Source organism: Oncorhynchus kisutch, unplaced genomic scaffold, assembly GCF_002021735.2.
Source record: "Oncorhynchus kisutch isolate 150728-3 unplaced genomic scaffold, Okis_V2 scaffold2442, whole genome shotgun sequence".
NCBI classification, from domain to species: Eukaryota; Metazoa; Chordata; class Actinopteri; order Salmoniformes; family Salmonidae; genus Oncorhynchus; species Oncorhynchus kisutch.
Window position 1 is genome coordinate 22,035 of NW_022264387.1, and position 72,089 is coordinate 94,123.

General features: G+C 42.6%; 2 protein-coding genes and 1 long non-coding RNA gene across 3 annotated transcripts in view; 2 read left to right on the forward strand and 1 right to left on the reverse strand.

Annotated features, from left to right (window-relative positions):
• Positions 1-7,096: 7,096 nt before the first annotated feature.
• LOC109885821 (NLR family CARD domain-containing protein 3-like) lies at positions 7,097-46,417 on the forward strand. Its single transcript, XM_031819688.1, has 11 exons — positions 7,097-7,674; positions 8,023-8,043; positions 10,607-10,723; positions 27,403-27,519; positions 27,778-27,862; positions 28,750-28,978; positions 30,352-32,149; positions 32,422-32,595; positions 41,957-42,130; positions 43,533-43,579; positions 45,779-46,417. The coding sequence occupies exons 1-11, from the start codon at positions 7,457-7,459 to the stop codon at positions 46,333-46,335; spliced, it is 3,537 nt and encodes a 1,178-aa protein (XP_031675548.1). The 5' UTR covers positions 7,097-7,456; the 3' UTR covers positions 46,336-46,417.
• A 9,611-nt stretch (positions 46,418-56,028) lies between these two features.
• LOC116370084 (uncharacterized) lies at positions 56,029-61,665 on the forward strand. The gene is made up of 2 exons (XR_004208703.1): positions 56,029-59,176; positions 59,781-61,665. It is a non-coding gene; the product is annotated as an uncharacterized LOC116370084 (long non-coding RNA).
• Positions 61,666-71,914: 10,249 nt separating this feature from the next.
• Positions 71,915-72,089, reverse strand: part of LOC116370085 (NLR family CARD domain-containing protein 3-like) — a gene marked incomplete at its 3' end in the record, with an annotated part of 1,313 nt that continues 1,138 nt past the window's right edge. The window contains exon 2 of the mRNA XM_031819690.1: positions 71,915-72,089. This exon is cut by the window's right edge and continues 718 nt beyond it. Coding sequence (XP_031675550.1) covers positions 71,915-72,089 — 175 coding nt within the window.

Consider the following 72,089-nt stretch of genomic DNA (forward strand, 5'->3'; position numbering starts at 1 on the left):
ATCAACATCAACAATTGACTTGCTTAACAACTCTGCAGTATTTGAGGAATGCATTAGATGCATCATCTCTGAGTGGATGCTGGAGCATTACTGTGTGAAAGAAGTGGGCGTTGTCAGGACAACTGAAGTACCACTGAGAAACAGAGAGGTTATAAAACAAGGTGATTTCAATACAGCTACATTTCCCCCAGGCTACATGAATATAAAGAGACATGAGACAACACAATCATAATGAATCAGATTACATGGCCCCCAGGCTACATGAATATAAAGAGACATGAGACAAAACAATCATAATGAATCAGATTACATGGAGAGGAGGGACCTGATCCTAGATCATAATGAATCAGATTACATGGAGAGGAGGGACCTGTTCCTAGATCATAATGAATCAGATTACATGGAGAGGGGGGACCTGATCCTAGATCATAATGAATCCGATTACATAGACAGGGGGGACCTGATCCTAGATCAGAATGAATCAGATTACATGGAGAGGGGGACCTGATCCTAGATCATAATGAATCAGATTACATGGAGAGGGGGACCTGATCCTAGATCATAATGAATAAGATTACATGGAGAGGGGGGACCTGATCCTAGATCATAATGAATAAGATTACATGGAGAGGGGGGACCTGATCCTAGATCATAATGAATAAGATTACATGGAGAGGAGGGACCTGATCCTAGATCATAATGAATCAGATTACATGGAGAGGAGGGACCTGATCCTAGATCATAATGAATCAGATTACATGGACAGGGGGACCTGATCATAGATCAAAATGAATCAGATTCCATGGAGAGGGGGACCTGATCCTAGATCATAATGAATAAGATTACATGGAGAGGGGGGACCTGATCCTAGATCATAATGAATCAGATTACATGGAGAGGGGGGACCTGATCCTAGATCATAATGAATAAGATTACATGGAGAGGGGGGACCTGATCCTAGATCATAATGAATCAGATTACATGGAGAGGAGGGACCTGATCCTAGATCATAATGAATCAGATTACATGGAGAGGAGGGACCTGATCCTAGATCATAATGAATCAGATTACATGGACAGGGGGACCTGATCCTAGATCATAATGAATCAGATTACATGGAGAGGGGGACCTGATCCTAGATCATAATGAATAAGATTACATGGAGAGGGGGGACCTGATCCTAGATCATAATGAATCCGATTACATAGACAGGGGGGACCTGATCCTAGATCATAATGAATCAGATTACATGGAGAGGGGGACCTGATCCTAGATCATAATGAATCAGATTACATGGAGAGGGGGACCTGATCCTAGATCATAATGAATAAGATTACATGGAGAGGGGGGACCTGATCCTAGATCATAATGAATAAGATTACATGGAGAGGGGGGACCTGATCCTAGATCATAATGAATAAGATTACATGGAGAGGAGGGACCTGATCCTAGATCATAATGAATCAGATTACATGGAGAGGAGGGACCTGATCCTAGATCATAATGAATCAGATTACATGGACAGGGGGACCTGATCATAGATCAAAATGAATCAGATTCCATGGAGAGGGGGACCTGATCCTAGATCATAATGAATAAGATTACATGGAGAGGGGGGACCTGATCCTAGATCATAATGAATCAGATTACATGGAGAGGGGGGACCTGATCCTAGATCATAATGAATAAGATTACATGGAGAGGGGGGACCTGATCCTAGATCATAATGAATCAGATTACATGGAGAGGAGGGACCTGATCCTAGATCATAATGAATCAGATTACATGGAGAGGAGGGACCTGATCCTAGATCATAATGAATCAGATTACATGGACAGGGGGACCTGATCCTAGATCATAATGAATCAGATTACATGGAGAGGGGGACCTGATCCTAGATCATAATGAATAAGATTACATGGAGAGGGGGGACCTGATCCTAGATCATAATGAATCAGATTACATGGAGAGGGGGGACCTGATCCTAGATCATAATGAATCAGATTACATAGAGAGGAGGGACCTGATCCTAGATCATAATGAATCAGATTACATGGAGAGGAGGGACCTGATCCTAGATCATAATGAATCAGATTACATGGAGAGGGGGGACCTGACCCCTGGTCAGCACTTCTCCTCTGGGACTGTCTGTTTACTGCCATCTAGTGGAAGATACCAATATAACACTTTATTATCAGGGTGGGGAGGCGGCTGAGCTGAAACAGAAAGTAAAGTTGTTGTTTTGTTCAGGATCCATTTTGAGACGACAGAGCAGAAAATACTACATGGAAATTATTGAAAAATAAAGTAAGTATTTCTGAACAATAATCTATTCTAATGGACAGAATAAGATAATTAATACCTGGAATGATATATTACTAGTTAGTAGAACTGCTACTTGAGCTGAGTTGCTGACAGACAGCAGTTTTCAAAGTGTAAACTAATCAGTAGTCCTACATGTTATCAGTAACACGTCTGGTAAAGATGGTGGAGGAGCTTTTCAATGATATGGTTTTATGTTTATCTCAGGGTTTCTCCATCCTTTTGTTCTTACCAGCACTTACACACCTGATTCAACTAATCATCACATATTTTAAAATAATTTAATATTTGAGGCATACAAATGAACATTCTCAAATTAAAACCTTTTGGGTTTGTAGGACTGCTTACAATTATTAAAGTCCTACAGTAACTCACAATTTGGAGGAAAACAACACAGCTAAACTTGGTTTAGAATAAATTATATGTTTATCAAAAATAATGTAAGAGAGATGTCTTATATAAATACATATAAATATGAATAGTAGAAACAAAGTTGTTAAAATATAAATAGTAAAGGACAGATTCCCCCAAAACTACTGAAGTTGTACTTTAAAGTATTTTACTGAAGTACTTCACACCACTGCATTAGAAGACAGATAAATGTGTTGATTTGAAGGAAAGACGGGCAGATTCTGGTAGGTCGGCTACAAACTATTATAAAGTTAGGTCGTCGTCAGACATTCAACAGTCACAGTAGGTTTGAGATACAGTATGATCACTAATCATGCCGACCAACCTGATGGTCTCTGTTGGAAATGTTGTGAAAAGAATCTGGCCCAGGCTATAAATATCTGGCATTACTCATCTCATATGTATATACTGTATTCTATACTATTCTACTGTATCTTAGTCTATGCATTACTCATCTCATATGTATATACTGTATTCTATACTATTCTACCGTATCTTACTCTATGTATTACTCATCTCATATGTAGATACTGTATTCTATACTATTCTACTGTATCTTAGTCTATGCATTACTCATCTCATATGTATATACTGTATTCTATACTATTCTATTGTATCTTAGTCTATGCATTACTCATCTCATATGTATATACTGTATTCTATACTATTCTACTTTATTCTAAGTCTATGCATTACTCATCTCATATGTATATACTGTATTCTATACTATTCTACTGTATCTTAGTCTATGTATTACTCATCTCATATGTATATACTGTATTCTATACTATTCTACTGTATCTTAGTCTATGCCGCTCTGACATTGTGACCAATAACATTTGATTTGATTTGATTTTGATTAGGCTACATACACTACATGACCAAAAGTATGTGGACACCTGCCAGTCGAACATCTCATTCCAAAATCATTGGCATTCATATGGAGTTGGTCCCCCCTTTGCTGCTATAACAGCCTCCACTCTTCTGGGAAGGCTTTCCACTAGATGTTGGTACATGCTGCGGGGACTTGCTTCCATTCAGCCACAAGAGCATTAGTGAGGTCGGGCACTGATGTTGGGTGATTAGGCCTGGCTCAAAGTCAGCGTTCCAATTCATCCCAAAGGTTTTCAATGGGGTTGAGGTCAAGGCTCTGTGCAGGCCAGTCAAGTTCTTCCACACCGTTCTCGACAAGCCATTTCTGTATGGACCTCGCTTTGTGCATGGGGACATTGCAATGCTGAAACAGGAAAGGGCCTTCCCCAAACTGCCCTAGACAATGTTTCATCCTCCACCAAACTTTACAGTTGGCACAATGCATTCGGACAGGAAGCATTTTCCTGGCATCCACCAAACCCAGATTCTTCTGTCGGACTGCCAGATGGTAAAGCGTGATTCATAACTCCAAAGAACACGTTTCCATTGCTACAATAGCTGAGGTATAGACCTTGATCTGCATATCACTAACAAACTGTTATTATACATTATAACCTAGTCTACTTTACATAATATAACATCTACATATCACTAACAAACTGTTATTATACATTATAACCTAGTCTACTTTACATAATATAACATCTACATATCACTAACAAACTGTTATTATACATTATAACCTAGTCTACTTTACATAATATAACATCTACATATCACTAACAACCCACTACTATACATTATAACCTAGTCTACTTTACATAATATAACATATCACTAACAACCCACTACTATACATTATAACCTAGTCTACTTTACATAATATAACATATCACTAACAACCCACTATTATACATTATAACCTAGTCTACTTTACATAATATAACATATCACTAACAACCCACTATTATACATTATAACCTAGTCTACTTTACATACTATAACATCTACATATCACTAACAACCCACTATTATACATTATAACCTAGTCTACTTTACATAACATAACATATCACTAACAACCCACTACTATACATTATAACCTAGTCTACTTTACATAATATAACATATCACTAACAACCCACTACTATACATTATAACCTAGTCTACTTTACATAATATAACATATCACTAACAACCCACTACTATACATTATAACCTAGCCTACTTTACATAATATAACATATCACTAACAACCCACTACTATACATTATAACCTAGCCTACTTTACATAATATAACATATCACTAACAACCCACTATTATACATTATAACCTAGTCTACTTTACATAATATAACATATCACTAACAACCCACTACTATACATTATAACCTAGTCTACTTTACATAATATAACATCTACACATCACTAACAACCCACTACTATACATTATAACCTAGTCTACTTTACATAATATAACATCTACATATCACTAACAACCCACTACTATACATTATAACCTAGTCTACTTTACATAATATAACATATCACTAACAACCCACTACTATACATTATAATCTAGTCTACTTTACATAATATAACATATCACTAACAACCCACTACTATACATTATAACCTTGTCTACTTTACATAATATAACATATCACTAACAACCCACTACTATACATTATAACCTTGTCTACTTTACATAATATAACATATCACTAACAACCCACTACTATACATTATAACCTAGTCTACTTTACATAATATAACATATCACTAACAACCCACTACTATACATTATAACCTAGTCTACTTTACATAATATAACATCTACATATCACTAACAACCCACTACTATACATTATAACCTAGTCTACTTTATATAATATAACATCTACATATCACTAACAACCCACTATTATACATTATAACCTAGTCTACTTTACATAATATAACATCAATTACTTGTTGCATAAAACCTTTCTGAATGGATCAATGATTTCCCCCTCAGATCAATCATGTCCATTTTAGCACTTCTGTCTATATTCTCACATACATTTAGAAAAGAACAGATTGAAAGAGAATAAAAAGGGTTAGTAAATAAATAGCCTACTGTTAGTGAATACAAATAATTGTAAGACAAGGCCTTGTGTTGCTGTACTGTCTATAACTACCTTAACAAACAGTGACTTATTATTATTATTATTATTATTGTTGCTGTACTGTCTATAACTACATTAATTAAAAACCTCTTGGTACTAGGGGGCAGTATTTTCATTTCTGGAAAAAAAATCATTCCCGTTTTAAACAGGATATTTTGTCAGGAAAATATGTTAGAATATGCATATAATTGACAGCTTTGGATAGAAAACACTCTAACTGTTCCAAAACTGTAAAGATATTGTCTGTGAGTATAACAGAACTGATGTTGCAGGCGAAAGCCTGAGAAAAATCCAATCCGGAAGTGCCCCAGGTTTTGAAAGCGCTGCGTTCCAATGACTCCCTATTCAGCTGTGAATGTACCATCAACGAGCTTATGCTTTCTACGTATTATCCCAAGGTGTCTACAGCATTGTGACGTAGTTTTCCGCATTTCTGTTGAAGAATAGCCGTAGGTGGCCACATTGCGTAAGTGGTCACATGGTGGATCCGAGAGAGATTCTCGCGTAAAATACAGAGGTAGCCATTACTCCAATCGGTCGTCCTGAAAAATGAATTATCTCGACGGATATATTATCGAATAGAGAAAAACACCTTGAGGATGGATTCTAATCTGATTATTAACAACGTTTGCTATGTTTATATTATGGAGCGTTGTGGTGATTTCCGGGCGATTTCTCAGCCAAACGTGAAGAACAAACGGAGCTATTTCGCCTACAAAAATTATATTTTTGGGAAAAAATGAACTTTGGCTGTCTACCTGGGAGTCTCGTGAGTGAAAACATCCAAAGTTCATCAAAGGTAAACAATTTAATTTGATTGCTTTTCTGATTTCCGTGACAAGGTTATCTGCTGCTAGCAAGGCATAATGCTATGCTAGGCTATAGATAAACTTACACAAATGCTTGTCTAGCGTTGGCTGTAAAGCATATTTTGAAAATCTGAGATGACAGGGTGATTAACAAAAGGCTAAGCTGTGTCTCAATATATTTCATTTTTGATTTTCATGAATAGGAATATTTTCTAGGGATATTTTTGTCCGTTGCGTTATGCTAATTAGTTTCAGGCGATGATTACGCTCCCGCATGCGGGTTTGGGAGTCACAAAAGGTTCAAACAGTGACATGTTATTATTATTATTGTTATTATTGTTGTTGTCCTGTCTATAACTACCTTAACAAACAGAGACTTATTATTATTATTATTGTTGTTGTCCTGTCTATAACTACCTTAACAAACAGAGACTTATTATTATTATTGTTGTTGTTGTACTGTCTATAACTACCTTAACAAACAGTGACTTATTGTTATTATTATTATTATTGTTGCTGTACTGTCTATAACTACCTTAACAAACAGTGACTTATTATTATTATTATTATTCTTGTACTGTCTATAACTACCTTAACAAACAGTGATGTACTTTTATGATTGACAGTTACCATGGAGATGAAATGTCACAACTACATGTTCATGTGATGCATTAAATCACCTGACTGTTTCGATGTGTTTGTTAGTAAATGTTTATTTCTCAAAGAGTTAATGAATAAACATGAACAATTGACATTCAATAATAAGTTGTCACTGTGTTAACCACAACCAACATGTTGGATCTCTGTTTAGGGGTCAGTGCTCTAAAGTGAGTCTCTCTGGGGAGAGAGAGGAGGGGGGCCCTGCCTCTAAAATGAGCCTCTCTGGGGAGAGAGAGGAGGTGGGCCCTGACTCTAAAATGAATGTCTCTGGGGAGAGAGAGGAGGGGGGCCCTGCCTCTAAAATGATCCTCTCTGGGGAAAGAGAGGAGGGGGGCCCTGCCTCTAAAATGAGTCTCTCTGGGGAGAGAGAAGAGGATGTCCCTGCCTCTAAAATGAGTCTCTCAGGGGAACATGACAGCAAAGTTAAGAGGTGAGATGACAATGCTGTTTAATAATTATGAAAGTTTGTTTCTAAAACGTTATATCCACATTTTTTTTACATTTGTTAATTTTCTTCAAAAATTATCTATAGAATTTAGCATGACACAATAATTTAGTCTACTATTAATTATTGCCTAATATGTCATCATAACCTTGTTGTTTAAACTAATTCTGATCGTTGTTACAAGCTGAATTCTGACAATATTACAACTGGCATTTGCCATATGGCATTTGCAATCAACTTTACACGAAACAACGCCGAATTGAGTGGTATTGGACACCGTGTATATGGTTTGTCCAGTGCCAATGACTTCTCATTCATTATTGTCCATTTCAGGGGGGTGTTCCCTTACATGAGGTAAGGAAGTGTCTAAGTATACAGTATATATAGAATATATATAGAACCCTTTATAGGAGGTCAGGAAGTGTCTAAGTATACAGTATATATAGAATATATATAGAACCCTTTATAGGAGGTTATGAAGAGTCTTGAGTATACAGTATATATAGAATATATATAGAACCCTTTATAGGAGGTTAGCCTGTCTGAGTATACAGTATATATAGAATATATATAGAACCCTTTAGAGGAGGTTAGGAAGTGTCTGAGTATACAGTATATATAGAATATATATAGAACCCTTTATAGGAGGTCAGGAAGTGTCTGAGTATACAGTATATATAGAATATATATAGAACCCTTTATAGGAGGTTAGGAAGTGTCTGAGTATACAGTATATATAGAATATATATAGAACCCTTTATAGGAGGTCAGGAAGTGTCTGAGTATACAGTATATATAGAATATATATAGAACCCTTTATAGGAGATCAGGAAGTGTCTGAGTATACAGTATATATAGAATATATATAGAACCCTTTAGAGGAGATCAGGAAGTGTCTGAGTATACAGTATATATTGAATATATATAGAACCCTTTATAGGAAGTTAGCCTGTCTGAGTATACAGTATATATAGAATATATATAGAACCCTTTAGAGGAGGTTAGGAAGTGTCTGAGTATACAGTATATATAGAATATATATAGAACCCTTTATAGGAGGTTAGGAAGTGTCTGAGTATACAGTATATATAGAATATATATAGAACCCTTTATAGGAGGTTAGCCTGTCTGAGTATACAGTATATATAGAACCCTTTATAGGAGGTTAGGAAGTGTCTGAGTATACAGTATATATAGAACCCTTTATAGGAGGTTAGGAAGTGTCTGAGTATACAGTATATATAGAACCCTTTATAGGAGGTTAGGAAGTGTCTGAGTATACAGTATTTATAGAACCCTTTATAGGAGGTTAGGAAGTGTCTGAGTATACAGTATATATAGAATATATATAGAACCCTTTATAGGAGGTTAGCCTGTCTGAGTATACAGTATATATAGAATATATATAGAACTCTTTATAGGAGGTTAGGAAGTGTCTGAGTATACAGTATATATAGAATATATATAGAACCCTTTATAGGAGGTTAGGAAGTGTCTGAGTATACAGTATATATAGAATATATATAGAACTCTTTATAGGAGGTTAGCCTGTCTGAGTATACAGTATATATAGAACCCTTTATAGGAGGTCAGGAAGTGTCTAAGTATACAGTATATATAGAATATATATAGAACCCTTTATAGGAGGTCAGGAAGTGTCTGAGTATACAGTATATATAGAATATATATAGAACCCTTTATAGGAGGTTAGCCTGTCTGAATATACAGTATATATAGAATATATATAGAACCCTTTATAGGAGGTCAGGAAGTGTCTGAGTATACAGTATATATAGAATATATATAGAACCCTTTATAGGAGGTTAGGAAGTGTCTGAGTATACAGTATATATAGAATATATATAGAACCCTTTATAGGAGGTTAGCCTGTCTGAGTATACAGTATATATAGAATATATATAGAACCCTTTATAGGAGGTTAGCCTGTCTGAGTATACAGTATATATAGAATATATATAGAACCCTTTATAGGAGGTTAGCCTGTCTGAGTATACAGTATATATAGAATATATATAGAACCCTTTATAGGAGGTTAGGAAGTGTCTGAGTATACAGTATATATAGAATATATATAGAACCCTTTATAGGAGGTCAGGAAGTGTCTGAGTATACAGTATATATAGAATATATATAGAACCCTTTATAGGAGGTTAGGAAGTGTCTGAGTATACAGTATATATAGAACCCTTTATAGGAGGTTAGCCTGTCTGAGTCTTGGGCCCTGATCTCAAAATATTGTTACAAAAAACATAAAATGTTTGTTTAACATAATAATTAAAATAATATGTATATTACTAATGTAAAGAGTTTATATTAAACTATATATATATACTACTAATGTAACCCACTGTAAAGAGTTTATATTATAATATATATACCGCATATTACTAATGTAACCCACTGTAAAGACTGGGTTTAGTTATTTTGTGTCTGGAACTTCCTGCGTTCTCGTACAGAACTGTCCGCATCCTGGTGTGGTGACAAGCCGGTTACGCGCAGAATAATTACAGAGTTCACTACAGTGTTGAGATGCCGAAGTTTATATTCAATTAGCTTTTTTCTTAATGGTCAGGGACAGTATGAGTGTAGACAGATCCTTTTCACTCTCTATCCTTGGAATTTGTGATTCACCGGATTCATCATCATCGAGACGAGGGACAGAGTCAGAGTCAGACAACGACCTGCTAGCTAGTAAGCTATCGAGCTACTATACCAGCAGCATCCTGGTTATCCTAGCTATCAAATCTCTCTCATAATTTCTTTAATCAATAAAAGCTCATTTACTAACATTTCTGAAAATGCATATATAGCATTTTGGACTGAAACTGTTGTTATGTTTCCCCATCTGAGCTCAGAATAGATGAGAGATGTAATGTTTGTCTCTGTTGTGTTGAAGCCCAATCAAGGAGGAGAGACCAGCCTCCCCTGTTCCCAGCTGTGTGTCCCTGAAGAGTGACTGGTCTATGAGTCAACCTCTAAACTTTAGAGAGGGAGATTTTTCTACTGAACAAAGGTAAGAAGAACTCATGGGTCCTGGTCAGTGAGTTAAACAACACTGTCTCTAGTCATTTCTCCTCTCCCATTTTCCCATTTATTGTTGTTGTTTTATGTTTATCTCAGGGTTTCTCCATCCTTTTGTTCTTACCAGCACTTACACACCTGATTCAACTAATCATCAAATATTTTAAGACAGTTAAATATTTGAGGCGTTCAAATTAACATTCCTTATATATTAAGCAAACCAGACTGCACAATGTTATTTTAGTTATGGATAGCCAGGGTCACACTCCAACACTCAGACATAATTTAAAAACAAAGCATTTGTGTTTAGTGAGTCTGCCAGATCAGAGGCAGTAGGGATGACCAGGGATGTTCTCTGTTTAACAAATCAAAAACTGAAAAATTGGGCGTGCAAAATTATTCAGCCCCTTTACTTTCAGTGCAGCAAACTCTCTCCAGAAGTTCAGTGAGGATCTCTAAATGATCCAATGTTGACCTAAATGACTAATGATGATAAATACAATCCACCTGTGTGTAATCAAGTCTCCGTATAAATGCACCTGCACTGTGATAGTCTCAGAGGTCCGTTAAAAGCGCAGAGAGCATCATGAAGAACAAGGAACACACCAGGCAGGTCCGAGATACTGTTGTGAAGAAGTTTAAAGCCGGATTTGGATACAAAAAGATTTCCCAAGTTTTAAACATCCCAAGGAGCACTGTGCAAGCGATAATATTGAAATGGAAGGAGTATCAGACCACTGCAAATCTACCAAGACCTGGCCGTCCCTCTAAACTTTCAGCTCATACAAGGAGAAGACTGATCAGAGATGCAGCCAAGAGGCCCATGATCACTCTGGATGAACTGCAGAAATCTACAGCTGAGGTGGGACACTCTGTCCATGGGACAACAATCAGTCGTATATTGCACAAATCTGGCCTTTATGGAAGAGTGGCAAGAAGAAAGCCATTTCTTAAAGATATCCATAAAAAGTGTCGTTTAAAGTTTGCCACAAGCCACCTGGGAGACACACCAAACATGTGGAAGAAGGTGCTCTGGTCAGATGAAACCAAAATTGAACTTTTTGGCAACAATGCAAAACGTTATGTTTGGCGTAAAAGCAACACAGCCCATCACCCTGAACACACCATCCCCACTGTCAAACATGGTGGTGGCAGCATCATGGTTCGGGCCTGCTTTTCTTCAGCAGGGACAGGGAAGATGGTTAAAATTGATGGGAAGATGGATGGAGCCAAATACAGGACCATTCTGGAAGAAAACCTGATGGAGTCTGCAAAAGACCTGAGACTGGGACGGAGATTTGTCTTCCAACAAAACAATGATCCAAAACATAAAGCAAAATCTACAATGGAATGGTTCAAAAATAAACATATCCAGGTGTTAGAATGGCCAAGTCAAAGTCCAGACCTGAATCCAATCGAGAATCTGTGGAAAGAACTGAAAACTGCTGTTCACAAATGCTCTCCATCCAACCTCACTGAGCTCGAGCTGTTTTGCAAGGAGGAATGGGAAAAAATTCAGTCTCTCGATGTGCCATACTGATAGAGACATACCCCAAGCGACTTACAGCTGTAATCGCAGCAAAAGGTGGCGCTACAAAGTATTAACTTAAGGGGGCTGAATAACTTTGCACGCCCAATTTTTCAGTTTTTGATATGTTAAAAAAGTTTGAAATATCCAATAAATGGCGTTCCACTTCATGATTGTGTCCCACGTGTTGTTGATTCTTCACAAAAAAATACAGTTTTATATCTTTATGTTTGAAGCCTGAAATGTGGCAAAAGGTCGCAAAGTTCAAGGGGGCCGAATACTTTCGCAAAGCACTGTATATACTGTATTCTATACTATTCTACTGTATCTTAGTCTATGCATTACTCATCTCATATGTATATACTGTATTCTACACTATTCTACTGTATCTTAGTCTATGCATTACTCATCTCATATGGATATACTGTATTCTATACTATTCTACTGTATCTTAGTCTATGCATTACTCATCTCATATGTATATACTGTATTCTATACTATTCTACTGTATCTTAGTCTATGCCGCTCTGACATTGTGACCAATAACATTTGATTTGATTTTGATTAGGCTACATACACTCATGGCCAAAAGTATGTGGACACCTGCCAGTCGAACATCTCATTCCAAAATCATTGGCATTCATATGGAGTTGGTCCCACCCTTTGCTGCTGTAACAGTCTCCACAATTCTGGGAAGGCTTTCCACTAAATGTATGTACATCGCTGCGGGGACTTGCTTCCATTCAGCCACAAGAGCATTGTGATGATGTTGGGTGATTAGGCCTGGCTCACAGTCTGCGTTCCAATTCATCCCAAAGGTGTTCAATGGGGTTGAGGTCAAGGCTCTGTGCAGGCCAGTCAAGTTCTTCCACACCGATCTCAACAAGCCATTTCTGTATGGACCTCGCTTTGTGCACGGGGACATTGTCATGCTGAAACTGGAAAGGGCCTTCCCCAAGCTGCCCAAGACAATTTTTCCTCTGCCACCAAACTTTACAGTTGGCACAATGTATTCGTGCAGGAAGCATTTTCCTGGCATCCACCAAACCCAGATTCCACTGCTCCAGAGTCCAATGGCAGCGAGCTTTACATCACTCAAGCCGATGCTTGGCATTGCGCATGGTGATCTTGTGTGCGGCTGCTTGGCCATAGAAACCCATTTCATTAAGTTCCCGACTAACAGTTATTTTGCTGACGTTGCAGTTTGGAACTCAGGAGTGGGTGTTGCAACCGAGGACAGACCATTTTTATGTGCTTCCGCACTCGGCGAGCCAGTTCTCTGAGCTTGAGTGGCCTACCACTTCACTGTTGAGCCGTTGTTGCTCCAAGACGTTTCCACTTCACAATAACAGCACTTACAGTTGACCGGGGCAGCTCTAGCAGGGCAGGAATTTGACGAACTGACATGTTGGAAAGGTGGTATCCTATGACGGTGCCACGTTGAAAGGCACTGAGATCTTCAGTTAGGTCATCCAATGCCAATGTTTGTCTATGGAGATTGCATGACTGGTCATCTATGATATGTAGGTTATATACAGTACATTCTCTGTCCTGCTACTGGTAGGCCTGTAACATTATGTGAACTGATCTGAACAGGTTTAGACTGATCATGTATGATATGTAGGCTATAGCTGAGGTATAGACCTCGATGTGCATATCACTATCAAACTGCTATTTTACATTATAACCTAGCCTACTTTACATAATATAACATCTACATATCACTAACAAACCACTACTATATATTATAACCTAGTCTACTTTACATTATATAACATATCACTAACAACCCACTACTATACATTATAACCTAGTCTACTTTACATAATATAACATCTACATATCACTAACAATCCACTACTATACATTATAACCTAGTCTACTTTACATAATATAAAATATCACTAACAACCCACTACTATACATTATAACCTAGTCTACTTTACATAATATAACATCTACATATCACTAACAACCCACTACTATGCATTATAACCTAGCCTACTTTACATAATATAACATCTGTTTTCCTGTGAGGGGAGTGGTGGTGGATCCAGGGAGAAAACTGAAGTAATCTTCTGAAATTTCATTTGTGGTCTTCTGCTGCCATCTATTGGAATTATGTAGTAACTACAGTAGTACTGAATAATGTGTAATTCTTTACTAAAGAGGTAATTACTCAGAATTGCAAAATATAACATGTTCTAGTTCATTTTACCACTAAAATAACAATTTATAGCATAACAAACAATGAATCTGACATAAACCAAAACACCATACGTTTAGTTATAGTATTATATATATATATATGATCTGGCCAAGGCTTTCGACTCTGTCAATCACCACATCCTCATCGGCAGACTCGACAGCCTTGGTTTCTCAAATGATTGCCTCGCCTGGTTCACCAACTACTTCTCTGATAGAGTTCAGTGTGTCAAATCGGAGGGTCTGCTGTCCGGACCTCTGGCAGTCTCTATGGGGGTGCCACAGGGTTCAATTCTTTGACCGACTCTCTTCTCTGTATACATCAATGAGGTCGCTCTTGCTGCTGGTGAGTCCCTGATCCACCTCTACGCAGACGACACCATTCTGTATACTTCCGGCCCTTCTTTGGACACTGTGTTAACAACCCTCCAGGCAAGCTTCAATGCCATACAACTCTCCTTCCGTGGCCCCCAATTGCTCTTAAATACAAGTAAAACTAAATGCATGCTCTTCAACCGATCGCTACCTGCACCTACCCGCCTGTCCAACATCACTACTCTGGACGGCTCTGACTTAGAATACGTGGACAACTACAAATACTTAGGTGTCTGGTTAGACTGTAAACTCTCCTTCCAGACCCATATCAAACATCTCCAATCCAAAGTTAAATCTAGAATTGGCTTCCTATTTCGCAACAAAGCATCCTTCACTCATGCTGCCAAACATACTCTTGTAAAACTGACCATCCTACCAATCCTCGACTTTGGCGATGTCATTTACAAAATAGCCTCCAATACCCTACTCAACAAATTGGATGCAGTCTATCACAGTGCAATCCGTTTTATCACCAAAGCCCCATATACTACCCACCATTGCGACCTGTACGCTCTCGTTGGTTGGCCCTCGCTTCATACTCGTCGCCAAACCCACTGGCTCCATGTCATCTACAAGACCCTGCTAGGTAAAGTCCCCCCTTATCTCAGCTCGCTGGTCACCATAGCATCTCCCACCTGTAGCACACGCTCCAGCAGGTATATCTCTCTAGTCACCCCCAAAACCAATTCTTTCTTTGGCCGCCTCTCCTTCCAGTTCTCTGCTGCCAATGACTGGAACGAACTACAAAAATCTCTGAAACTGGAAACACTTATCTCCCTCACTAGCTTTAAGCACCAACTGTCAGAGCAGCTCACAGATTACTGCACCTGTACATAGCCCACCTATAATTTAGCCCAAACAACTACCTCTTTCCCAACTGTATTTAATTTTAATTAATTTATTTATTTTGCTCCTTTGCACCCCATTATTTTTTAGTTCTACTTTGCACATTCTTCCATTGCAAAACTACCATTCCAGTATTTTACTTGCTATATTGTATTTACTTTGCCATCATGGCCTTTTTTGCCTTTACCTCCCTTCTCACCTCATTTGCTCACATTGTATATAGACTTGTTTATACTGCATTATTGACTGTATGTTTGTTTTTACTCCATGTGTAACTCTGTGTCGTTTTATCTGTCGAACTGCTTTGCTTTATCTTGGCCAGGTCGCAATTGTAAATGAGAACTTGTTCTCAACTTGCCTACCTGGTTAAATAAAGGTAAAATAAAAAATAGAATAAATAAACAATATATATATACAACTATATACAACTATTTATTTTAGATGGGTGACATTATCTGCCAAAATAACAGCCTTGTAGACAAAGAAGAGCTCTCCAGTAGGAACCAAAACATTCAAAGGCAATTTTCTCAAAAGAGAAAAAACATTTTCAACTTTCCCTTTTCAACTGTCTGATCTCAGCCCTGAGTCTCTACTTTTATGCAACCTGAAAAATACCATTTAAAAATTTGCTACATGAGACCGAATCACGCTGGTAAGGCAGGCATATTTGAGACTGTGTAAAACCTAGCAGTACTACTGATTTCTCTGAGAGTGAGGCTGTCACGTTCTTTCAAAATCGAACCCAGAAGCAGACCAGGACAAGGAGAGTAGGAAGAAGGTGAGTATTTATTTACAAGTGAATGTGAATGGGTAGATATATCCAGGTGGCGTAGCGGGCAGCGGTGGTGAGTTGATGGGAGTAAATAGGTGGATCCAATGGGGTAGCGGAATCCGACGACGACCAGGCGGGAATGGGGTAAATGATCCGGGTGAGTAACTGAAGACAGAACAAACGGAGGTAAGTTTAAGGCAAGTAATACGTAAAAAACAACAAAACAAATTCTATCCAACTTGAGGCTGATACTATGGCACAACATACTGTTCATGGCTAACGATCCGGCAGGGAATGGATGTCAGGTCAGAGCTTTTGAAGGGGAGAGGTGATGATCAGGACAGGTGTGCAGATTACTGATGGGATACAGGTGCGGGTGAACATCGATCGCCCAACAAGCTAATTCGCCCGGCAACCAGACAGGGTGCATTCCAGGACACCGGAAACACACTCCAGGACAGAAACACAGGCAAACACAGACTCAGGAAGCGGGATTCGTGACAGTACCCCCCCTCCGACGAACGCCACCGGGCGGACTACCTGGAGCGCCAGGGTGGAGGTGGTAGAAGTCACGAAGCAGGTCGTCATCAAGGATCTGATGCCGAGGAATCCAACTCCTCTCCTCTGGACCATATCCTTCCCAATCCACAAGATATTGGAAACCTCGACCCCGCCGTCTGGAATCCATTATGTGGCGCACCGTGTAGGCAGGACCACCTCCGATCATCCGAGGAGGAGGAGGACGAGGAGGAGGGGGCAACAGAGGACTGAGGAGAACCGGCTTGAGGCAGGAGACATGAAAGGTGGGGTGTACTCGAAGCGTTGCCGGCAATTTGAGTCGAACCAGGGTTAATGATTCTCTCCACCACAAACGGACCAATGAACTTTGGTGACAGTTTCCTCGACTCAGTCCGTAGAGGAAGATCCCGTGTAGCCAACCAAACCTTATCTCCGATGGTATAAGCGGGAGCAGGAATACGGCGACGATTCGCCTGGATCTGATACCGGTCAGAAACTCTAAGGAGGACCTTCCTGGCCTGATGCCAGGTCCGGTGGCAATGACGAATGTGGGCCTGGACAGAAGGAACCGAAAGATCCCTCTCCTGAGAAGGAAACAAGGGAGGTTGGTATCCGTACAGGCATTGGAAGGGGGACATCCCAGTGGCAGATGAAGGAAGGGTATTATGGGCATACTCGACCCAGGGTAATTGAGATGACCAAGAGGCGGGATCAGAGGAGACAAGACAACGCAGCGTGGACTCCATCTTCTGGTTGGCTCTCTCCGCCTGACCATTAGATTGTGGGTGAAATCCAGAAGTGAGACTGACTGTAGCTCCAATGGCCAAACAGAAGGATCTCCAGACAGCAGAGGTAAACTGAGGACCACGGTCAGAAACAATGTCACTGGGCAATCCGTGGACCCTGAAAACCTCACTAACCAGGATCTCGGACGTCTCCGTGGCAGATGGAAGCTTGGAGAGCGGGACAAAATGAGCAAACTTGCTGAATCTGTCCACAATGGTCAGAATGACCGTGTTCCCAACAGAAGGGGGCAATCCCGTGACAAAATCCAGGGCCAGATGCGACCAACGTCGCCGAGGAATAGGTAGGGGGTGAAGAAGCCCAGAGCTGGGCCGATTGGTACTTTTGTTCTGAGCACAAACAGGACATGCGGCAACAAACCTCCGGGTATTTTCTCCCATGGCAGGCCACCAAAATCGTCTGCGCAGTAGCGCCATAGTCCGAGCAACGCCGGGGTGACAAGCTATCTTGCTGGCGTGGGACCACTGAAGAACAGCAGAACGGACCGACTCAGGCACGAACAACCGACCGGACTGTTACCGGGGCCGGGCTGCGTCCGAAGGGCCGCCATCACATCCTCCTCAATCCTCCATGTAATGGCTCCCACGACAAGGTTCTGGGGAAGAATCGTCTCAGTCTTGGCCCCACTCTCATCCGTCTTGGAGAACATCCGGGACAAGGCGTCCGCTTTGCCGTTCTTCGACCCAGGTCGGAACATCAGGGAAAAATTTAAGCGTCCAAAAAACAAAGCCCACCTGGCCTGACGGGAGTTGAGACGTTTAGCCGATTGCACGTAAGCGAGATTCTTGTGGTCAGTCCAGACCACAAACGGTTGCTCCGCTCCCTCCAACCAGTGACGCCACTCCTCCAAGGCAAGCTTCACAGCGAGAAGCTCCCGGTTACCCACATCGTAGTTTCTCTCAGCTGGTGAAAGACGACAAGAGTAGAAGGCGCAGGGATGGAGTTTACCGTCAGTGGAGCTACGCTGGGACAGGATGGCGCCCACTCCCACATCAGACGCGTCCACCTCAACAACAAACTGACGGGAAGTGTCAGGTTTAGAGAGAATCGGCGCGTTGGTGAATCGGCTCTTCAAGTTCAGAAATGCTCGGTCTGCCTCAGGAGTCCAACAGAAAATTCTGGTGCAAGACGTCAGAGCAGTTAAAGGGGCGGCCACCCGGCTGTAATCACGGATAAACATCCGATAGAAGTTCGCAAATCCCAGGAATCTCTGGAGCTGCAATCTCGTACCGGGCCGGGCCCAATCCCGAACAGCCCGAACCTTCTCTTGGTCCATCTTGATCTCACCCCTGGAGATGGTGTACCCGAGGAAGGATGTAGTGTGGGCGTGAAAATCACACTTCTCTGCCTTCACAAACAGACGGTTCTCCAATAACCGCTGCAGGACCTGCTTAACATGCTGGATGTGGCTGGAAAGCTCCTTGGAGAAAATCAGGATGTCATCCAGGTAAACGAACACAAACAGACCGATCATATAACAGACCGAGCGTTGGAAAGTCCAAACGGCATCACCTGGTACTCGAAATGTCCCATAGGTGTATTGAATCCAGTCAACCACTCGTACCCCTCTTTGATCCGAACCAGATGATACGCATTGCGTAGATCAAGCTTCGTAAACACAGTAGCACCCTGTAAAGAATCGAAAGCGGAGCTCATCAAGGGCAAGGGGTACTTGTTCTTGACCGTAATATCATTCAACCCCCGATAATCAATACACGGTCGAAGAGAGCCATCCTTCTTACTCACCAAAAAAAATCCAGCTCCCAGGGTTGATGACGAGGGACGAATGAGACCTGCAGCAAGAGACTCCTTTATGTAGGTCTCCAGGGCTTCCCGCTGAGGTCAAGAAATACTGTATAACCGTCCCTTGGGAAAGGCAGCTCCAGGGAACAGCTTAATTGTACAATCATAAGGTCGGTGGGGAGGAAGTGACTGAGCTTTCTGTTTACTGAACACCTCACCCAACTCGTGATATGTTTCAGGAACCAGGGACAAATCAGGAGGAGCAGACTCACTGACCCGACTGGGGACAGCATGAGAACAGGCAGTCCCGAGGCAGTTAGCATGGCACTCAATGCTCCAACTAGTTACCTTACCAGTCACCCAATCGAACGAAGGATTGTGTTCTCTTAGCCAGGGGTATCCAAGAACCAGAGGAACATGGGGGGAAGGCAAAATGAAAAAAGAAATAAACCTCTGAATGATTTCCCGACAACAACATCTTAACCGGTTCAGTCCTCATAGTGACCCGTGCCAGACTACTGCCGTTCAGAGTGGTTGCTTCAATGGCTTCCGGTAATTGCTCCTTGGAAAGCCCCAGCTGTTCCACTAAGTCGGCATCAATGAAGCTGTCATCGGCACCTGAATCGATGAAAGCGTTAATCCCTAAACTCTGATTCTTATTTATGAGGGTAGCAGGAAAACGAGGTCTGACAGGGCTCTTGAGAGGTTGAAACTGGCTCGCTAACAAACCTCCCAAACTTAACGAGCCGAGCAGTTTAACGGGCGCTGACGACAAACGGAGATGTAATGTCCCGAGCTACCACAGTAGAGGCAGCTGTTGGTCTCACGTCTACGTTGGCGCTCGTCCTTAGTTAATCCGTGCCGCCCCACTTGCATAGGTTCAGGATCTGGCGGCAGGACTCCTCCACTAATCCCGTGTGAGGGAAAATGATCAACCCGTTCTGGTCCACTTCCTGACCCGAATGGTAACCGAGTCTCAGATTGATTAGATGGACCCCACTGCTTCTCCCTCCTCTCTCGGACTCTATTATCTACCCGAATAGCTTAGGTGACCAAACTATCTAGGTCACTAGGCTCTGGATAGGAGATCAGCTCGTCCTTGAGTTGCTCCGACAACCCCTGGTAAAAAAACGCTTGTAGTGATTCCTCATTCCAACCACTCTCCACAGTCAATGTTCAGGATTCTATCACAAAGTCTGCCACACTGCGAGCTCCTTGGCGAAGAGAGAACAAACGTTTAGCTGCGTCCTTACCTCGGACTGGATGGTCAAAAAGCTTTCTCATCTCTGCCGTGAAACCCTGGTATGACGTCATGCATGTGTCTCGTCGTTCCCAAACAGCTGAAGCCCATTCCAGAGCTCTACCACGCAGCAGCTCAATAACAAAAGCTATCCTAGCCTTATCTGTGGCGTAAGAGTAGGGCTGCAGATCAAAAACTAACCCACACTGTAAAAGAAATGAACGGCATCCTCCCACATCTCCCTCGTACTTCTCCGGTGTCGGAACCTTGGGCTCACGGAAGGAAACCGCACCAGACACGGCAGGTGAGATGGGTGAAACAGGTGGTGAATGAATCGCCAGCAAACTGAGCTGATCCTGGATTTGTGTCAAACTAGCAGATAAGTTCTGGATTGCACCCGCTATCTCCTGTAGCGCCGTCTTGTGTTGTCCCAATGTCTTCCCCTGCTGGGTAATGGCATGGCAAACGGAGTCCAGGTCCGCTGGGTTCATCCTTGGCCGGATCGTTCTGTCACGTTCTTTCAAAATCGAACCCAGAAGCAGACCAGGACAAGGAGAGTAGGAAGAAGGTGAGTATTTATTTACAAGTGAATGTGAATGGGTAGATATATCCAGGTGGCGTAGCGGGCAGCTGTGGTGAGTTGATGGGAGTAAATAGGTGGATCCAATGGGGTAGCGGAATCCTCCGACGACCAGGCGGGAATGGGGTAAATGATCCGGGTGAGTAACTGAAGACAGAACAAACGGAGGTAAGTTTAAGGCAAGCAATACGTAAAAAACAACAAAACAAATTCTATCCAACTTGAGGCTGATACTATGGCACAACATACTGTTCATGGCTAACGATCCGGCAGGGAATGGATGTCAGGTCAGAGCTTTTGAAGGGGAGAGGTGATGATCAGGACAGGTGTGCAGATTACTGATGGGATACAGGTGCGGGTGAACATCGATCTCCCAACAAGCTAATTCGCCCGGCAACCAGACAGGGTTCCAGGACACCGGAAACACACTCCAGGACAGAAACACAGGCAAACACAGACTCAGGAAGCGGGATTCGTGACAGTACCCCCCCTCCGACGAACGCCACCGGGCGGAATACCTGGAGCGCCAGGGTGGAGGTGGTAGAAGTCACGAAGCAGGTCGTCATCAAGGATCTGATGCCGAGGAATCCAACTCCTCTCCTCTGGACCATATCCTTCCCAATCCACAAGATATTGGAAACCTCGACCCCGCCGTCTGGAATCCATTATGTGGCGCACCGTGTAGGCAGGACCACCTCCGATCATCCGAGGAGGAGGAGGACGAGGAGGAGGGGGCAACAGAGGACTGAGGAGAACCGGCTTGAGGCAGGAGACATGAAAGGTGGGGTGTACTCGAAGCGTTGCCGGCAATTTGAGTCGAACCAGGGTTAATGATTCTCTCCACCACAAACGGACCAATGAACTTTGGTGACAGTTTCCTCGACTCAGTCCGTAGAGGAAGATCCCGTGTAGCCAACCAAACCTTATCTCCGATGGTATAAGCGGGAGCAGGAATACGGCGACGATTCGCCTGGATCTGATACCGGTCAGAAACTCTAAGGAGGACCTTCCTGGCCTGATGCCAGGTCCGGTGGCAATGACGAATGTGGGCCTGGACAGAAGGAACCGAAAGATCCCTCTCCTGAGAAGGAAACAAGGGAGGTTGGTATCCGTACAGGCATTGGAAGGGGGACATCCCAGTGGCAGATGAAGGAAGGGTATTATGGGCATACTCGACCCAGGGTAATTGAGATGACCAAGAGGCGGGATCAGAGGAGACAAGACAACGCAGCGTGGACTCCATCTTCTGGTTGGCTCTCTCCGCCTGACCATTAGATTGTGGGTGAAATCCAGAAGTGAGACTGACTGTAGCTCCAATGGCCAAACAGAAGGATCTCCAGACAGCAGAGGTAAACTGAGGACCACGGTCAGAAACAATGTCACTGGGCAATCCGTGGACCCTGAAAACCTCACTAACCAGGATCTCGGACGTCTCCGTGGCAGATGGAAGCTTGGAGAGCGGGACAAAATGAGCAAACTTGCTGAATCTGTCCACAATGGTCAGAATGACCGTGTTCCCAACAGAAGGGGGCAATCCCGTGACAAAATCCAGGGCCAGATGCGACCAACGTCGCCGAGGAATAGGTAGGGGGTGAAGAAGCCCAGAGCTGGGCCGATTGGTACTTTTGTTCTGAGCACAAACAGGACATGCGGCAACAAACCTCCGGGTATTTTCTCCCATGGCAGGCCACCAAAATCGTCTGCGCAGTAGCGCCATAGTCCGAGCAACGCCGGGGTGACAAGCTATCTTGCTGGCGTGGGACCACTGAAGAACAGCAGAACGGACCGACTCAGGCACGAACAACCGACTGTTACCGGGGCCGGGCTGCGTCCGAAGGGCCGCCATCACATCCTCCTCAATCCTCCATGTAATGGCTCCCACGACAAGGTTCTGGGGAAGAATCGTCTCAGTCTTGGCCCCACTCTCATCCGTCTTGGAGAACATCCGGGACAAGGCGTCCGCTTTGCCGTTCTTCGACCCAGGTCGGAACATCAGGGAAAAATTTAAGCGTCCAAAAAACAAAGCCCACCTGGCCTGACGGGAGTTGAGACGTTTAGCCGATTGCACGTAAGCGAGATTCTTGTGGTCAGTCCAGACCACAAACGGTTGCTCCGCTCCCTCCAACCAGTGACGCCACTCCTCCAAGGCAAGCTTCACAGCGAGAAGCTCCCGGTTACCCACATCGTAGTTTCTCTCAGCTGGTGAAAGACGACAAGAGTAGAAGGCGCAGGGATGGAGTTTACCGTCAGTGGAGCTACGCTGGGACAGGATGGCGCCCACTCCCACATCAGACGCGTCCACCTCAACAACAAACTGACGGGAAGTGTCAGGTTTAGAGAGAATCGGCGCGTTGGTGAATCGGCTCTTCAAGTTCAGAAATGCTCGGTCTGCCTCAGGAGTCCAACAGAAAATTCTGGTGCAAGACGTCAGAGCAGTTAAAGGGGCGGCCACCCGGCTGTAATCACGGATAAACATCCGATAGAAGTTCGCAAATCCCAGGAATCTCTGGAGCTGCAATCTCGTACCGGGCCGGGCCCAATCCCGAACAGCCCGAACCTTCTCTTGGTCCATCTTGATCTCACCCCTGGAGATGGTGTACCCGAGGAAGGATGTAGTGTGGGCGTGAAAATCACACTTCTCTGCCTTCACAAACAGACGGTTCTCCAATAACCGCTGCAGGACCTGCTTAACATGCTGGATGTGGCTGGAAAGCTCCTTGGAGAAAATCAGGATGTCATCCAGGTAAACGAACACAAACAGACCGATCATATCCCTCAGCACGTCATTCACCAAACTTTGGAACACTGCTGGAGCGTTGGAAAGTCCAAACGGCATCACCTGGTACTCGAAATGTCCCATAGGTGTATTGAATCCAGTCAACCACTCGTACCCCTCTTTGATCCGAACCAGATGATACGCATTGCGTAGATCAAGCTTCGTAAACACAGTAGCACCCTGTAAAGAATCGAAAGCGGAGCTCATCAAGGGCAAGGGGTACTTGTTCTTGACCGTAATATCATTCAACCCCCGATAATCAATACACGGTCGAAGAGAGCCATCCTTCTTACTCACCAAAAAAAATCCAGCTCCCAGGGTTGATGACGAGGGACGAATGAGACCTGCAGCAAGAGACTCCTTTATGTAGGTCTCCAGGGCTTCCCGCTGAGGTCAAGAAATACTGTATAACCGTCCCTTGGGAAAGGCAGCTCCAGGGAACAGCTTAATTGTACAATCATAAGGTCGGTGGGGAGGAAGTGACTGAGCTTTCTGTTTACTGAATACCTCACCCAACTCGTGATATGTTTCAGGAACCAGGGACAAATCAGGAGGAGCAGACTCACTGACCCGACTGGGGACAGCATGAGAACAGGCAGTCCCGAGGCAGTTAGCATGGCACTCAATGCTCCAACTAGTTACCTTACCAGTCACCCAATCGAACGAAGGATTGTGTTCTCTTAGCCAGGGGTATCCAAGAACCAGAGGAACATGGGGGGAAGGCAAAATGAAAAAAGAAATAAACCTCTGAATGATTTCCCGACAACAACATCTTAACCGGTTCAGTCCTCATAGTGACCCGTGCCAGACTACTGCCGTTCAGAGTGGTTGCTTCAATGGCTTCCGGTAATTGCTCCTTGGAAAGCCCCAGCTGTTCCACTAAGTCGGCATCAATGAAGCTGTCATCGGCACCTGAATCGATGAAAGCGTTAATCCCTAAACTCTGATTCTTATTTATGAGGGTAGCAGGAAAACGAGGTCTGACAGGGCTCTTGAGAGGTTGAAACTGGCTCGCTAACAAACCTCCCAAACTTAACGAGCCGAGCAGTTTAACGGGCGCTGACGACAAACGGAGATGTAATGTCCCGAGCTACCACAGTAGAGGCAGCTGTTGGTCTCACGTCTACGTTGGCGCTCGTCCTTAGTTAATCCGTGCCGCCCCACTTGCATAGGTTCAGGATCTGGCGGCAGGACTCCTCCACTAATCCCGTGTGAGGGAAAATGATCAACCCGTTCTGGTCCACTTCCTGACCCGAATGGTAACCGAGTCTCAGATTGATTAGATGGACCCCACTGCTTCTCCCTCCTCTCTCGGACTCTATTATCTACCCGAATAGCTTAGGTGACCAAACTATCTAGGTCACTAGGCTCTGGATAGGAGATCAGCTCGTCCTTGAGTTGCTCCGACAACCCCTGGTAAAAAAACGCTTGTAGTGATTCCTCATTCCAACCACTCTCCACAGTCAATGTTCAGGATTCTATCACAAAGTCTGCCACACTGCGAGCTCCTTGGCGAAGAGAGAACAAACGTTTAGCTGCGTCCTTACCTCGGACTGGATGGTCAAAAAGCTTTCTCATCTCTGCCGTGAAACCCTGGTATGACGTCATGCATGTGTCTCGTCGTTCCCAAACAGCTGAAGCCCATTCCAGAGCTCTACCACGCAGCAGCTCAATAACAAAAGCTATCCTAGCCTTATCTGTGGCGTAAGAGTAGGGCTGCAGATCAAAAACTAACCCACACTGTAAAAGAAATGAACGGCATCCTCCCACATCTCCCTCGTACTTCTCCGGTGTCGGAACCTTGGGCTCACGGAAGGAAACCGCACCAGACACGGCAGGTGAGATGGGTGAAACAGGTGGTGAATGAATCGCCAGCAAACTGAGCTGATCCTGGATTTGTGTCAAACTAGCAGATAAGTTCTGGATTGCACCCGCTATCTCCTGTAGCGCCGTCTTGTGTTGTCCCAATGTCTTCCCCTGCTGGGTAATGGCATGGCAAACGGAGTCCAGGTCCGCTGGGTTCATCCTTGGCCGGATCGTTCTGTCACGTTCTTTCAAAATCGAACCCAGAAGCAGACCAGGACAAGGAGAGTAGGAAGAAGGTGAGTATTTATTTACAAGTGAATGTGAATGGGTAGATATATCCAGGTGGCGTAGCGGGCAGCTGTGGTGAGTTGATGGGAGTAAATAGGTGGATCCAATGGGGTAGCGGAATCCTCCGACGACCAGGCGGGAATGGGGTAAATGATCCGGGTGAGTAACTGAAGACAGAACAAACGGAGGTAAGTTTAAGGCAAGCAATACGTAAAAAACAACAAAACAAATTCTATCCAACTTGAGGCTGATACTATGGCACAACATACTGTTCATGGCTAACGATCCGGCAGGGAATGGATGTCAGGTCAGAGCTTTTGAAGGGGAGAGGTGATGATCAGGACAGGTGTGCAGATTACTGATGGGATACAGGTGCGGGTGAACATCGATCTCCCAACAAGCTAATTCGCCCGGCAACCAGACAGGGTTCCAGGACACCGGAAACACACTCCAGGACAGAAACACAGGCAAACACAGACTCAGGAAGCGGGATTCGTGACAGAGGCAGATATATATTATTACTGTGTAAAACCTAGCAGTACTACTGATTTCTCTGAGAGTGAAACATATATATATTATTACTGTGTAAAACCTAGCAGTACTACTGATTCCTCTGAGAGTGAGGCAGATATATATTATTACTGTGTAAAACCTAGCAGTACTACTGATTACTCTGAGAGAGAGTCAGATATATATTATTACTGTGTAAAACCTAGCAGTACTACTGATTTCACTGAGAGTGAGGCAGATATATATTATTACTGTGTAAAACCTAGCAGTACTACTGATTTCACTGAGAGTGAGGCAGATATATATTATTACTGTGTAAAACCTAGCAGTACTACTGATTTCTCTGAGTGAGGCAGATATATATTATTACTGTGTAAAACCTAGCAGTACAACTGATTTCTCTTTGAGAGGGGCAGATTTTTAGCATTTTGCAAAAAAACATGATTATTTCTCTCTCTGAAATGAAACCATCAAGTGATAGATTTTATACAAATACATGCCTGTCATTGAACAACCCCATGACATGATTAGATAGTGAAGAAACACACCATTTTCTTTAAACAATAAAAGCTCATTTACCAACATTTCTGAAAATGGATATACAGCTTTTTGGAATGAAACTCTTCTTATGTTTCCCCAGAGAAGATGAGATGTAATGTTTGTCTCTGTTGTGTTGAAGACCAATCAAGCAGGAGAAACCAGCCTCCCCTGTTCCCAGCTGTGTGTCCATGAAGAGTGACCAGTCTATGGGTCATCCTATATACTTTAGAGAGGGAGACTTTTCTACTGAACAAAGGTAAGAAGAACTCATGGGTCCTGGTCAGTGAGTTAAACAACACTGTCTCTAGTCATTTCTCCTCTCCCATTTTCCCATTTATTGTTGTTGTTTTCATAATCCATATGCTAATCCTTTTGTCCATCTTCATAGTCCTGAAACAATAATAAACAAACACAAGACTCCCTCCATGTGTGTGTGTGTGTGTGTGTGTGTGTGTGTGTGTGTGTGTGTGTGTGTGTGTGTGCACGCACTCCCTGGATGATGTTTTGTCCACAGAAACCAACAGGAGAGATCAGAGTCAGAGATTCTCAGTGGTCAGTCTTCCCAGAGTCATCAAACAGACCTGTCCTCCATATTCAGTGTATGTGGTCCTGTTATGTACATTTGTTTTTGTTTACCTCAAGTAAAGTTGATCTGTCAATCATTCATTAATGTGTTAATGAGAAAGCATTTCTTCTCTTGCTTAACTTATTTACTTTATTTATTTCAGTTGCTTGATTAAGGCGAGTTAACAAGTGAGACACCAGTCAACAACATCCGGTGAAATTCGAGGGCTCGCAATTGAAATGAAAAATCGTAATTTTAAAAATGTCTGAACATTCAAGTATCTTATATCATTTAAAAGCTTAAATTCTTGTTATTCTGAATTGTCCGATTTACAATATGCTTTACATCGAAAAGCGATTGTCTCTCCCTACATCAACAAATTTTTCAACCAGCACAGGCTTCACAAAATCACAAATAGAGAATAAATAAATCACTTACTTTTGACAATCTTCCTCTGTTTGCAATCCAAAGGGACCCAGCTACAACATGAATGGTTGTTTTGTTCGATAAATCGTTCTTTATATACCAAATAGTCAGTTTAGTTTTCGCCATCGATTTCAGTAATCCACTCGTTCAACAAGCAGAGAAATGAATCCAAAAGCTACCGCTAAACTTTGTTAAAACAAGTCAAACAATTAAATCCTCAATCTAAAAATGTTTTTAAAAACTATCATATTTTATACATAGGACCCATAACTTAATTATCAATTATATGTTATGGGGGATTTTCGCCTTCCGTATCAACTGTGTTGTAGTCTCAGACATTATTTTAACATTTCTAGAAACTTCAAAGTGTTTTCTATCCAATGCTACCAATTATTTGCATATTCTGGCTTCTGAGTAACAGACAGTTTACTTTCGGCAGAAATTCTGAAAAAATGACCCTATCAAGTTTGAACTTATTTACTTTATATATTTCAGTTGCTTGAAGAGAATATTCAGACTTTTGTGAAGAACGAGCTGAAGATGTTCAAGAGGATTCTTAGTCCAGAACTCCCAGAAGGCTTTGAGAGTCAGAAGCAGGATAAGGAAGTGGTGGATGCTGAAGATGAGAAGCAGGAGAGCAGTGCCAGAGAGGGGGCTCTGAAGATCACACTGCACATCCTGAGGAAAATGAACCAGAAGGAGCTTGCTGACACACTGGAGAAATGTAAGATCTGTCTACCTCATGTTGAATTATGTTTTATAACATTTAAAAGTTGTAGCTAAAGTACAGGTAAAGTAGCTGTGTAACTCAATGATATTGTAGCAGGCTTAATAACATGTTACGGCTAGACGTTCCGCTAGCGGAACCCCTCGACAACATCCGGTGAAATGGCAGAGCGCCAAATTCAAATTAAATTACTATTAACATTAAACATTCATGAAATCACAAAGGCAATCCACCAAATTAAAGCTATACTTGTTGTTAATCCAGCCAACATCTGTGTCAGATTTTCAAAAGGCTTTACGGCGAAAGCATACCATGCTATTATCCGAGGACAGCACCCCAGTAAACAAACACAGACACTCATATTTCAACCCGCCAGGCGCGACACGCAACTCAGAAATAAATATATTATTCATGGCTTACCTTTGACGAGTTTATTCTGTTGGCACTCCAATGTCCCATAAACATCACAAATGGTCATTTCTTTCAATTAATTCCATCGTTATATATCCAAAATGTCCATTTATTTGGCGTGTTTTATCCAGAAAAACACTGGTTCCAACTCGCACAACATGAGGACAAAATATCTCATAAGTTACCTGTAATATTTGTCCAAACATTTCAATCAACTTTCCTAATGAAACTTTAGGTATTTTAAAACATAAATAATCGATACAATTGAAGACGAGATAAACTATGTTCAATACCGGAGGAAAACAAAGTGGAGCGTGCTTTCAGGTAACTCGCCTCTATCAAACAGTACACTTCACTCGACCCTCGTTCTGAGCTGCCTTACTTATTCATTTCTCAAAGGAAAAAGATCAACCAATTTCTACAGACTGTTGACATCTAGTGGAAGCGATAGGAACTGCAAGCAACTGCCTTATTCTAGATTCCAATTGAAAACCCAATGAAAAGAGTGACCTCCCAAAAAAATCCTGGATGGTTCAGGGCCTCAGGGTTTCGACTGCCAAATACATTCTGTTATACTCACAGACATCATTCAAACAGTTGTAGAAACTTCAGAGTGTTTTCTATCCAAATCTACTAATAATATATGCATATCCTAGCTTCTGGGCCTGAGTTGCAGGCAGTTTACTTTGGGCACGCTTTTCATCCGGACGTAAAAATACTGCCTAACCCAGTGATTTCATCAAGTAGCAGCAGGGATGTGTTGTGTTGAGAGAGAGCATCAATAATACCAATAATAATATAATCAGTCAAACCAGTCTGTAATGCATTATGAAAACATTGACACATTTATACAGTCAGTTAAGAGAATAAATTATTATAATGTAAAACTTTATAACAGTCCTACAACACTGTAGACATTAAAACAGACGTAATATTAATATCCTCTGTGTTATTTCTAGATTCAGATGATCCTTCTGTGATTTGCCAACATGAATTCAAATCTAATCTAAAGAAGAAGTTTCAATGTGTATTTGAGGGGATCGCTAAACAAGGAAACCCAACACTTCTCAATAAGATCTACACAGAGCTCTACATCACAGAGGGTGGAACAGGAGAGGTCAATAAGGAACATGAGCTGAGACAGATTGAGACAACAACCAGGAAACATGCAAGACCAGAGACTGCAATCAAATGTAACGACATCTTCAAACCCTTAACTGGACAAGACAAACGTATCAGAACTGTGCTGACAAAGGGAGTTGCTGGCATTGGAAAAACAGTCTCTGTGCAGAAGTTCATTCTGGACTGGGCTGAAGGAAAAGCAAATCAGGATGTCCAATTTGTATTTTCATTCCCTTTCCGGGAGTTGAATTTGATGAAAGATGAAAAAATCACTTTGATTGAACTTCTCAATCACTTCTCAATGGAAACCAAACAATCAAGAATCTCCAACTACAACAAGTACAAAGTTCTGTTCATCTTTGATGGTCTGGATGAGTGCCGACTGCCCCTAGACTTCCAGAAGAACAAGATCTGTTGTGACGTCACAGGGTCAACCTCAGTGGATGTTCTGCTGACAAATCTCATCAAGGGAAATTTGCTTCCCTCTGCTCTCCTCTGGATAACTACCCGACCTGCAGCAGCCAATAAGATCCCTTCAGGGTGTGTTGACCAGGTGACAGAGGTACGAGGGTTCAATGACCGACAGAAGGAGGAGTACTTCAGGAAGAGATTCAGTGATGAGGACCTGGCCAGCAGAATCGTCTCACACATAAAGACATCAAGGATCCTTCACATCATGTGCCACATTCCAGTCTTCTGTTGGATTTCTGCAATAGTCCTTGAACACATGCTGAAACATGAGAGAGAAGAGATGCCGAAGACTCTGACAGAGATGTACACACACCTTGTAGAGTTTCATACCAAACAGAAGAATGAAAAGTATCTTGGGAGAGAAGAGACAGGTCCACACTGGAATAAAGAGAGCATTCTGTCACTGGGAAAACTAGCTTTTCAACAGCTTGTGAATGGCAATCTGATTTTCTATGAAGAAGACCTGAAAGAGGCTGGCATTGATGTCAATGAAGCCTCAGTGTACTCAGGATTGTGCACACAGCTCTTTAAAGAGGAATGTGGTCTGTACCAGGACAAGGTGTACTGCTTCGTGCATCTGAGCATTCAGGAGTTTCTGGCTGCTGAATATGTGTTCCTATCATTCATCAACAACAATGAGAATCTATTGGCCAATCCTCGATCAACATCCAGGAACCTTTCTGTGCTGTTCAGAGACAAGCATAAACTTACTGTCTACAGGAGTGCTGTGGATAAAGCCTTACAAAGTGAGACAGGAAACCTGGACCTTTTCCTCCGCTTCCTTCTGGGCCTCTCACTGGAGTCCAATCAGAAGCACTTACATGGTCTACTGACAAAGACAAGAAGCAGATCACAGAGCCATGAAACAACAGTCAAGTACATCAAGGAGAAGATCAGGAAGAATCCCTCTCCAGAGAGGAGCATCAATCTGTTCCACTGTCTGAATGAACTGAATGACCATTCTCTAGTGGAGGAGATCCAAAGCTACCTGAGAGCAGGAAGTCTCTCTAGAGCCCAACTGTCACCTGCACAGTGGTCAGCTCTGGTCTTTGTGTTGCTGACATCAGAAAAGGAGCTGGATGTGTTTGACCTGAAGAAATACTCCAGATCAGAGGAAGGTCTTCTGAGGCTGCTGCCAGTGGTCAAAGCCTCCAGAGCTGCTCTGTGAGTAAATAAAATGACATATAAGAACTAATCATCAGGAAGAAATATTCAGTTTAGAGAAAATGATGTATTACAATATAATATTAACTTGAAAAACCTACTGATTCAGTGCATTTGTGATCACATTAGTATAACATTATGACCATACAATTCTAGGAGACTGAAGGTGAACATATATGTTGTTTGAGAGAATTAACCAAATGCATCTGCCATTGTCCTTCTACACTAAATTAACAGTGCGTTTTTGAAGTCATGATGATCTCTTTTTCCAGGCTGTCAGGCTGTGGAGTCACAGAGGAAGGTTGTGCTTCTCTGGTCTCAGCTCTGAGGTCCAACCCCTCACACCTGAGAGAGCTGGATCTGAGTAACAATGACCTGAAGGATTCAGGAGTGAAGCTGCTCTCTGATGGACTGGGGAATCCCCACTGTAAACTGGAGACTCTGAGGTCAGTATTCCTGTAGTTGGTCAACAAGTGATAACTGTTCACCAAATCCACATGTGTTTACCAGACACACATAGTCCACACCATATGTGTTTGGACAGTGAAGCTTACAGTTTTACATTTGGTGCGCTGCTCCAGCATTTTGGATTTGAGATTTAATGTTTCATATTATGTGACAGTACAGAATGTCACCTTACATTTGAGGTTAAAGGTGAGAGGTTAGTATGTTTTGTTGTAGCCTCTGTAACTCACTCATTATTTTTTATGATTCATTCATGATATTTCTCAGTCATGCCAGTCACGGGTCTGATGTAGTCATTGTGTTCAAAATGGGACAAAATACTACTTTAATACACTATAAGTTAATTGGTCAGAATACTGATGACTTCTTCAAATAGGGGGACTAGATACATAAAGTGCTTTTATTTATAAACAGTGAAACAGATATGTATGAAAATACCCTTAAATAAAAGTTGACATTATAAACTGTCACCTCATATGAAACATTTGATCTGAAATCCAAAATATTGGAATGTAGAGCCACATTCAAAATGTTAGCTTCACTGTCTAAATATATATTGTGGACTGTATACTCAATACAATCTAAATCTGATACCTCACTGTCTAAATAGATATGGTGTGGACTGTATACTCAATACAATCTAAATCTGATACCTCACTGTCTAAATAGATATGGTGTGGACTGTATACTCAATACAATCTAAATCTGATACCTCACTGTCTAAATAGATATGGTGTGGACTGTATACTCAATACAATCTAAATCTGATACCTCACTGTCTAAATAGATATGGTGTGGACTGTTTCCTCAATACAATCTAAATCTGAAACCTCACTGTCTGTCTTCTGACTGATACTGCTTTTTAAACTGGTCTGGTCAGTCTACTCAAATATTCGTACTATACATTGTTCTATCTGCAGGTAATACTTTGATCATTTGTACAGCAGTTATATATTATTAATATTAGATAGATATTAGTTATTAGTTATTACATATTAATGTAATATTAATATAATATAATATATTAAGGTAATATTATGACAGCTTCTAATAATGATATTCATTCATTTAAGCAGTCAATATTAATCGTCACAGACTCATCTGAAAGTTGTAAATTCTTGGTTATCTTCACTAACCCTGGCTAACAAGTTGAATCAGCAATACAAAATTGGGTTTAATTATTTATTTACTAAATACCTAACTAATCAAACAGAATTACATATACACAGAATGAATCATACCTTGATTACAAATGACGTCATAAAGGAAAATGTCCCTAGCGGGCGGAACAGATTTGACAGCTGGTTATACAAAGAAAAGGGTCTGGGTTTGAGTGAAAGAGCGGGAAGACTGAGGAACAAAGAGAGAAGCGATGTCTCTATCGTAAATACAGTATTTATGGCATTCTAAATTACCGCCCATTTGGAAAAGGAAAATGCAATAAATATTTACTCTGCGCTGCGCTTCAGTAGGTTGGTGGTAGATGGAAGGCCGTGTTGCCCAACAGAGTCCTTTGAAGAATGTATCTGGTGGTAATTGGATACGTTGTAGTAACGTTGTTGTGTGGTAGACGGGATACTCTGTCTGTCTTTTCCTAGCCCACGTTTGCAGCTGCTGTTCCTAACTCAACGGCTAGGAGGTATTACTTCTGTAGTGAATAAGAGTTCAAAGTCCATACCATTTGCAACCAAAGCTCACGCTGAGGTTGGCTTCGTTATGTAGTTATTATCTGAACCATTCTGACATCGGACCGTTGTCCGCATAATCCTCGGAACAGGAGGTTACATTTTCGTCAAGGCTTTTTATAGTGGAGGGAGAAGGGAGTGGTTGAAAAGTTTTATAGCCCAAGTCTCTTCACAGGGGCCACTGATTGAGCAGAGCCCTAACCTTATGAAAACCCAAATCTCTCATTTGGAAGCAAAAATTACGTTTAATATCTTCACCAATAATTTTATATTTAAATATTTAAATTGAACAACAATTCCATGTGAATCCGATAAATCTGATGTGTAGACTTTCCACTGTAGAGTTTATGTCATCTTATCATTGATGAGAATGTCTCAGATGACAACCGAACTGACATCATATTCATTAAGTACCACTGCATATGTTCAAATGGTCGGATTACCAAAATATGGTTCATATTTTGATGTCTCCAGAATCTCTATGTTAACCAAAGGATTTTCAAATGTCACATCAGTAGGGTAGAGAGAGGAAAAAAGGGGGAGACGTATTTATGACTGTCATAAACCTACCCCCAGGCCAACATCATGACAGCAGGATTCAGGACACTGATGTATCTGAGTATGTTGAAAAAATATAGTGACACTATTTTCAACACCAAAGAATATCAGTGTGGTTTTAATATGATTTAACTCTTTGCAGGTTGTCAGGCTGTCTAGTCACAGAGGAAGGCTGTGCTTCTCTGGTCTCAGCTCTGAGGTCAAACCCCTCACACCTGAGAGAGCTGGATCTGAGTAACAATGACCTGAAGGATTCAGGAGTGGAGCTGCTCTCTGCTGGACTGGGGAATCCCCACTGTAAACTGGAGACTCTGAGGCCAGTATTCCTGTAGTTGGTCAACAAGTGATAACTGTTCACCAGATCCGCATGTGTTTACCAGACACACATAGTCCACACCATATGTGTTTGGACAGTGAAGCTTACAGTTTTAAATGTGGTATTATGCTCCAACATTTAGGATTTGAGATTTAATGTTTCATATTAGGCAACAGTACAGAATGTCACCTTTTATTTAAAGGTATTCACACATATATAGTTAACAGTTTAGATATGAAAGCACTTTATGTATCTATCCCTTTATGTATCTATCCCTTTATGTATCTATCCCTTTATGTATCTATCCCTTTATGTATCTATCCCTTTATGTATCTATCCCTTTATGTATCTATCCCTTTATGTATCTATCCCTTTATGTATCTATCCCTTTATGTATCTATCCCTTTATGTATCTATCCCTTTATGTATCTATTTTTTTTAAATCCAAATAATTTCACAGATCTTCATTGTAAAGGGTTTAAGCACTGTTTCCCCTGCTTGTTCATTGAACCATGAACAATTAATGAACATGCACCTGTGGAACGATCGTTAAGATCCTAGCAGCTTACAGACGGACACTACTGCTACTCTCTGTTCATCATATATGCATAGTCAGTTTAACCATATCGACATGTAGATACTACCTCAATCAGCCTGGCATGTAGCTACTTTTATAGCCTTGCTACTCTGTATTATTGTAGCATCCCCATAGCCTTTTATAGCCTTGCTACTCTGTATTATTGTAGCATCCCCATAGCCTTTTATAGCCTTGCTACTCTGTATTATTGTAGCATAGCCTAGCATAGCCCCATAGCCTGTCATTTGACTGTTTTATTATTTCTTCACCTAATACCTTTTTACTGGTTAGAGCCTGGAAGCATTTCACTGTTCCACGGTCCTCCTGCTGTATTCGGCGCATGGGACAAATGACTTTAATTTGATTTGACAAAGAGGCCTTTCTACTGACTCTGAAAAACAAGAAAAGACAGATGCCCAGGGTCCCTGCTCATCTGCGTGAACGTGCCTTAGGCATGCTGCAAGGAGGCATGAGGACTGCAGATGTGGCCAGGGCAATAAATTGCAATGTCCGTACTGTGAGATGCCTAAGACGGCGCTACAGGGAGACAGGACGGACAGCTGATCATCCTCGCAGTCACAGACCACGTGTAACAACACCTGCACAGGATCGGAACATTCGAACATCACACCTGCGGGACAGGTACAGGATGTCAACAACAACTACCCGAGATACACCAGGACCGCACAATCCCTCCATCAGTGCTTAGACTGTTCGCAATGGGCTGAGAAAGGCTGGACTGAGGGCTTGTACGCCTGTTGTTAGGCAGGTCCTCACCAGACATCACGGGCAACAACTTCACCAGACCCAATGCCAGCAGCCATACTTGTCAGAAGGTGAGTGTAGCTGGCGCAGGAGAGCAGAATGAGTGAGCAACGTACTTTACAACTCAGCAGGGCACAACGTAACAATTACACTTGACCAAAACAAGACGGTAAAGATAGCGCAGGGGTGAACACAGCACCCGTCAAAAAAACAGCCATCATAATAAACCTAACTGAACATGTAATAATCCCCACAACACCATGGGGGAAAAGGAGGGTTTAAATACAGGGACAAATAATTGTGAAATGGAAAACAGGTGTGTGAAAACAGAGACAAAACCAAGGGAAAAAGAAAGTGGATCGGTGATGCTAGTAGACGACGCCGAGCGCCCGCGAGAACAAGGAGAAAGGAAGTCGTGACTCGTTCTGTTCTGTGCTTGAGTTCCTGCAGGAATGTCAGTGTTCTACAGAACTGGCAAAAAGTTCTTCACTGACGAGTTGCAATTTGTCTCAGCAGGGGGATGGTCGGATTCGCGTTTATAGTCGAAGGAATGAGCATTACACCGAGGCCTGTACTCTGGAGCGGGATCGATTTGGACGTGGAGGGTCCATCATGGTCTGGGGCGGTGTGTCACAGCTTCATCAGACTGAGCTTGTTGTCATTGCAGGGAATCTCAACGCTGTGCGTTACAGGGAAGACATCATCCTCCCTCATATGGCACCCTTCCTGCAGGTTCATCCTGACATGACCCTCCAGCATCACAATGCCACCAACCATACTGCTTGGTCTGTGTGTGATTTCCTGCAAGACAGGAATATCAGTGTTCTGCCATGGCCAGCGAAGAGACTGGATCTCAATCCTATTGAGCACGTCTGGGACCTGTTGGAACGGAGGGTGTGGTCTAAGGCCATTCCCCCCAGAAATGTCCGGGAACATGCAGGTGCCTTGGTGGAAGAGTGGGGCAATATCTCACAGCAAGACCTGGCAAATCTGGTGCAGTCCATGAGGAGGAGATGCACTGCAGTACTTAATGCAGCTGGTGGCCACACCAGATACTGACTTACCTTTGATTTTGACCCGCCCGTTGTTCAGGGACACATTATTCCATTTCTGTTAGTCACATGTCTGTGGAACTTGTTCAGTTTATGTCTCAGTTTTTGAATCTTGTTATTTTCATAGAAATATTTACACGTTAAGTTGGCTGAAAATAAACGCAGTTGACAGAGGACGTTTCTTTATTCGCTCAGTTTAGTTTTCTCCCATTTCAAGAAGTCTTAATTATTTGGGCAAATTAATTTAGTCAAAAGTTCAGTGTTTTGTCCAATATTCTATGCCTGCAGTGATTACATCAAGCATGTGATTCTACTAACTTGTTGAATTAATTTGCAGTTTGTCTTGGTTGTGTTTTAGATGTTTTCCTAATAGAAACTGAATGGTGAATAATGTCCTGTCATTTTGGAGTCACTTCACTTGTATTGTCAGTAAGAATAGAAGATGTTTCTGAACACTTCTACATTCATGTGGATGCTACCATGAGTATGATGAATAATCAGGAATGAATCGAGAATGATGATGAATGAGAAAGTTACAGAGGCTCAAAGATCCCCTCTGTTATTGGTAATGGTGAGAGGTTAGCATGTTTTGTTGTAGCCTCTGTTATTGGTAATGGTGAGAGGTTAGCATGTTTTGTTGTAGCCTCTGTTATTGGTAATGGTGAGAGGTTAGCATGTTTTGTTGTAGCCTCTGTTATTGGTAATGGTGAGAGGTTAGCATGTTTTGTTGTATCCTCTGTTATTGTTAATGGTGAGAGGTTAGCATGTTTTGTTGTATCCTCTGTTATTGGTAATGGTGAGAGGTTAGCATGTTTTGTTGTAGCCTCTGTTATTGGTAATGGTGAGAGGTTAGCATGTTTTGTTGTATCCTCTGTTATTGGTAATGGTGAGAGGTTAGTATGTTTTGTTGCAGCCTCTGTTATTGGTAATGGTGAGAGGTTAGCATGTTTTGTTGTAGCCTCTGTTATTGGTAATGGTGAGAGGTTAGTATGTTTTGTTGCAGCCTCTGTTATTGGTAATGGTGAGAGGTTAGTATGTTTTGTTGCAGCCTCTGTTATTGGTAATGGTGAGAGGTTAGCATGTTTTGTTGTTGCCTCTGTTATTGGTAATGGTGAGAGGTTAGCATGTTTTGTTGTAACCTCTGTTATTGGTAATGGTGAGAGGTTAGTATGTTTTGTTGCAGCCTCTGTTATTGGTAATGGTGAGAGGTTAGCATGTTTTGTTGCAGCCTCTGTTATTGGTAATGGTGAGAGGTTAGCATGTTTTGTTGCAGCCTCTGTTATTGGTAGTGGTGAGAGGTTAGCATGTTTTGTTGTAGCCTCTGTTATTGGTAATGGTGAGAGGTTAGCATGTTGTTGTAGTCTCTGTTATTGGTAGTGGTGAGAGGTTAGCATGTTTTGTTGTAGCCTCTGTTATTGGTAATGGTGAGAAGTTAGCATGTTTTGTTGTAGCCTCTGTTATTGGTAATGGTGAGAGGTTAGCATGTTTTGTTGTAGCCTCTGTTATTGGTAATGGTGAGAGGTTAGTATGTTTTGTTGTAGCCTCTGTTATTGGTAATGGTGAGAGGTTAGCATGTTGTTGTAGTCTCTGTTATTGGTAATGGTGAGAGGTTAGCATGTTTTGTTGTAGCCTCTGTTATTGGTAATGGTGAGAGGTTAGCATGTTTTGTTGTAGCCTCTGTTATTGGTAGTGGTGAGAGGTTAGCATGTTTTGTTGTAGCCTCTGTTATTGGTAGTGGTGAGAGGTTAGCATGTTTTGTTGTAGCCTCTGTTATTGGTAATGGTGAGAGGTTAGTATGTTTTGTTGTAGCCTCTGTTATTGGTAATGGTGAGAGGTTAGCATGTTTTGTTGTAGCCTCTGTTATTGGTAATGGTGAGAGATTAGCATGTTTTGTTGTAGCCTCTGTTATTGGTAATGGTGAGAGGTTAGCATGTTTTGTTGTAGCCTCTGTTATTGGTAATGGTGAGAGGTTAGCATGTTTTGTTGTAGCCTCTGTTATTGGTAATGGTGAGAGGTTAGCATGTTTTGTTGTAGCCTCTGTTATTGGTAATGGTGAGAGGTTAGCATGTTTTGTTGTAGCCTCTGTTATTGGTAATGGTGAGAGGTTGGCATGTTTTGTTGTAGTCTCTGTTATTGGTAATGGTGAGAGGTTAGCATGTTTTGTTGTAGTCTGTTATTGGTAATGGTGAGAGGTTAGTATGTTTTGTTGTAGTCTCTGTTATTGGTAATGGTGAGAGGTTAGCATGTTTTGTTGTAGCCTCTGTAATTGGTAATGGTGAGAGGTTAGCATGTTTTGTTGTAGCCTCTGTTATTGGTGATGGTGAGAGGTTAGCATGTTTTGTTGTAGCCTCTGTTATTGGTAATGGTGAGAGGTTAGCATGTTTTGTTGTAGCCTCTGTAACATTCTAACTCATTATTATTCATGATTCATTCTTGATTTGTATTAATAATGTTTCTTCTTAATCATCAGGATTAATTTATTATTGTTTAGAAACATGTTATCTACTTACTTAGACAAAAAATTACTCCAGTCATCATCCACCTTTTTAATATTCATCATCTACAAGACCCTGCTAGGTAAAGTCCCCCCTTATCTCAGCTCGCTGGTCACCATAGCATCTCCCACCTGTAGCACACGCTCCAGCAGGTATATCTCTCTAGTCACCCCCAAAACCAATTCTTTCTTTGGCCGCCTCTCCTTCCAGTTCTCTGCTGCCAATGACTGGAACGAACTACAAAAATCTCTGAAACTGGAAACACTTATCTCCCTCACTAGCTTTAAGCACCAACTGTCAGAGCAGCTCACAGATTACTGCACCTGTACATAGCCCACCTATAATTTAGCCCAAACAACTACCTCTTTCCCAACTGTATTTAATTTTAATTTATTTATTTATTTTGCTCCTTTGCACCCCATTATTTTTATTTCTACTTTGCACATTCTTCCATTGCAAAACTACCATTCCAGTATTTTACTTGCTATATTGTATTTACTTTGCCATCATGGCCTTTTTTGCCTTTACCTCCCTTCTCACCTCACATTGTATATAGACTTGTTTATACTGCATTATTGACTGTATGTTTGTTTTTACTCCATGTGTAACTCTGTGTCGTTTTATCTGTCGAACTGCTTTGCTTTATCTTGGCCAGGTCGCAATTGTAAATGAGAACTTGTTCTCAACTTGCCTACCTGGTTAAATAAAGGTAAAATAAAATAAATAAAAAAATTGGGCAAAATACAACCAAATCTGCAAATGCAACCAATTATTTTGAGTCGATGTCGTCACTTTCAAGGAACATTGGAACAAATACTAAACTTTTGACTACTTTAATACAGTCTGAGTGAATTGGTGGGAATACTCATGCTCATGACTTCTTTAAATAGGGGGATTAGATACATAAAGTGCTTTCATTTCTAAATGGTGAAACAGATATGTCTTAAAATACCCTCAAATAAAAGGTGACATTATAAACTGTCACCTCATATGAAACATTTGATCTCAAATCCAAAATGCTGGAGTACAGAGAAACATTTAAAATGTTAGCTTCACTGTCTTAATAGATATGGTGTGGACTGTATACTCAATACAATCTAAATATGATTCCTCACTGTCTAAATAGATATGGTGTGGACTGTATACTCAATACAATCTAAATCTGATACCTCACTGTCTAAATAGATATGGTGTGGACTGTATACTCAATACAATCTAAATCTGATACCTCACTGTCTAAATAGATATGGTGTGGACTGTATACTCAATACAATCTGATACCTCACTGTCTAAATAGATATGGTGTGGACTGTATACTCAATACAATCTAAATCTGATACCTCACTGTCTAAATAGATATGGTGTGGACTGTATACTCAATACAATCTAAATCTGATACCTCACTGTCTAAATAGATATGGTGTGGACTGTATACTCAATACAATCTAAATCTGATACCTCACTGTCTAAATAGATATGGTGTGGACTGTATACTCAATACAATCTAAATCTGATACCTCACTGTCTAAATAGATATGGTGTGGACTGTATACTCAATACAATCTAAATCTGATTCCTCACTGTCTAAATAGATATGTTGTGGACTGTATACTCAATACAATCTAAATCTGATACCTCACTCTCTGACTGATCATTTTTAATCAAATATTTGTAACAAGTAATATTTTGATAATTTGTCTAATAAATCAACATCCTGAATAGATATGGCAGGTTTGATCATTTGTCATTTTTTATGATGATACACTATTTTACGAATAGATATGGCAGGTTTCAGGACACTGATATATCTGAATATGTTGAAAAAAATATACTGTCACTATTTTCACCCCCAAAGAATATCAGTGTGATTTTAATATGATTTGACTCTTTGTAGGCTGTCAGGCTGTCTAGTCACAGAGGAAGGCTGTGCTTCTCTGGTCTCAGCTCTGAGGTCAAACCCCTCATACCTGAGAGAGCTGGACCTGAGCTACAATCACCCAGGAGACTCAGGAGTCAGACTGCTCTCTGCTGGACTGGAGGATCCACACTGCAGACTGGAGAAACTCAAGTATGTAGAGGGTTTATGTCAATGTTCATATCAGACATGTTTGACTTATCAGGCTGGTTAAGACAAACATTCGGACCACCACTTGGACAAAGTTATATGCTGACAGTGTGTGTGTGTGTCATGTGTGTGTCCAGTGTGAGTGTGTCCTGTATGTGTGTGTCCAGTGTGAGTGTGTCCTGTATGTGTGTGTCCATTGTGTCTTTCTGTTTCCAGTGTGTATGTATGTGTGTGCATGAATGTGTCCTGTGTGTGTGTGTCGTGTGTGTGTCCAGTTCGTGTGTCCTGTGTGTGTGCATGAGTGTGTCCTGTGTGTGTGTGTGTGTGTGTGTGTGTGTGTGTGTGTGTGTGTGTGTGTGTGTGTGTGTGTGTGTGTGTGTGTGTGTGTGTGTGAGTGTGTGTCTGTGTTTCTTGTGTATGTGTGTGTCCAGTGTGAAAAAACACACTGGACTCACACACACACACACACACACACACACACACACACACACACACACACACACACACACACATACACATACACACACACACGGCGTACAGACAGGACACATACACACACATACACACTGGACACAAAAACTGAACACACACACAGGACACACACACACTGGACTCACACACACATACTGGATACATACACACAAGACACAGACACACCAACACACACACACACACACTGGACACATACACACAAACTGGACACACACACAGGACACACACATACACTGGACACATACACCCAAGACACAAACACACGCACACACACACTGGACACATACACACACACACACACACACACACACACACACACACACACACACACACACACACACACACACACACACACACACACACACACACACTGGACACACACAGGACACACCACACACACTGCACACACACACACACTGGACACACACACACACACACACCGGACACACACACACTGGACACATACACAGATGACACACACACACACTGGAAAACCCACTTACTGGACACACACAGACAAACATTCTCTCAAATTCAGACAAAGATATAAGCTGAATGTGTTTGTCGTGTGTGTGTGTGTGTGTGTCCTGTGTGTGTCCTGTGTGTGTCCAGTGTGCGTGTGTGTGTGTGTGTGTGTGTCCAGTGTGTGTGTTTGTGTCCAGTGTGTGTGTGTGTGTCCAGTGTGTGTCCAGAGTGTGTGTGTGTGTGTGTGTGTGTGTCCTGTGTGTGTCCAGTGTGCGTGTGTGTGTGTGTGTGTGTGTGTGTGTGTGTGTGTGTGTGTGTGTGTGTGTGTGTGTGTGTGTGTGTGTGTGTGTGTGTGTGTGTGTGTGTGTGTGTCTGTGTCTGTGTCTGTGTCTGTGTGTGTTCAGGTGTATCCCTCAATGACTGTCTGTTCTTCTGCTTACCACTACAGTGTGGAACATGGTGGAGAGAACAGAATGAAACCTGGACTTAGAAAATGTGAGTGTTGACTGCTGTGAAGAATATGACTAAGAATAAGTCTTAATTCAAGTTAAGTCAAAGACCACCATCATTACTTACTTGGTCATATTAAATATCAGCTGTAGTTCTACAGAAGCAGAAATCAGGGACATTAAAGTTTACAAAGAGTTGCTTGACAATGTGTGTGTGTGTGTGTGTGTTCGTGTAACAATATAGAAATGTGTGTGTGTGTGTGTAATTAATGGGAATAAGTGTGTTTTATATTACCATACAGTATAACATATGATCATTCAACAAGTCTCAAGTCACCTTATTTTCTTGACGCACCTGTTAGCAGGATCATTTTCAATTCAATTCACAACCCGCTGAATTGCAGAGCGCCAAATTCAAATTAATTGACTAAAAATATTTAATGTTCATGAAATCACAAGTGCAATATAGGAAAACACAGCTCAGCTTGTTGTTAACCAGTTATATTAAAATTTTGGGATGAAAAACGTCCCCGTTTTAAACAAGATATTTTGTCACGAAAGATGCTCGACTATACATATAATTGACAACTTTGGAAAGGAAACACTCTAACGTTTCCAAAACTGCAAAGATATTGTCTGTGAGTGCCACAGAACTCATGCTACAGGCGAAACCCAGATATAAATCCAACCAGGAAGTGCATTTTTTTAAAACCACCTCATGCCAATGATTCCTTATATGGCTGTGAATGAGCTACGAATGAGCTTACGTTTTCCACATATTCCCCAAGGTGTCTACAGCCGTAAGGGACCATATATAGCAAGTGGTCACATGGTGTCTCCCGCAGAAAATACTGAGGTAGCCATTTTTTCAATCGCTTCTTATGAGAAACCAATTGCCTCACCGGATATATTATCGAATATATATGTTAAAAACACCTCCTAAACAACGTTGGCCGTGTTTCTGTCGATATTATGGAGTTAATTTTGAAAAAAGTTTGCCGTTGTAATGGTAGCATTTTTCTGGTCGATTTTCTCAGCCAAGCATGATGAGCAAAACAGGAGCTATTTCGCCTATTTCGTCATTTGCTATTTACATGAATAGGAAAAGTTACTAGGGGTATTTATGTCCGCTGCGTTATGCTAATTCGTTTGAGGCTATGATTACGCTCCCGGATCCGAGATTGCTCGTCGCAAGAGATCCACTTGGCTTCAGATTTCAAAAAAGATTTACAGCTGAAAACAAAACCAAGCGTTTACGTCTCAGCAGATTAACAGATAAAGTAGATAAAATAATAAATATTAATAAAATGATTTCCTTTGATGATCTTAGGATGTTTTCACTCACGAGACTCCCAGTTACACAATAAATGTTCATTTTGTTCCATAAAGATTATTTTAAAATCCAAAAACCTCCATTTGGTCGTTGGTGCCCTGCTGTGATGCTCGTTATGTTTAGTAATCCACAGGCTCCATTTGGTCGTTGGTGCCCTGCTGTGATGCTCGTTATGTTTAGTAATCCACAGGCTCCATTTGGTCGTTGGTGCCCTGCTGTGATGCTCGTTATGTTTAGTAATCCACAGGCTCGAGCAGACGAAAATTCCAAATAGTATCCATGAAGTTCGTAGAAACATGTCAAACGTAAAAAAAAAAAATCAATCCTCAAGTTGTTTTTTACAATAAATAATCGATAATATTTCAACAATAGCAGAGAGAGAGAAAATGGCTGCTCCAAGCTGTGGCGCATGAAAAACTCTGCCGGCACACAGCCATCCACTGTCGTGATGTGATCGTTATTGCTAATTTTTCAGAATAAAGGCTGAAACTATGTCTAAAGACTGTTCACACCATGTGGAAGCCATAGGGAAAGGAATCTGGTTGAAATGGAGGGAAGGCAAGCAATGGAACAGAGAGCTTTCAAAATAACAGCACTTCCTGGTTGGATTTTCCTCAGGCTTTCGCCTGCAATATCAGTTCTGTTATACTCACAGACAATATTTTGACAGTTTTGGAAACTTTAGTGTTTTCTATCCTAATCTGACAATTATATGCATATTCTAGCTTCTGGGCCTCAGTGATAGGCCATTTAATTTGGGTACGTTTTTCACCAAACATCGTAATACTGCCCCTTACACTCAACAGGTTGTCCTTTTGATACCTAGAAACATTTACATTAAATTAATTAGTGAAAGTGAGTTAATGTGAATGATGATGATTTCTAATATTGTGTCTGGTTTCATCCAATCAGATGCCTGTGATCTCACACTGGACCCAAACACAGTACACAGACTCCTCTCTCTCTCTGAGGAGAACAGAAAGGTGACACGGAGGACAGAGGAGCAGCCGTATCCTGATCACCCAGAGAGATTTGAGGACTGTGAACAGGTGCTGTGTAGAGAGGGTCTGACTGGGCGCTGTTACTGGGAGGTAGAGTGGAGTGGGATAATGGGGGCTGATATAGGAGTGACATATAAAGGAATCAACAGGAGAGGAGGGGGTATTGACTGTTGGCTTGGATACAATGACAAGTCCTGGAGTCTGTTCTGCTATGACAACGGTTACTATGCCAGGCACAATAATAAACCCACTACCATAGACATCCCCTCCTCCAGCTCCCACAGAGTAGGAGTGTATCTGGACTGGCCAGCTGGCACTCTGTCCTTCTATAGAGCCTCCTCTGACACACTGACCCACCTGATCACATTCACCTCCACATTCACTGAGCCCCTCTATCCAGGGTTTAGAGTTTGTTATGAGGATGACTTATATGGGTATTCCTCAGTGTCCCTGACATACACACACTGACACACACACACACACACACACACACACACACACACACACACACACACACACACACACACACACACACACACACACACACACACACACACACACACACACTGACACACAAACATACACAGGACTCTCTCACACACACACTGGAAACACAATGCACACACACACCACACACACACACTGGACACTCACACACACACACACAATCTGGAATCACACACACACACACACACACTGGACACAGACACACACACACAAACTGGACAAACTGGTAACACACACACACTGGTCACACACTGACACACACACACACACATACACACTGGACACACACAGACACACACTGGCACAAAAACACACACCGGACTCTCACACACAAACACTCACACACACACACAGTGGCACACACGGACCCACACACACACTGGACACACACACACTGAAAAACTGGAAAAACACACACACTGGTAACATACTGGACATACACAGCCACAGGACACGCTGGACACATACTGACAGAAACACTGGGGACACACATTGGACACAGACACACACACACTGAACACACACACTGGACTCAAACACACTCAACTCACACACACTGGACACACACACACACACACTGGAAACACACACTGACACACGCACACACACACACACTGGACTAACAAACACACACACACACAGACACAGACACACACACACACTGGACACAAACTGGAGACACAGTTTGGACACACTGGACACATACACACATACTGGACACACACACACACACACACACACACACACACACACACACACACACACACACACATACACACACACACACACACACACACACACACACACACACACACACTCACACACTCTGGTCACATTCCCACATACTGGACACACACACGTACACACACACACACTGGAATCATACTGGACATTGTGGGAGCCAGATGTACATATAGGGAGAAACATAATACTGTACCACAAGAGAAAGATACACTTAGAGTGATTTGCCATTCTGGTAAAATGTATTGTCTATTGTATAGGACAGGAGGCCAGAGTAAGGCCATGAGAGCATAGGACAGCTGGACATACCAAGGTCAGAGGGACATACAAAGGAGGGGGTCAGCCAAATGACCAATGGATGGACTATAGACATAGGGCATATATTTTTAGGACATGAAGAGAAGAGACACATAGTCTACGAGTCCTAATAAGGACAGACATACCAAAGACCACACCAAGCTGAACATAAGAGGCCCATAGGATAAGATGGGCATGTATATTTTGGGACATGAAGAGGTCCTGTCACCATTATAACTTGACTCGAAGCAGATGTGGGCGTTATTGGGCGTGTGTGTATAAAAACAGAGCCAGTGCTCTGGGAAAGGGTGTGTTCCGCGGACCATCTAGGCTTCTGACATGTTTGTATTAAAAGCCTATATTGAATTCACAAGTTCTTGTAAGTGTTATAATTTGTAACGATCCTCCACAACATAACTTGCCAGGAGGGACAGGGACTACAGAGTGACGTTCCAGGCTGGTGATAGTTTCTTTGGACAATCTTGCAAACAAATGTGGCCACACAACTATAAAAAGGTAAGCTTGTTCTTACGTAGTTGAAATGTTTGTATAGATTGCTTCAGAGATCCTGTCTCAGCGAGAAGGGCGTCACGTAGGTCTCTCTTTAAAATGACCTAAAAACCCAGTAAATGTTGAAGAACTTTTCAATTCAATGAATTGCATGTAGATTTGTATGTAGCATGTAGATTTGTATGTAGCATGTGTGATTTTGGGGGTTGTTAAAAATAGATAAATTAACATATGTGCAGGTGTAAGGACTAAGTGACTAGGGGCTTTGAACCTTGCGGGTGTCGGGCGTTTAGCGGTGGGGGCTTGCACTCGTTCTGGTCGGACCGTTCGAACGGACCCACGTGTCTGGTTTGATTGGGGGGAGTTGTTCCGTCTGATACAGCTTGGCCGGGCTCGTCTGTCTCAGGATCTGTTTTGGGATGTGCGTAAAAACAGCCCAATCAACCTGAGCGGGTGACCTGTGTTGGGTGTGTGTGATTCAGACTGCCCCTCTCACCGAGCCATTCATTTGGGGACCTTGTGTGGTTTGACTAGGTGCGGTTGTTTGCGCTCTCTAGCTGAGCTGCCTGGCCTGGTGTGGGGCAGCTGCTGCCTACTCATAGGGTCATAAACGTATCAAAAAATAAGTAGAAAAGTCCACGAATACCGCCCTTTAAGAAAAAGATTAGAAAGGGGTTGGGTGGTGTATTCACGGCTACCGCTCCTGTTGAAAAGAGGGGGACTGAACAGGTGAATATATAGGAAGCAGAAGAACTCTGACCCGATTTGGCTGGGTTAAACTGCAAAATAAATCCTGCGGATAAAAACGCTCCGTCTAGCTAAACGGGGGTCTGTAAATCGGTAGGTCACGCCACGATATTGCTCTAATAGGAAATAGAGGCCAGTACTGGGTGGGTGAAGTATGGTTATGAAGGGTATGGGTATGAAGACAGGCTGACCCGGTTAGGCTCGTCATATAATGAAAAATCCTGTAGGATAATACCGGCTTATGTAGAGGAAGTGAATTAAGTCAGTAGCTAAGAAACTATAGGTCGTTCTAGGTCAAACAAAGGGTGTGCATGAATGAATGAAAAATAAACTAATGAATGACAATTCTTTGTGATGAATGAGCAGATTAGAAAAAAGAGGAAGAACAGGTTGTGTGTCTGTGACCAACTGGGAATGCGCAGGCCTCTCTGACAGTTAACTGAGTGTAATTTGAGAAAGAGAGTGCATTTAACTGTCACTGGGAAGAGGAACGAAATCGATAAATATTGGGCAAAATAAGTTATAAATAAGGATAAAACATTGACGTGTTAAACGACCATTATACCTGTAGTTAGTACTACATCCACCCGGGTCTCTGTCACCAACACTACAGCTGTACCTGTAGTTAGTACTACATCCACCCAGGTCTCTGTCACCAACACTACAGCTGTACCTGTAGTTAGTACTACATCCACCCAGGTCTCTGTCACCAACACTACAGCTGTACCTGTAGTTAGTACTACATCCACCCAGGTCTCTGTCACCAACACTACAGCTGTACCTGTAGTTAGTACTACATCCACCCAGGTCTCTGTCACCAACACTACAGCTGTACCTGTAGTTAGTACTACATCCACCCGGGTCTCTGTCACCAACACTACAGCTGTACCTGTAGTTAGTACTACATCCACCCAGGTCTCTGTCACCAACACTACAGCTGTACCTGTAGTTAGTACTACATCCACCCAGGTCTCTGTCACCAACACTACAGCTGTACCTGTAGTTAGTACTACATCCACCCAGGTCTCTGTCACCAACACTACAGCTGTACCTGTAGTTAGTACTACATCCACCCAGGTCTCTGTCACCAACACTACAGCTGTACCTGTAGTTAGTACTACATCCACCCAGGTCTCTGTCACCAACACTACAGCTGTACCTGTAGTTAGTACTACATCCACCCAGGTCTCTGTCACCAACACTACAGCTGTACCTGTAGTTAGTACTACATCCACCCGGGTCTCTGTCACCAACACTACAGCTGTACCTGTAGTTAGTACTACATCCACCCAGGTCTCTGTCACCAACACTACAGCTGTACCTGTAGTTAGTACTACATCCACCCAGGTCTCTGTCACCAACACTACAGCTGTACCTGTAGTTAGTACTACATCCACCCGGGTCTCTGTCACCAACACTACAGCTGTACCTGTAGTTAGTACTACATCCGCCCGGGTCTCTGTCACCAACACTACAGCTGTACCTGTAGTTAGTACTACATCCACCCGGGTCTCTGTCACCAACACTACAGCTGTACCTGTAGTTAGTACTACATCCACCCAGGTCTCTGTCACCAACACTACAGCTGTACCTGTAGTTAGTACTACATCCACCCGGGTCTCTGTCACCAACACTACAGCTGTACCTGTAGTTAGTACTACATCCACCCGGGTCTCTGTCACCAACACTACAGCTGTACCTGTAGTTAGTACTACATCCACCCAGGTCTCTGTCACCAACACTACAGCTGTACCTGTAGTTAGTACTACATCCACCCAGGTCTCTGTCACCAACACTACAGCTGTACCTGTAGTTAGTACTACATCCACCCGGGTCTCTGTCACCAACACTACAGCTGTACCTGTAGTTAGTACTACATCCACCCGGGTCTCTGTCACCAACACTACAGCTGTACCTGTAGTTAGTACTACATCCACCCAGGTCTCTGTCACCAACACTACAGCTGTACCTGTAGTTAGTACTACATCCACCCAGGTCTCTGTCACCAACACTACAGCTGTACCTGTAGTTAGTACTACATCCACCCAGGTCTCTGTCACCAACACTACAGCTGTACCTGTAGTTAGTACTACATCCACCCAGGTCTCTGTCACCAACACTACAGCTGTACCTGTAGTTAGTACTACATCCACCCAGGTCTCTGTCACCAACACTACAGCTGTACCTGTAGTTAGTACTACATCCACCCAGGTCTCTGTCACCAACACTACAGCTGTACCTGTAGTTAGTACTACATCCACCCGGGTCTCTGTCACCAACACTACAGCTGTACCTGTAGTTAGTACTACATCCACCCAGGTCTCTGTCACCAACACTACAGCTGTACCTGTAGTTAGTACTACATCCACCCAGGTCTCTGTCACCAACACTACAGCTGTACCTGTAGTTAGTACTACATCCACCCAGGTCTCTGTCACCAACACTACAGCTGTACCTGTAGTTAGTACTACATCCACCCAGGTCTCTGTCACCAACACTACAGCTGTACCTGTAGTTAGTACTGCATCCACCCGGGTCTCTGTCACCAACACTACAGCTGTACCTGTAGTTAGTACTACATCCACCCAGGTCTCTGTCACCAACACTACAGCTGTACCTGTAGTTAGTACTACATCCACCCAGGTCTCTGTCACCAACACTACAGCTGTACCTGTAGTTAGTACTACATCCACCCGGGTCTCTGTCACCAACACTACAGCTGTACCTGTAGTTAGTACTACATCCACCCAGGTCTCTGTCACCAACACTACAGCTGTACCTGTAGTTAGTACTACATCCACCCGGGTCTCTGTCACCAACACTACAGCTGTACCTGTAGTTAGTACTACATCCACCCGGGTCTCTGTCACCAACACTACAGATGTACCTGTAGTTAGTACTACATCCACCCGGGTCTCTGTCACCAACACTACAGCTGTACCTGTAGTTAGTACTATGAGTACTATTGTATTAAACAAGGCATGGATAGTATATAACGGATGCGAAGTAGGGAGAAAGAATTAAAAAATATCACGAGCCCTGTAACAAAATAGGAGGAAAACAGCAGGCGACTCTGGCACTCTGTAGCAATAGCGGCTGCAACTTAAAAATAGCCTGAAGGACAGGAGAGACTTTGTTTCACTAAAACCATGAATCAGGAATTAAACAGTAAAATAGGCTAAGAGAGAATATAGCAAGCGGATAAATAAAGATAAGAAAGTGTAGACATTATGAAGTAGGCTTTAATAGGAGGTATTAAGTGCTGTAACTAATGAATTATTATCTGGGAAAGTGGGTGGCCCTACCTTGGGAAAGAGTTAATAAAAGGGAGTGTTTAGGAGAAATAAATAAATAGTGGCATGGTTTCTCTCCAGCATACAGAGATAGCGGAATTTAATAAAGCCATGGAGTCACTGAAAGAAGCGCGCGTGAATTCTACCAAATTTGGCTTGAATATTAAAGAGCAAACTGGATAATGGAGGACAACATTACCCGGTAATCAGGATAAATAAAATAAACGATTCAGGGAGGCAATTCGGAATTGGAACAATCACATAAAACCATAATAAGAAGCTCAATTTACCAGCGTTCTGATGTCAACATTCTATCATCAGAAAATACATTACGATGGGGGACAGATATGATTCTGCTTGCCCTCGCAGACGTGCGAGTGGTTAGCAGAGCTATAGAAAATATCTAAGCGTAAGAAGTGTTAGATGAGGAGCTAACAAGTATGGGGGAAAATGGGTGTAAGGTGACACTGGAACTTAGTGCGGTAGCAGAGAATGCCGCTATACAGGAGTTTGCATCTTTTTCAAAAGCGCAACAACTAATCGTTTTGAGGTTAGTAAGAATGGAATTTTCAACAAGCGGTGTATAGTCTCTGATCGATCAATACGTGGTTCACAGAGATTACAGTTTATATATGTGATGAAATAGGTACTAGATCACGTTTTACCTAACTTCTAGGAAGGTACCGATGGGTACCCACTTGGAATCATTTTGCATTGAAACAACCGTTTCAGTGGTGATAAAATACGTGGAGAAGTTATTATTAGCGTCAAAAGACGGAAAATAAACGTATATGAGAAATCACCAACTTGGTAAATGTCACGCCCTGGTCTAAGTATTTTGTGTTTTTTCTTCATGTATTGGGTCAGGCCAGGGTGTGGCATGGAGTTTTTGTATTGTGGTGTGTTTTGTCTTGGGGTTTTGGTGTGTATATATTTGGGATTGTAGCTAGTGGGGTTTTCTAGCAAAGTCTATGGCTGTCTGGAGTGATTCTCAATCAGAGGCAGGTGCTTATCGTTGTCTCTGATTGGGAACCATATTTAGGCAGCCATATTCTTTGAGTTTGTCGTGGGTGATTGTCCTATTTGTCTTAATGTCCTTGTTTATGTTAGTTGACACAAGTATAGGCTGCTTTCGGTTTTCGTTTCGTTTATTTGTTTTTGTAGTGTTCGTGTTTAGTTCGTGTTTTACGTTTGTCTAATAAACATGGATCGCAATCGACACGATGCAGTTTGGTCTAACTCTCCTTCATCACCACTAGAAAGCCGTAACAGAATCACCCACCACCAACGGACCAAGCACCGTGTCAACAGGCAGGAGCAGCCCAAAGAGGAAAGGCGTTATAAGGATTTCTGGACATGGGAGGAAATCCTAAACGGAGAAGGACCCTGGGCTCAGCCTGGAGAATATCGCCGCCCCAAAGAAGAACTGGAGGCGGTGAGAGCGAAGAGGCGCCGTTATGAGGAGGCAGCACAGCGACTCGGAAGGAAGCCTGAGAATCAGCCCCAAAAATGTATTGGGGGGGGGCTCAGGGAGAGTGTGGCAGAGTCAGGAGTCAGACCTGAGCCAACTCTCCCTGTTTATCGTGAGGAGCCTAGGAGGAGACCAGAACCAGAGCCGGTGTTGGAGGTGAGCGAAACAGAAACTGTGAAGGAGTTAATGGGGAAATTGGAGGAGAGAGAAATGAGGGAGTTGCTGTGTTGGTGCTTTTTGCATGGAATTCGCCCGACAGAACGTGTCAGGGATTTGATGGCACCTGGGTTAGCGCTCCATACTCGTCCTGAGGTGCGTGTTAGTCGGCTGGTGAAGTTGGTGCCAGCCTCACGCACCAGGCCTCCTGTACACATCCCTAGCCTTGCACGTCCTGTGCCAACACTGCTCTCAAGATCTCCAGTACGCCTTCACGGTCTAGCCCATCCTGTGCCACCTCCACACTCCAGTCCTCCGGTAGCAGTTCCCCGCACCAGGCTTCCTGTGCGTGTCCTCGGTCCAGTAACACCAGTACCAGCACCACGCACCAGGCCTTCAGTGCGCCTCGCCTGTTCACTGCAGCTAGCGCTTTTCTCCTCTCCTGCGCTGCTGGAGTCTCCCGCCTGTTCAGCGCAACCAGAGTCTCTCTCCTCTCCTGCGCTGCTGGAGTCTCCCGCCTGTTTAGCGCAGCTAGAGCCTTTCTCATCTCCTGCGCTGCCGGAGTCTCCCGCCTGTTCAGCGCAACCAGAGCCTCTCTCCTCTCCTGCGCTGCCGGAGTCTCCCGCCTGTTCAGCGCAGACAGAGCTGCCAGCCTGCAGGGAGCAGCTGGAGCTGCCAGCCTGCATGCAGAAGCCAGCCTGCATGGAGCAGCCATAGCTGTCAGTCTGCATGGAGCAGCCAGAGCTGTCAGTCTACATGGAGCAGCCAGAGCTGTCAGTCTGCATGAAGCAGCCAGAGCTGTCAGTCTGCATAGAGCAGCCAGAGCTGCCAGTCTGCAAGGAGCTGCCAGTCTACATGGAGCAGCCAGAGCTGTCAGTCTACATGGAGCAGCCAGAGCTGTCAGTCTGCATGGAGCAGCCAGAGCTGTCAGTCTACATGAAGGAGCCCGAGCTGCCAGTCTGCATGAAGCAGCCAGTCTACATGGAGCAGCCAGAGATGCCAGTCTGCATGAAGCAGCCAGAGTTGTCAGTCTGCATAGAGCAGCCAGAGCTGCCAGTCTGCAAGGAGCTGCCAGTCTACATGGAGCAGCCAGAGCTGTCAGTCTACATGGAGCAGCCAGAGCTGTCAGTCTGCATGAAGCAGCCAGAGATGTCAGTCTGCATAGAGCAGCCAGAGATGCCAGTCTACATGGAGCAGCCAGAGCTGTCAGTCTGCATGGAGCAGCCAGAGCTGTCAGTCTGCATGGAGCAGCCAGAGCTGTCAGTCTGCATGGAGCAGCCAGAGCTGTCAGTCTACATGAAGGAGCCCGAGCTGCCAGTCTGCATGAAGCAGCCAGTCTACATGGAGCAGCCAGAGATGTCAGTCTGCATGAAGCAGCCAGAGTTGTCAGTCTGCATAGAGCAGCCAGAGCTGCCAGTCAGCAAGGAGCTGCCAGTCTACATGGAGCAGCCAGAGCTGTCAGTCTGCATGGAGCTGTCAGTCTGCACGGAGCTGTCGGTCTGCAAGGAGCTGTCAATCTGCAAGGAGCTGTCAGTCTGCAAGGAGCTGTCAGTCTGCACGGAGCTGTCAGTCTGTAAGGAGCTGCCAGTCTGCAAGGGGCTGCCAGTCTGCAAGGGGCTGCCAGTCAGCACGGAGCCGCCAGAGCTGTCAGTCTGTAAGGAGCAGTCAGCGTCGCCAGTCTGCCCAGCGTCACCAGTCTGCCCAGCGCCGCCAGTCTGCCCAGCGCCGCCAGATCTGCCATTCAGCCAGACTCTTCCAGATCTGCCAGTCGACCAGACTATTCCAGATCTGCCAGTCGACCAGACTCTTCCAGATCTGCCAGTCGACCAGACTCTTCCAGATCTGCCAGTCGACCAGACTCTTCCAGATCTGCCAGTCGACCAGACTATTCCAGATCTGCCAGTCGACCAGACTCTTCCAGATCTGCCAGTCGACCAGACTCTTCCAGATCTGCCAGTCGACCAGACTCTTTCAGATCTGCCAGACTCTTCCAGATCTGCCAGTCAGCCAGACTCTTCCAGATCTGCCAGTCGGCCAGGATCTGCCAACCAGCCAGGATCTGGTAGATCTACCTACCTGCCTGAGCTTTTTCTCACTCCTGAGCTTTCTCTCACTCCTGAGCTTTCTCTCACTCCTGAGCTTTCTCTCACTCCTGAGCTTTCTCTCACTCCCGAGCTGTCTCTCACTCCCGAGCTTCCCCTCAGTCCCGAGCTGTCCTTCAGTCCCGATCTGCTCCTCAGTCCAGTGGGTTTCTGGGTAAGGACTACTAGGCCATGGTCGGCGGCGAGGGTGGACTATCCTGGGACGAAGGGAGAGGGGACTAAGACATTAAAGGAGTGGTGTCCACGTCCCGCGCCGGAGCCGCCACCATGGACAGACGCCCACCCGGACCCTCCCTATTGTTTTGAGGTGCGTTCGGGAGTCCGCACCATAGGGGGGGGGTTCTGTCACGCCCTGGTCTAAGTATTTTGTGTTTTTTCTTCATGTATTGGGTCAGGCCAGGGTGTGGCATGGAGTTTTTGTATTGTGGTGTGTTTTGTCTTGGGGTTTTGGTGTGTATATATTTGGGATTGTAGTGGAGTGATTCTCAATCAGAGGCAGGTGCTTATCGTTGTCTCTGATTGGGAACCATATTTAGGCAGCCATATTCTTTGAGTTTGTCGTGGGTGATTGTCCTATTTGTCTTGATGTCCTTGTTTATGTTAGTTGACACAAGTATAGGCTGCTTTCGGTTTTCGTTTCGTTTATTTGTTTTTGTAGTGTTCGTGTTTAGTTCGTGTTTTACGTTTGTCTAATAAACATGGATCGCAATCGACACGATGCAGTTTGGTCTAACTCTCCTTCATCACCACTAGAAAGCCGTAACAGTAAAATTAGTTAGAAGAAAAGCAAAATGTAACATATTGGTGTTATCAATATCTGAGGGCAAGATACAGAAACTATGTGTTCTGTGCATGGCTAAAACCTTTATCGCATCAGGAAAAGTAAGGGGATTTTAGTTTTGTTAGACATTCTATACCGTCATTCTCTGAAACTGAGATGCTTATAGAATGAAATCAATATATGTGTAATACTATTGGCTTGCTGATTTAAAAAGGAACATTGTGAATGTTAACGAAATGTACATTTCTTTTCCAGAAAAAAAAGGTTACATTTTCTCTGGTCAAAATGTAATTGGAGACTGTGGTACTGAGGAACGCAGTTAGAGATATTCAGCCACTTTAAAAGGCTTAGTATCTGGATAAGGCTAACAATGGAGACTGTGGTACTGAGGAAAGCAGATAGAGATATTCAGCCACTTTAAAAGGCTTAGTATCTGGATAAGGCTAACAATGGAGACTGTGGTACTGAGGAAAGCAGATAGAGATATTCAGCCACTTTAAAAGGCTTAGTATCTGGATAAGGCTATAACTGGAGTTCCGGATAAGTGAGGCCAGTTCCTGTGTGTTCTTGGCCTATGGTTCACTAGTAAACAACACACCTTATACCGGGAATTAATATGCGATAGTGGATTTATTTTGGAAGGGTTTTTTCAATTCAGTTTCAGATTGGGTGGAAATGTTTTTGAAAATGTATTTAAGTTGTTTCTAAAGAAAAGAGAGTGGAAACATTTTAATGGTGTCAAATGCCCTGAACCCTAAGAATTTCCTGTGAAGACTGATCAACTTCACTAGAAATTGTTGGAACAGGTGGGATTTAATTATAAAATGATTGAGAAACACTAGTCTCTATTCAAAGTGTACAATCACTTTGAAATTCTATTATTTCCTTGGGAAAATGATGAAGATTTGTAATCTTAAATTGACTAGTTATTCAAATAGGTTTATTTTTATTTAACATGGGTTCATAGGAGAAATTATCAGTTCCCTGGGGTTATGGTCTTTGGGTAAATACACAAATGTGCTTTGTTCATTCTGCATATAAAAGGGAAATATATGTTAACAAGGGATGAGTTACTCCAAATGGTTTATTGGAGTGGGGGTCTCTGCGAGGGTTATGTTGATAACTACATAATCTGTAACTCGTCTGAGAGACCGCCAGTAGAATAAAGGAGTTATCATGGAATGTGACGTCAGAATGCTTTAATGCTTGGGAGAGATTATCACCACAACAAGTGTGTGTGAAACTCAAACCCACCCTACTGGCTGAATAGTGAGGGGCAACTGTGTCTGATGACCTGTGAACTGTATCTACAATAGACATGCGGGAATGATATGTGCTGGGAGAAGAAAGACTAAAGGGGATTGGGGTAATGACCTTTTATTACCAGGCCACTCATGACAGAAAAACAGAGGCAAAAGGGCGCATTGTAAAGTAGATATTACTAGTACTAAAAGATTTTAGTATAAATGTTAATTATTAAAGGGATGATGCATTGAATTGAGAAGGTCAAATTTGAGTTAAAGTAAGCACTAAGGACTGTTATCCTGAATATTGGGTTGGAACAATTTATAAACAACATTTAGTTATGATTTGGATATAGGACTGTTTAAATTTACTAGGCCTAGGGAAGCTCTGGAAACTAATCCTGAGACAGGTTGATTGACAGAACTTGCAGAATATTAGATTAAAGGTTTTTGTTTCTTTTGTTATACAATGTCATTGTTATTGGAGTGATACATTGGAATGATATTGTAAGTAATTGAATAAAAGGTATAGTCTGTTGTGCAATAACACCCAAGGATGAAGAAGAAAGAGACCAACATAACATGTGCATAGAACTAAACGGATGGATGTTTTCCCCAGGTTTAATTACATTACAAATAGTGGTAATTTATTGCAAATATGCAGTTATTATAATTTACTTTTCTATTTTTTCTTGTTTGGTAAATTTATTTTTGTTTTGAGGAAAATAAGTGTGTATATTGTTCCTGAGGAGGGACTGATATAAATTGAGTAAAAATTATTTGAGAATGTTTAAGTATGTATCAAACTATGGAAGGAAATTAGGAGTAGTGACTTATGTGTTATGGGTTAGAAAAACTGTAACTACATTGGGGGCTCATACATGAAGGTTATGGTAGCGGAGGGGTGTTATTTCTAGAAACAATGTATATTAATAGACGAGATAACTCACAGAAAAGGAAGGACAGTTGGCCTTGTAAAAATATAGGGACAATTCTAAAAGTAAATATAATATTACACATACCTAGATTATGGTAAAAGTAATAAGTAGTGGCATTTTGAACACTAGAGAAAAAGTTTAAGAAACGTATGACTTAGTTTTGTTAGGATTGGATATTCTTCCAACTGGAAGACACTTGACTGATTACATGTTATTCTTACAGCAGTTGCTGTAGGGACCATAATTTGGCTATCATTATGAATATTTTTGTGGCAGGAGGCGAAGTATTTGAGACAGAATGTTTACATAGGGCTGTTATTTAAAAAAGTAAGATTTAGTGATCTTGCTATAAGAAGAACGTTTGTTGTCAGGAAATAACCCATGTGTTAGTGTTTATGTCCTCAGGAAAAAACAGCACATAAGAGATAGATGGAAAGGCATGGGCTGAATTGTGGAGACTGAGTGTACATCAACATCAAGATACACCAGGCTGGGGGTATACCTCTTACAGCACCTGCAGTGGTAAAGATTGTCATTTCTCTCTTTGGTGGGTGCATAAGTCTCACAAGAAGTAAGGTCCAGCTGAATAATGGGTGAGCTTGAAAACACCATGACAGAGGACATGAAACCAGAGAGAGAGAGAGAGAGAGAAAGAGTAGATTCCGCTGTAGACATGCTGGGTTGAGTTAGGGGTTACTTGTTTTATTTGTTGCATCGTGTGAAAAAGGATAGATGTTAGGGTAGTTGTACTCTAAACAACATGTTGAAGGCTTGATGTGAAAGCAGATACAGTGTTAAATTACTTCAAGAAGAAATCATGTTGATTAAGGTTATGCACATGCTTATCAGTTGAAATAGAGCAGATGGGGAACTAAGTAAAAAATGACATGATTTGGGAACACCTCTCAGAACCTGGGGCCGAAAGCGGAAGACTGGGTAGAAGCACGAGGAAGCTTTATAGGGGTTTTATTTTTGTGGAGTCCAGCAGAAAAGTATCCTGGAGGCATAGAGTCAGGTGAAGAGAGAGTGGGAATTGTCATGGTCTCAGATTTCAGTATTCATGAATATATTCATGCATAACACATAACATCGTCAATACTGTTATGTTTTGTCAATTGCTTTCCAGGTCTTATGTTTAGGAAACCAGAAGGAAAAGGGTTCGTCAGCTTCAACGTCAGTGTGTTGTGTGATGAGTGATGGAAGTAAGAGGATGTATGGTGTAATCATAGAACAGAGGCCATAAGTCTCTAAGTCTGAATGCCTCACAGAAAGAAGGCAGAAACCTGAACCAGGACGAGAAGTTCCACGTCTAATGATCCAAGGGGACCAGAAGGACCTCTCCCAGTGATAGCAGGAGATCTAGTCTACGTTGGAGTGTTCCGGAGGAAGTGGGATCAACCGAGAAGAGGAGGACCCTACGAGGAGGCCACAGCAACAAACACGGCCGTCCAAGTGAAAGGAAGCAAGACGTGGTACCATAGTACCATCTGAAGCACTGCACTCGATTCCCAACAGAAAGAAGGACACAACCATATAGAGATGAGGACATGGAGGATGCTGATCCACCAGGAAGGAGTCCGGAAGTAGCAGGAACAGCGAAAGCAATCGAGACGCCAGGGAGGAGCCAAGAGAACAGCAGACCAAGTGAAAGCCAAAATGCGACAGGTGCATTGCCTAATGCACCCAGAAGAAGACGAAGGAGAGACAACACTGGAGAGAGAACCTGCGAACAACCAGAATTCACTCCTGTGGGGCCAGAGAGTCCAGGGATGGGAGGGAGTAAAATGCCTGATACTCCTGATGACATACCTGTTGTGGCAGACCTCTTTGACAGAAGCCCTCCACAGTGGGACCCCGAAGTATCAGCTACAGAATGGGAACATCTCTTCCCTAAAATTGACACCCTTCCAGATGGAAGCCCAGTCCGGCCTGAGGAGGGAGCCTCAGGGGAAGAAAGAGGAGGAGAGGCCTCACAAGGAACAGAAGGAGAGACCCCACAAAGAGGAGGAAAAGTCCAGCAAGCTGAAGAAAATGGGGATTTCCCCACAATTGACTTTTCAGCTCTTGAATTGTCTCCTTAACAGACACTTGAAGTTAGAACCACAGAAGAACAATGACATTGACATAACAGAAGTAACAGTGAACGCTAGTATAGAAACAACAGACTCACGCACAATCAAGATGTATGGTGGAAACAGGAAGAGAAGAGAGGAACCAGCCAAACAATCTAGAAAGACTAACAAGGTTAGAATCTCTGTTCCACCTCAACACATAACTGAAACAGGAGAACAGAAGACAAAAGGATCAAACCCTTACCGGAGATTGCATTCGGTGGATGGACACATCATCAAACGAAGGGAGAAGTCATTTGGGACTCAAAAGGATGTGACCTGACGTTAACCAAAGAAGTAGACGAGTGGGTGCTCACCATGAATCAGATTGAACCAGTTGAAGGTGAAGAATTAATAGTTGAAAATAACGAGAACAAGATTGACCGAAGGGAGTAGCTCCTCAGTCATTAGAATTGGTCTTACGCCAATACCTAAACAGGAAGAGCCTGTGGTAGCTAGAAAGCATCAGAACCAGGAGGGTTCTTTACTGACATTTGGAACTTTTTGACAAACTCTAATGATATACCTCAAGACAAGAACATTGTAAAAACGACATCTATCTCCGGATCTGAACCACTCAAGGACACCACACGAGAAGAAGTAGTGAAGAATGAGTGGTACGAATGGGCTAAGTATACAGCAGAAATAAACAATTGTATTTTGTGTAGCAGATCACCTTTGTCTGATCTTTTGATAGTACCTGAACCTGCATCATTTGAAGAATGTATTACATGTGAAATGTTCAATATTCAGAGAAAATACTACATTCCTTTGTGTGACATAGAATGTAGGATTGCTCAAGGGAGCACTAGAGGCAGAACCATATTAAATGAGACTGGGTTGGGAGACAAGGATTGTGCTGCCTATGACATTAGAACTGAATTAAATGGACCTCAATTAGACAGAAGTACTGTGGTTAAAGGAAAATATGAATGTTTTTACAGCCATAACACTGAAGGTATTGATGTAGGAAACACCACTGTAGAATGTGATACTATTTGGGTACTAGAGACTGCAGGGGTTCGTAGGAATAAAGATAAAGGGTTGATAATGTATAGAAAAGGGGTGTGTGGTACAATAACTCAGGTTGCGCCATCTCTTATTATGCTAAAGAATCAGGACAGAGGTATTGCGGATAGGTTCTGGATGTGTGGAAAAAACAAACTGTTGAATGTACTGCCAGAGGGATGGACTGGTCTTTGTGCCTTAGTTAGAGCAATTCAACAGGTTACCATTATTAAATCACCCCATGATGACTATGTTAACTCTAGAGTTAAGAGGGCGTATGAGAAAGACCCTGAGGTATACCTTGATGCAATTGGACAGCCTAGAGGGGTACCTCGGGAGTTCAAGGCAAGAGATGAAGTTAAATCTGGATTTGAATCTATATTTTTGTTGGTAACACCAAATAAGAACTTAGAGTGGATTAATTACATATACTATAACCAACTGAGATTCATTAACTATACTGACTCGGCTCTAACGGCGTTGGGGGAATAGGTACAGGCTACCAGTAAAATGACTTGGCAGAATAGACAGGCTCTCAATTGGCTTTTGGCAGAGAAGGGTGGAGTTTGTGTTATGTTTGGGGATGATTGTTGCACCTTTATTCCCAATAACACTGCGCCTAATGGATCCTTTGCAATCGCTATGGCTAAACTTAAAGGTTTACGAACAGAGGTTAAGGCTAATGCTGGGTTCGACTCTCATGTTTGGGATTGGTTGGATCTAGCATTGGGAAAGTGGGGAGCTATGTTTGTTAGGATGGCCATTATGCTGGGAGTGGGGTTAGTGGCTCTGGGTATTGTATTTTGTTGTGTTTTACCCTTGGTGAAATCTCTTGTGGTCCAGACAACGGTTAAACAGATGTCGGTAAGTAGAGCTGACCCTCCGGTGATAGTTAATCCTGTACCGGGTAGCCCAGGCCACTATACTGATAGAAATGGACAGTCATGCAATGCGGTCGGTGGACCCCTTGACTGCCCCTTCGGTAATCCAAACTGTCTATATGGAGTAATCTCTGGAAATGGTTATGTTTACCATGGTTTTCGTAAGATTGGTCTATCTGTAGATGCTGGTTTCCCAAATTCAGAGGAATGCCCACTGGTACATGTCCACAAAAAGTGTCATTTGCACAGTGAGTGCAAATGGTGCACTAAATATAATGTGGAGGGCCATGACCATCACGAAGACCCCCTGTCTTGCGCAAAATGTCAAAGAGGAGATTGTAACATTTGTAAGGATGAGGATTGTGCTCCTATGTAAGGATTCAATATATCTATTTTTGCTCGAGGCCTTGTGTGTTTGTATGTTTGGTTGAATTTTCAGATAGGTATATCAATGAATATATCTGGTTTCTTTTAATTAAAGTTAGTTTTGCCTTCTAAAAACTAGGTTAATTTCAAAAACATGTTAGGTAACAGAGGGTATTCCGGTTACGAGTGTCTACGGGCCATGTCCTTAATCTTCTAACAAAGGTTGGTATCATTGATATCACTTTATTAGAGAGGTGTCTGTGAGGGAGGTTCATGTGGAAAGCTTAAATTTAGAATGATGTTGTGTCAATTTTATTTTGTAACTGCATGGAGGCCTCGTGTTTTCTCATATTCAATTTATTATTATACTCATTGCATTATTTTCTTTTTCTTTTTCGCATAACCTCAGGCAAGGCTTTGTACCTACATCAAAATGTAATATAGTATTTTTTATTATTTCTATACCGAATTAGATCTTTTACTCTTATGAATTACTAGAGATGTTTGGTCTAGTTAGGTTTTCTTTAATGTTTGTAATTGGATCTTTTACTCCTATTTAGTATTAATAATTTGGAGATGTTTAGTCCAGTTGGTTTATATGCTTTACTCTGTTTTTGTATTTTATTGTCCATCATAGGTATTCTCATTCACCATCCTAGAGTCATATTTGTATTAGTATGGGGCTAATTGGCCCCAGAGGAGGGATTTGTGGGAGTAAATGAGTAAATGAGACACATAGATAACACATAGATGTATAGGACAGCTGAACATTAAAAACAGACCACACAAAGAGAAGGCGGCACATAGGCGCCAGGACAACTGGACACACTAAAGATAGAGGAGAAACATAGTCTGCTGATCCTGATAAGGGCACACATAACAAAGAACGCATTAAGCTAAATACAGGGCCAAAGCATAGGCCTATAGAATAGATGGATGTATATTATTTTTAGGACAAGGAAGGGTCTTGCCACCCTTATAATCTAACTGAAAGCAGATATGGGCGTTATTGTGTGTAAACAAGCAGGAAGCCTGAACTAAAAAGATAATGGTGGCAGGATAATTAGGGGAAGTATGTTTATTTGCATATGGGTTGGCCCCATATGCTATATGTGTATAAATACAGGAGCCGCGGGGCTCTGGGAAGCGGTGTGTGTTCCTCGGACCATTCCGGATTGCTATACTTTGTATTTGCCTATTTGATTTCACAAGTTCTTGTAAGTGTTATATTTGAACCGATTTTCCACGACATGACTAGGTGCAGACCTAACATAATCGCATGGTGTCCTTTTGTCGTAAAGCCTTTTTGAAATCGGACACTGTGGTGGGATTATTAACAGCAAGTTTAGCTTTAAAATGGCGTATAATACTTGTATGTTTGAGGAATTTTAATTATGAGATTTCTGTTGTTTGAATTTGGCGCCCTGCACTTTCACTGGATGTTGGTCAGGTGGGACGTTAGAGAGGTAATCAAGTTGTTTTACAGACCTGGCATCCATCTCGGGTCCTTTTCCATGACGATGTTAAATCTCTCTCTTAGCTAGCTCAACTCTGCACTTGCCTCTGCTAGTAATACACTGTGCTAACATTAGCCTAGACTGAACCACAGAAAATAACAGTTTTAAACAGTTGTAAAAACCATCTTCTTCCAGACAGAATAGTTCCTGTAGATTCAGACTCATCACCAATCTGTTGTTATGTTTTGTTGGTTTCATAACCACGTCTGTATAACAATTCAACAATGATGAGACGGGAGACAGGAATCAGTTCAACCATTTATCTGGAACGTGATCATCTCAACACATACAAACCCCCATGATGCTCTGCGGCACAACCCCAATAAACAACAAATACATCATACATAAGTAAAATGGACAGTAAACAAAACTCAGAGGACTTTAAATGTTCAGTTCTAGAAAGTAGGGCCATGGGACAGGGTCAGAAAGGTCAGTATGTTTGATACCTGGTTACAGAGGCGACATAACAAGCATAAGGTCCATTATAACACAGTGAAGTAGGGCCATGGGACAGGGTCAGAAAGGTCAGTATGTTTGATACCTGGTTACAGAGGTGACATAACAAGCATGAGGTCCATTATAACACAGTGAAGTAGAGGTGGGAGCTAAAAGCAGACATGGACAGTGAGACGGTGTGAGGAGGTCAGGGGTCAAACACTAGATCAGGACAGGTAGAAATGGCAGGGCTGGAAATAGACAGAGACACATTCTGATCATGGCTCAGACCTGAACCTGAGACACCCAATCAGAAGATGCCATAACAAAGTCCTGACCTGAGACACCCAATCAGAAGATGTCATAACAAAGTCCCGACCTGAGACACCCAATCAGAAGATGTCATAACAAAGTCCTGACCTGAGACACCCAATTAGAAGATGTCATAACAAAGTCCTGACCTGAGACACCCAATCAGAAGATAACAAAGTCCTGACCTGAGACACCCAATCAGAAGATGCCATAACAAAGTCTTGGCCAGTAGGCTTTATGGGATTTCCTTTCATCAAAATCGAGAACATTTAAATGAGTCATCTGTCAATAAAAAGTTACTTTAGAGGTTTAGTTGTTGTGTCCAGTGTGTGTGTCACTGACAGAGGGACACTGATTCACCATCATCCCAAACCCGAAACCCTGGATAGAGGGGCTCAGTGAATGTGGAGTTGAATGTGATCAGGTGGGTCAGTGTGTCAGAGGAGGCTCTATAGAAGGACAGAGTTCCAGCTGGCCAGTCCAGATACACTCCTACTCTGTGGGGGCTGGAGGGGCAGACGTCTATGGTAGTGGGATTACTATTGTGACATGCAGAGTAACTGTTGTCAGAGCAGAACAGACCTCAAATCTCTCTGGGTGATAAGGATACGGCTGCTCCTCTGTCCTACATGTCACCTTTCTGTTCTCCTCAGATAGAGAGAGGAGTCTGTTTACTGTGTTTAGGTCCAGTGTGAGATCACAGACATCTGATGGATGAGAACCGAGAGAGAGCAGAGAACAGAAAGAGCGAGCAGAAAGAGATCATAGAAGAGAGAGAGCAGAGAGAACTCTGTTGCTATAGTGACCCTGCATTACAACACTATGTTGCTATAGTGACCCAGCATCACAACACTCTGTTGTACAAATTGTACAATTGGTTTAATTCATTTTCACATATTTAATTGTTTCATATTTCATTTCATATTTGTTTCATGTTTCAACCAGACGCATGTTAACATCAACCTGACAGAGGCAACGTAAAATCAATAACCAAACTGTTTTCACAATTAATGTCACGAATCCCGCCGAAGATGGTGCCTCTTCCGGTTCGGGCGGCGCTCGGCGGTCGTCTCCTAGCTGATCCCCTTTTCTGTTTCATTTAGTTTAGTTGCACCTGTTTGTTGTTTGGGTTTTGGGCTGTTTAACCCCCGGAGGCCCGCTGGCTTTTCTGTTCATGTGGATTATTGTGGATTCCGTTTTTCTGGACAGTTCCGTCCTGTTTGTTGGGTTACGCCCTTGTGTTTGGCCGTTACTCTGTTCTTGGAATAAAGATCCACGTGTTGAACCCTGCTCTCTGCGCCTGACTCCTCCACCCAGAAGATCCACGTTTTGAACCCTGCTCTCTGCTCCTGACTCCTCCACCCAGAAGATCCACGTTTTGAACCCTGCTCTCTGCCTGACTCCTCCACCCAAAAGATCCACGTTTTGAACCCTGCTCTCTGCCTGACTCCTCCACCCAGAAGATCCATGTGTTGAACCCTGCTCTCTGCCTGACTCCTCCACCCAGAAGATCCACGTTTTGATCCCTGCTCTCTGCCCCTGACTCCTCCATCCAGAAGATCCACATTTTGAACCCTGCTCTCTGCCTGACTACTCCACCCAGAAGCCTTTACAATTAACAAAATTGTTTTTACAATGAACAGGCCTTTTCTTGTTTCAAGTCTGTTTTATTATGAAAAGTACAATATATCCTTGTATACTTTGTATACCTTGTACAACTATGGAGCGTATGTCCATATATAATTATACAATTTGTTATTCAACTTAAAAGACAACAAATGATCACATTGGTATTTTAAGTGTTATAAAACAGGAAGAGGTTGGAAGAGGTCCTCACAACTATAGGAAGACGCGCATGTGTGTGTTTGTCCAGTGAATGTGTGTGTGTCCAGTGTCTGTGTGTGTGTCCAGCGTGTGTGTGTCCAGTGTGTGTGTGTGTGTCCAGCGTGTGTGTGTCCAGTGTGTGTGTGTGTGTCCAGCGTGTGTGTGTCTGTGTCCAGTGTGTGTGTCCAGAGTGTGTGTGTGTGTCAAGTGTGTGTGTCCAGCGTGTTTGTGTGTGTGTGTCCAGTGTGTGTGTGTGTGTGTGTGTGTATATCACTGACACTGAGTCACCAAACAACCATTATTATTTCAGGGACACTGAGGAGCCAACATAAACATAAATCCCTGGATAGAGGGGCTCAGTGAATGTGGAGGTGAATGTGATCAGGTGGGTCCGTGTGTCAGAGGAGACTCTATAGAAGGACAGAGTTCCAGCTGGCCAGTCCAGATACACTCCTACTCTGTGGGAGCTGGAGGAGGGGACGTCTATGGTAGTGGGATTATTATTGTGACAGGCATAGTAACTGTTGTCAGAGCAGAACAGACTCCAGGACTTGTCACTGTATCCAAGACAACAATCAAGACGCCTTCCTCTCCTGTTGATTCCTTTATATGTCACTCCTATAACAGCCCTTCTCCCACTCCACTCTACCTCCCAGTAACAGCGCCCAGTCAGACCCTCTCTACACAGCACCTGTCCACAGCCCTCAAATCTCTCTGGGTGATCAGGATACGGCTGCTCCTCTGTCCTCCATGTCACCTTTCTGTTCTCCTCAGACAGAGAGAGGCGTCTGTTTACTGTGTTTGGGTCCAGTGTGAGATCACAGACATCTGATGGATGAAACCAGACACAATATTAGAAATCATCATCATTCACATTAGAATGTTAACTCACTTTTCACAAATTAATTTAAGGTAGATGTTTCTAGGTATCAAAAGGAGAAGTTAAGGTAACTTGAGACTTGTTGAATGATCATATGTTATACTGTATGGTAACATAAAACACACTTATTCCCATTAATTACACACACACACACATTTCCAATGTAACATGAACACGCCACACACACACACACAAAGAAATTCTTTGTAAATGTTGGTGTCCCTGATTTCTGCTTCTGTAGAACTACAGCTGATATTTAATATGACCAAGTAAGTAATGATGGTGGTCTTTGACTTTGACTTAACTTGAATTAAGACTTATTCTTAGTCATATTCTTCACAGCAGTCAACACTCACATTTTCTAAGCCCAGGTTTCATTCTGTTCTCTCCACCATGTTCCACACTGTAGCGGTAAGCAGAAGAACAGACAGTCATTGAGGGATACACCTGAACACACACACACACACACACACACACACACGGTCAGCAAATAACTAAGAATGGTTTGTGTGTGCGTGTGTGTGTGTGTCCAGTGTGTGTGTGAGTCCAGTGTGTGTTTCCAGTGTGTGTGTGTCCAGTGTGTGTGTCCAGTGTGTGTGTCCTGTGTGTGTGTGTGTGTGTGTGTACGTCCAGTATGTATCCAGTGTGTGTGTGTGTCCAGTGTTTCCAGTGTGTGTGTCCAGTGTGTGTGTGTGTCCAGTGTCTGTGTGTGTGTGTGTCCAGTATGTGTCCAGTGTGTGTGTGTGTCCAGTGTTTCCAGTGTGTGTGTCCAGTATGTGTCCAGTGTGTGTGTGTGTGTGTGTGTGTGTGTGTATGTCCAGTATGTGTCCAGTGTGTGTGTGTGTCCATTGTCTGTGTGTGTGTGTGTCCAGTATGTGTCCAGTGTGTGTGTGTGTCCAGTGTTTGTGTGTGTGTCCAGTATGTGTCCAGTGTCTGTGTGAGTGTGTGTCCAGTATGTGTCCAGTGTGACAGACACTGGACAGACACACTGGAAACACTGAACATATACACACACACACACACACACATACACACACACACACACACACAGACACACATACACACACACACTAGATACACACACACACATACAGTATAACTTTGTCCAAGTGGTATATAAATATCCAGTTAGTTAACCACAACACCCCTGTGGTGAAACGATTATTGCTGTGGAAGGTAATGAGCAACATATTGTGTCCAGTGTGTGTGTGTGTGTCCTGTTGGTGTCCTATGTGTGTCCAGTGTGTGTGTGTCCTGTTGGTATCCTATGTGTGTCCAGTGTGAATGTTCAGTGAGTGTCTTGCCAGTGAAAGGACACACACACACACACACACACACACACACACACACACACACACAGCATATAACTTTGTCCAAGTGGTGGAAAGAATGTTTGTCTTAACTAACCTGATAAGTCAAACATGTCTGATATGAACATTGACATAAACCCTCTACATACTTGAGTTCCTCCAGTCTGCAGTGTGGATCCTCCAGTCCAGCAGAGAGCAGTCTGACTCCTGAGTCTCCTGGGTGATTGTAGCTCAGGTCCAGCTCTCTCAGGTGTGAGGGGTTTGACCTCAGAGCTGAGACCAGAGAAGCACAGCCTTCCTCTGTGACTAGACAGCCTGACAGCCTGACAAAGAGATCATCATGACTTCACAAACACACAATTCAACACCAGTAGTGTAGAAGGACAATGGCAGATGCATTTAGTTAATTCCCCCAAACAACATATAGATTCATCTTCCGTTTCCTAGAATTGTATGGTCATATTGTTATACATATTGTTAAGAGTCAAAAAATTCATAAATGAATGTATCATTATTATATTAATCCGTCATCCGTCATTAATTAACATAATTGTATCATTATTCGAAAAAGAATCTAAGTAATCTAAGCTTGTAGAGATGTACAAATATTTTAGTAGACTGACCAGACCAGTTTAAAAAGCCAGAAGTCAGACTTAATCTTAATCTTATGTCTAAGTGATTAGATAACGAGTTGCCTTGAATAATAAAAATAATGTATCAATCATGAAAAATTGTGAGAGTTACAGAGGCTAGAGCAAAACATGCTAACCTCTCACCATTACCAATAACAGAGACTACAACAAAACATGCTAACCTCTCACCATTACCAATAACAGAGGCTACAACAAAACATGCTAACCTCTCACCATTACCAATAACAGAGACTACAACAAAACATGCTAACCTCTCACCATTACCAATAACAGAGGATACAACAAAACATGCTAACCTCTCACCATTACCAATAACAGAGGCCACAACAAAATATACTAACCTCTCACCATTACCAATAACAGAGGATACAACAAAACATGCTGACCTCTCACCATTACCCTCAAATAAAAGGTGACATTCTGTACTGTCACCTAATATGAAACATTATATCTCAAATCCAAAATGCTGGAGTAGAGCACCAAATGTAAAACTGTAAGCTTCACTGTCCAAACACATATGGTGTGGACTATGTGTGTCAGGTAAACACATGTGGATCTGGTGAACAGTTATCACTTGTTGACCAACTACAGGAATACTGACCTCAGAGTCTCCAGTTTACAGTGGGGATTCCCCAGTCCAGCAGAGAGCAGCTTCACTCCTGAATCCTTCAGGTCATTGTTACTCAGGTCCAGCTCTCTCAGGTGTGAGGGGTTTGGCTCCAGAGCTGAGACCAGAGAAGCACAGCCTTCCTCTGTGACTCCACAGCCTGACAGCCTGCAAAGAGATCATCATGACTTCACAAACACACTGTTCATTTAACGATAAGTGTAGAAGGACGATGGCAGATGCATTTGGTTTATTCTCTCAAACAACATATATATTCATCTTCTGTCTCCTAGAATTGTATGGTCATATTGTTATACTAATGTGAAAATCAATGCATTTATTCAATAAGTTATTCAAATTAATATTATGTAAATATTGTAATACATATTTTTCACTAAACTGAATATTTCTTCCTGATGATTAGTTCTTAATTGTCATTTTATTTACTCACAGAACAGCTCTGGAGGCTTTGACCACTGGCAGCAGCCTCAGAAGACCTTCCTCTGATCTGGAGTATTTCTTCAGGTCAAACACATCCAGCTCCTTTTCTGAAGTCAGCAACACAAAGACCAGAGCTGACCACTGTGCAGGTGACAGTTTGGGTTTTGAGAGACTTCCTGAGCTCAGGTATCTTTGGATCTCCTCCACTAGAGAATGGTCATTCAGTTCATTCAGACAGTGGAACAGATTGATGCTCCTCTCTGGAGAGGGATTCTCCCTGATCTTCTCCTTGATGTACTTGACTGTTTCTTCATGGCTCTGTGAGCTGCTTCTTGTCTTTGTCAGTAGACATCGTAAGTGCTTCTGATTGGACTCCAGTGAGAGGCCCAGAAGGAAGCGGAGGAAAAGGTCCAGGTTTCCCGTCTCACTTTGTAAGGCTTTATCCACAGCACTCCTGTAGAAAGTAACTTTACGCCTTTGTTTGATCCTCACAGAAAGGTTCCTGGATGTTGATTGCAGTTTGTCCATTAGATTCTCATTGTTGTTGATGAATGAGAGGAACACATATACAGCAGCCAGAAACTCCTGAATGCTCAGATGAACAAAGCAGTACACCTTGTCCTGGTACAGCCCACGTTCCTCTTTAAAGAGCTGTGTGCACAATCCTGAGTACACTGAGGCTTCATTGACATCAATGTCAGCCTCTTTCAGGTCTTCTTCATAGAAAATCAGATTGCCATTCACAAGCTGTTGAAAAGCCAGTTTTCCCAGTGACAGAATGCTCTCTTTATTCCAGTGTGGACCTGTCTCTTCTTTCCCAAGATACTTTTCATTCTTCTGTTTGGTATGAAACACCACAAGGTGTGTGTACATCTCAGTCAGAGTCTTGGGCATCTCTTCTCTCTTATGTTTCAGCATGTGTTCAAGGACTGTTGCAGAAATCCAACAGAAGACTGGAATGTGGCACATGATGTGGAGGCTCCTTGATGTCTTTATGTGTGAGATGATTCTGCTGGCCAGGTCCTCATCACTGAATCTCTTCCTGAAGTACTCCTCCTTCTGTGGGTCATTGAACCCTCGTACCTCTGTC

Bases quoted from the DNA above. Each gene is read 5' to 3' on its own strand.
- LOC109885821 (XM_031819688.1), top strand. From the start codon at position 7,457: ATGAGCCTCTCTGGGGAGAGAGAGGAGGTGGGCCCTGACTCTAAAATG. The intron at 10,724-27,402 runs GTAAGAAGAACT...GTTGTGTTGAAG, and splicing joins GATTTTTCTACTGAACAAAG to ACCAATCAAGCAGGAGAAAC. The intron at 42,131-43,532 runs GTATGTAGAGGG...TTACCACTACAG, and splicing joins TGCAGACTGGAGAAACTCAA to TGTGGAACATGGTGGAGAGA.